This window comes from Argopecten irradians, unplaced genomic scaffold (genome assembly GCF_041381155.1).
Source record: "Argopecten irradians isolate NY unplaced genomic scaffold, Ai_NY scaffold_0139, whole genome shotgun sequence".
In the NCBI taxonomy this organism is placed as follows: Eukaryota; Metazoa; Mollusca; class Bivalvia; order Pectinida; family Pectinidae; genus Argopecten; species Argopecten irradians.
This window is the reverse complement of record NW_027187606.1, coordinates 1-72,055: the sequence shown is the minus strand read 5'-3', so window position 1 is coordinate 72,055 and position 72,055 is coordinate 1. Positions and strand designations below refer to the sequence as shown.

Here is a 72,055-nt window from a genome sequence, read left to right as displayed (position 1 = left end):
TTCACTAGGCATAGCTAGCAATTAGGGATGCTTTTGGGCATTGACGATGACACTGTTCAGGACAAAAAATTGACAACAAAGATCGGTACAAGACCAGGCGATAAATGTATCCTAAAAAATACGATCTTGACCTTCAGTCAAGATTTACAAACATCTTCAAAGTACCTGCGTTCTTTGAGATCTAACCCTCCTTTCCACCCTGCTGGCTGGTCTGTAGGGCCTGCTCCTTTGGGAGCACCGATGTTGTAGCAAATAATGGCCAATATTGTTGCGTAAACGGATATGTGTAGGCGAAAAAGGTGATGTATCTTTGCCTGCTAGTTTTTTTTAATCCAAGTCTCCACATCTTGACATGGATCCAAAAGATTTTGAAAAATTACCAGAAAACTTTAATAATTACTGCATGCAAAAAGTATTTATCTCCATTCCTGATTGTCATCCTATACCGTAAAAATTTTATTTTTTTTAGGGCCGGAGCCCGGAAATAACACTTCCCAATTACAATTTTTTTTTCAGTTTTTTTTTTAATCCAAGCAATATTACCCCAATTTAATTAAACTCGCGAATCCAGAAAGTCAAAGCTAGTTGAAGTATGCCATTATCCCGGTACATTTAACCACTCGGCCAAATGTTTAAGTGGAACCTTTTAACAGCCAGGGGACATTAGGACGTGCCAGGTTTTTGGTGGAGGAAAGCCGGAGTACCCGGAGAAAAAATGCACCGACCAGTGTCAGTACCTGGCAACTGCCCCACATGGGATTCAAAAAACCCAGGGGTGGAGGGCATGTGGTAATATGTCGGTACATCCAACCACTCGGCCATTGCGGCCCCCAAGCAAAAAGGCTTCCTAGGGCATTACAAACATGATCTAAAACAAACTCAGATCAATAATCCAAAAGACAAGTGATCCCTCAAAAGCTTGTCCCTATAATCTATTTCATAGTCTGAATGTACCTGTCACTCATAAATCTACTGACTTATCCCGAGAGACCAGGGAAATATACCTGTTCAAGTCTATAAATTGCTTAGGCTTTAATTCTTTCCTCTTGGATAAGGCAGTACCTCTACCTAAGCTTCAGTCAGCTCATAGGGCCTGTAATATCAGCAGAAAATGGTCAAAAAAAGTTAATCTCCAAATTGATCAGCGGAAGGATATTCTGTCGTTGAGGTTATGCTTTGGCTTTAATACTTGATAATGTCATCATCTAAAGAGTAAGCAAACAAGATCCCCTCAAAATAAGAAGCAAATAAAAGTAAATACTAGTAGCAAACATTTTTTTAAATTTTTTTTTCACGCGCCCCAATGTCTTCTCGTAAAGGAAAAATATCCCCAATAAAATATTTGCTTGCTAAATAAGGGTACATACTGTACTAGTAGATATATACATTTTTTTTTTTTTTTTTTTCAATCTAACCAAAAGTTATTGCACATTTAAAGGTTGCTGAAGTATATGTTTGGGAAATTTTAAAAAGCACTGAATTTAGGCTAATAGATGTTTAAGCACATCGCCAAGCTACCCCACTAGAAGTGTCCAAACTGAATTTATGCAGATTTCATCAGCCTGTGAAATATCGCTATCATGTTCTACAAACAAGACTGAATCGGAGACTAAAAAACGGTAAAACGACCATGGAGAACCCATATTGACCATCCCTCCGCACAACGTCCTGTATTTATTGCTGTTAGGCATACTTGTAAGTAAGTACATGCCGGACGACCACGTGGCCCAACCGAAAAATAAAAAAATTCCTTTTTTCTACGTTGCCATAAACATCTATGCAACACATAAATCTCCAAGAAAGAAAAATATTTGAATCTCCATACAACGAGTCAACAGCCGAACTACCAGACATTCACAAATCACAAACAGAAAATTCGTTGGTCTGCGGCCGCACCGTCTGACCTCCCAAAATGAAAAGGCAAACACTGTTGGTCTCCAGTTTTCACCGTCTGACCTCTTAAATCGAATTAATCCATGTTCGAGTCTCCAGCTAAACTGTCTGACATCTGCAACAAGACAAAGTAAGAGGCAAAAGCTAAAAGCTGTTTAATGCCAGCAGCCGATAACTGCCCGACACAATCGAAGAAAGATACAAGAAACCTGGGAACCATCTGTCCAAAAACCCACGATGCTCCCCCATCAAAATATAAATCGATTAAAAAAGTGTCTTCGTACCGGTTACCCATTACAGAATCACGCATTTCCCCAAACAATTTCCCAAACAGCTAATCAAATCACATATATATTCTACTCTCTACGATGCTTTCTAAACACAGGTCCTAACCGCCCAGGTGCCATAACACGAATAATCTCACTCGGCGAACAAATGGCCTCCTCCCCGTCGACTTACTCGCTAACAGTGGAAAAAAGTGACGATAATCTCCGTAAATCTCCCCACTCGCAGTGATTTCAGTTGAGGATTAAAAAACATGGCGAATGTGCATCGATTTTCATCAAGCTAAAACCAACACGCATAAAAACGTTTTACATGACTCTTTATCCTATATTCTGGCGCATGCAAGAACGAGAATTTAGACTCGCTTGCAGGGAGCTGACTGGATTCATCATTCCATTGAGATTGGACATTGCCTATCACACCACCCACCGCCTATCACCCTTAGGTTTCCCAATGTCACCCCGAGGGGTGACCGATGCCAAAACTTTTGTTTTCCCGCTTACTACACGGCAGGGTTGAGGGACTTTTACCAATTTAGTAACCTAATGCCTTTAGTGCTTATCTGGTTACGGCGCGCCATCTATACAGTACAGCCGAATTTAGTAGAAGGAGAGGGATTAACATGGTTACAATAAGGAGCACTGTTGGTCGGTGATATATATGGGAAAGCGCTTGTAAGACTATTCGTTGTTTTTGGTAGATTCACGATTGAGGTAATGCATCTCTGAAGAACCTAACAAAAAGTGTGTAACGAGGCCTATAAGTCCTTTAGAGGCCTTTATATTAAAATCGAAAGAAAAGAAAACTACTAAAAGAGACAACTAAATTTTGTCGAGGGCCGTATAATAGTGTCTAAACGCGCGGGAGTGATGGACGACTGATCCAAGAGTAAGATAGACTGCGGTCGAACACAACATACGCCTAGACCGACCCAATGTCAGCGGAGGTTAGAACGCTTTCTGGTCTTTCCTTTTCTGGTCCTGTACACCTGTCATATTACCCATAACCCGAAGATCCATCGTCCGAGTCCACGCCCGCATATAGCGACGAGGGCCGTGCTTTATTCAACTTTACCGTCAAAAAGTAATTTACATTTCAATGTGGAGCTGGAGCTATGAGCAAGCAGTTTCTGTCATAAACTAAAACACAAAACATATGCCTCTCCCTACGTGCTCCTTTATCATAAATTATCTGTTGGCACACTCCCACAGACAATAGCAAACAGGCTCAGCGAATTTAGTTCATATCATCTAGACGCGGCAATTCGCAAGGAACTTTGTTCGCATGCCTCGTATGGCCATTGGCGCTGGATTTTTCAGCCGGTCCTAGGACTGACACGAGCGAGCGTGTAGATCGCTTACGCGTAGTAGAACATGTAGGACGATAAGCGCATTACCGGAAGGGTATATTGCGGTTACGCGACGCGAGATGTTGGCCTTTGTTGTATTTTACAACACTAATTTTTAAACATTTGTATCTGCTGGGGGGGGGGAACAGCGCATTTAAACTTTGCGCACGGCGGGATCACTGGATCACCTAGATCGAAGAGGCGGTTGTGGAGTCAACAGGTTTCAAAGAACCGAGAACGGTACAAATACATCGCTGCATTTCAACGAGGCCTAATGTCGCCAAGTCCATCTGAAAAATAATTCACAGAGAGGGAAAACATTATTCGTCGACGGAACTCCATGCGGACCAGCTCCTGTCGCGGTTGTTAGTGTATCATGTCAGAGGCGAAAAGTGTGAGCCAGTGTAAAATGGTAGCCGATGTAATTACACATACGATGGCCCCAAAAGAAAACTGTTGAGTTACAAAACATGACAGACATCTCAATGCGTGGATAATATCTAAAACTAGTCGGCCCAGAGAATTTAAGACTGTTGTAGTACAAAACATGACAGATTCTTATAGTGGTAATGTGAGAGGAATTATCAGACAGCGATGCTAACGAAACACACCAAGAACGTATTCCAGAATTAGATTTTAGTTCTGAATCTATTCAAAATTTTCAGAAAAATGATCAAGTTTTGAACAAAATTATCAATTTAAAAACAATGATGGAAGGGAGGCCAGATTCAAAAGATTTTTCAAATGAGTCACCAGAATTTAAATTTTGGTTAGCTAGATGGGAACTTTTGGAAATAAAAAATGGTTTACTTTGTTTATAATGGCAGGATTCAAACAGTCATGCAAGATATAGAATTTGTGCTCCTGAGTCCATGCAAAATGGTATTCTGTGGCATCTTCATGACGCTCATACTGCAGGTCACCTGGGTATTAGAAAAACCTGGGAAAAAGCCAAACTGTCCATATTACTGGAAAGGTATGCAACGAAAAGTGAAGGACTATGTTACTAGTTGTGATATTTGCGGTGAACGGAAAAATCCACCAGTTAAGAAAAGACACAATATGAAATCCTATATCATGGGAGGCCGAATCGAGCGGATTGCTACAGACATCGCTGGACCATTCCCTACGACTGAGAAGAACAATAAGTACGTGTTGGTTGTTCGTGACTATTTTACCAAATTAACAGAGATATTTCCAATGGAAAATATGCTGGCTGAAACAGTTGCTGATATCATCGTGCGCTCGTGGATTAAGAGATACGGTTGTCCTCGTGAAATCCATTCCGACCAGGGGAGACAATACGAAAGTGCAGTTTTTAAGGAGGTGTGTAAACTTTTAGAAATTAAAAAGTGCAGAACATGACCATTACACCCAAGATCTGATGGAATGGTGGAAAGAATGAACAGAACTGTGAACGACATTTTGTCAAAATATATCAACATCAATCAAAGAGAGACTGGGACGATCACCTGGATTTTGTAGTTATGGCGTACAACACAACTCCACATGAAAGTACGGGAATCACTCCACATCGCATTGTATACGGAGTTGAAATGAACACCCCATTACATATCCAAACGCACATTATTGAAGAAAACTCTGATATATGTTTTGCAACGGATTATGCTATCCAGTTAGAAGAAAAGTTGAGAAACGCACATGATTTTGCACGAAAAAAATTATTGCGTGCTACAGAAGTTCAAAAACGGCATTATGATTTCGGTGTGAAACAAACAAACAAATTAAAAGTTGGAGACCTGGTTTGGCGGAATCAAAAACAGAACATTATTGGCAGAAAAACGAAAATAGCGAGACAATGGACAGGTCCTTGGGTGATAACCAATGTGTTGTGTGATGTCCTTTTCAAAATCAAATGTCGCAAGAATGGAGATGAAATTGTCATTCATGGGGATAACGTGAAGAGATATATGGGAGACAAGTTGTTAAAGTGGTACAGTCAGAGTGCTTCTCAACATGACAATCTCACAGTCACGATTCCCCGGGCAGAAGAATTGAGCTTATCAAAGAACGGTGACCGATGTGGGCTCGACATCAAGGACACTGCTCCCGACGGCCCGTCGCGTGCATTGCCACCGACAGAGGACACAGGTGTCTTGCCGGGGCGCCCAAATAACATGAGCGGGTGCCCAAATAACATGAGCAGGTGCCCAAATAACACACCCAGTAGACGGTCCCCCGACCGTAATCATGGGCACACGCCCTTGTCAATCATTCGCGATACAGCCGACTCAAGCACACGATTGGTCGACATCGATACTAAGAGGGCGGGGCCAAGTCAACAAGGTCGGGACGCTGGGGTAGTTCGCCCCACTCAAGTACGAATTTCATCGAGACAGAGAAGAAGACCGGCATATTTGTCGAAATATACCTTTTAACAACAAGAACATGGGAAAAAATAACATGACATGCAGGGACTGCGGGAAGATGTATGCAAACCGACGGAATTTGATGCGGCATGTCAACGCCGTACACCGCAGCGAGGTACGGGCACGGAGATGCCCAATTTCGGGATGTGGCCGAATGTTCTCCCGCACTGATCAATTTACAGGACATTTAGGAAATTTCCACCATTTGAAAGAAGCTGATGTAGCGTCGTTAACAAATTCGACAGAAGCAAGGTATATAAAACCAGCAGTTTTCCAATCCGGAGGGGAAGAACGACCCTGTGCACCATGTAGATCAAGATATACCGGCTGTACCTGTTCAAACTCTACCACCATTCAGCCAGATGGAAGATGGAGAGGTATCACTACCTGAGTCGTCGGAAGGGCCTACACCTAACCAGGAGATACTTGACACACCTGTGCATTCGCCTCAGCTGTTCTCCTCTGGAACTAGTGTGGCGATCGACGACATAGGGTTTTATACTACCAAGAGGACAGAAGCCGAGGGGAAAACTCAACAACCACAGGAACCGACCGAAATGGACACTGATAGTAGCGACTTGGAATCCATCGACTACATCGATAGCGACTCGGAATTCCAGGAACACGAGCAACAGCAGTCAAGTGATGGTCCGACGCCACCCTATGTGAACTGGCGTCGAGACGCATTGACAATATCTTTGATCACAACAACAAGAACATGTGCTGACGGGAGTTTCGACATAGAACGGCGACAAGTTTTCTCGTCAACAAAATAGGGAATCGCCCAGTGATGTGGATTGGTTCAGCTTCATGGCCCAGATCCGTGACGAGATTTGGGGCCACAACATCGACCTAACGACGCGGACGGCAGAGGAGGAACCTTTATAAACTAATTTGGACTTGAAAGAAAAAAAAAAATGTGTTAAAGTAGTATTTTTCGATTTCTGGACACAGTTTGGCCTAAACCCTGTATATAAAAAAGAAATGTGTTATATGTTGAAATATTTTGTGCGGTTTTTGCATTTTTCTTCAATGAATTTTTACCGTTACAGTAAAGTACTTAAATGTACAATGTATATGTATTTTCACTATTTTGTAAGTACAAGTATCCACGTGTATCCAGCGTTCACTGCAGTGGACGCGATCACGGTAATGGGTACGTACATAAATGGAAGACGAGTCTTCGAATATTGTTAATTTTCATTTTTTATAATCAATTCTTTTAAATGTTAGTGCATCAGTTTAACTACTAATTAGAGTTTAATTACTAATTAGACTATTATATGAGGAATATATGTATGCACATGAATCTATAGTGTTACACATTAGTGGACACGGTCATGATATTGGGTATACATGTACATACATATTGTTAATAATTTAATTATGAATTACTATTATAGTTATTTGATATGCTATTTCTCTTATCTGTATTATCTAAATTTAGTACAAGTATTTACATGTATCTTGTGTTACACGTTAGTGGACACGATCGTGGTAATGGGTACATACATTGGAAGTCCTGTACCTTCCAACAATGTAGATGTGTATATATGTGTGTTATTGTGGTAACGTACTGTGTTTATTGTCCTTTGGGTACACAGTCACATAGTGGATGCGCGTACACACAGTCATATTTTAGGAGCAAATATGTATACCTCTTAGTTTCGATTTAATTTTCAAATCTAATTTGTGTAATACAATGCCTATTGTAAGGCATACCATTACTTTCTATCTACAATATGAAATCTATTTTTTTTTGTAATGTCAGAAAGATGAATGAGAGGGAGAGAAAGGTAAAAGTTTTTATTATTACAAAACAGTTTTTATTTTGAACAGTGTAAGTTCAATCTTCCCTAGAAGGGGGTAGTGTAATGTATATTTGATATAGGACCAAAGGGGCATAACTCGAATAGTAGTACTTACTTGGGCATGGGTGCCCATGTGCACCCAGAGTCGTATAACTGACACCGTGAGAGTGTTTACATATCGGAGTTAGGGGTTTTATGATAAATAATTACTTAATAAGTGTTGTGTTGGTTTAGTGATTATCTTGATGACTAGTGTGCCCAATTTCGAATTATATGTCGCCCAAAATGTGTCAATAGGGTGCCCAAAATGTGTCAACAGGGTGCCCAAACTCCTGTCAATTAGGAGTTTGTTAGGGATGTTTTCTGTTCTCGTGAGAACCTTAAAATGATGAGTGGTATAAAAGAGAGTGCGTATGAGAGGATGAGCGAGTCTGACGAGAGCCCGAGTCTGGATGAGAGGCTGGATGTGATACCTCTGTATTCTGTACATGTATATATTCTCTTTGGATTTTAATACACTATTGGAACTTTACAACTGTGTTGTTTCTTCACTCAAGTGGTAACCCAGCACAAGACGACCCAATCTATTTATCTTTTATGTGACGTGGCGGACGACAGCCATCATACTGTAGGAACTCAGTGATTTGAGAGGAAACACAAGTTACACGGAGTCTGATCAACTTCTTGTAGTCTAATTTATCAATGCGGTAATTATCATCTTGTTTCCTGTCAGGTCGTTAGTTCCGGGTACCACAGTTTGTATTGGCATATACCATTGTTAAAGTATTACGATCGGCAACTATCAAACACATACATACGTACGGACTATAACACAACGAAAATCGTCGCGCAATGTTTAATATATCTAAAAGGAAATAGTCAAGAAAGTTTAACTTTTTGTCAATAATTTCAATAATTAATTTGCTGTTGACAGAGCTATCAGCAAAAACCAACAAACTAATAGAAACAATCAGGGATTAGCATTAATGGAAAATATTTTAAACCAATATAACCTCATCTGACATGTACATTCTTTCTTAGTTGTCACATAATATTGTATGGAACTGACTATTTATTATTTATGATTTTCTCATGAAACGCAAACATACATATAACCTATCAACACAAAAATGAAGACATATGTATGATATATTGTCGTAGAAAGTAACACTAAGTTTGGATCTCAGTAAAATGTGTAATTTACTACCGATGTTAATTTGACCGAATAGCAGACGAATCGTCACCTAGCTAGCTGTTACTAAGTCATGCAGTCAAAACATGTTTGCAAATGCAAACTATGTGGGCCACGTGTCAAAATTCACACTGGCCAGGTCTTAAGATATAAGGCAACTGATGTGTAAATTAATTAGGCTAGAGATTGCCTTCAAGTAATGGACATGCTTGATTACCGTTATTCGTTCGTAAGTCGGCCAGTCAAATCACCTGTCATGGTCGCCATTTTTAGAGTGAGATCGAACGCAAAGTCTTTTAAAAGAGTTGCAGACATCGGCAAAAACAGACTGAAATCGGGACACGTCCTATTAAAAAGTATGCGTCCCTTAGTCTCTACCTCGCAGTACCACTCTGCACGTGGTGGCGGAAAAACTTGACATTTCTGTTGTTGTAAGGGTTTGCAAGACGCTTGCGGGTTTGAAGACACAATGTACGAATAATTCAAACATCTGAGTGACCAGGAAATGGTGACTAGTAAAAATGAACCCTATGAAAATTTGCCCGGGTTCGTCAGATTCCCGGACAAAAAAATGAGGAGCGGTAAAAAAATTATTTTATTTTTATTTCGTTTTCGGAAAATAGGAGCGGGAAATTCGACGAACGAGACATTAAATTGGAATGGCCTTATCAGTGTATAATGTTAGCACAACACGCGCAGCGATTCTATTGTTACGTGAATAGTCGATGGTGTAGCAACGTGGAGTCATGACCCAACTTATGGCGGGAACATATGAATGACTCGATTCCAATCAGCTGTTCAATCGAATTCGTTGACGATGACAGGAGAGAAAAAATGTTGGTATTTTAATGAAAAATATCCAACTGCCGCGAGAAAAAATAATATTCATTTACTTGAAAAACTGTAAATATAAGGAAAAGTTGTTTATTTTGTTGAGGTTATGAGGGTATAATGATAATGGAGCCCGTGTGAATTTTATGTAACCCGGCTTTGCCGGGGTTACATAATTTACACGTGCTCCATTATCATTATACCCTCATAACCTCAACAAAATAAATATCTATTCCTTAATTAATGTTTGTGATATATATTTTTAGTGTAAAAGAAATAATTATAACGTTACATTAAAAACAACCTGAAAAGATGTAAAATATAATGCCAACTAGATTCAAATTACAATAACTATCATTTCCCTCAATACAATGCACATGTATTTATCACTTTGGGGAACTTACCATATATATGTCGAAGCATGTGGGTCTCCATCTCTCTAGCACCAGCTTGATGAACCCAAAACAAACAACCATCCCTGGAACACACAATATCAACCACATGAATTGAAGTGATGCGACACGCCAGCTCACACAAGGATGTGTATGTATTGCGTTGCTGACGCTGCACACATCTCATGGAAAAACTGAAAGAAAAAACAAGAGGCCCAGAGGGCCTGTATCGCTCACCTGGTTTGTAATGCCAAGTAATGTTCTGAATACAAGTTCATTGTTTCTTTCTGAAGGAATTTGAATATTTACCTCTAATTCCCCTATTGGGCCCCACTCTTTCTGCTCCAGGGGATCAAAGCCAAAATTTATACAAATTCTGTTAACCCCAAGGATGTTTCTGGCCAAATTTGGTTACAATCAATGCAGAACTCTAGGACAGGTAGCGATTTATAGGATTTACCTCTATTTCCCCTATTGGGCCCGCCCCTCCTACCCCCGGAGGGTCAGAGACAAAATTTATACAAGTTCTGTTCCCCTTCCCCCAAGGATGTTTCTGGCCAAATTTGGTTACAATCCATCCAGAACTCTAGGACAAGTAGCGATTTATAGGATTTTCCTCTATTTCCCCTATTGGGCCCCGCCCCTCCTGCCCCCGGGGGGTCAGAGTCAAAATTTATAAAAGTTCTGTTCCCCTTCCCCAAAGGATGTTTCTGGCCAAATTTGGTTGCAATCCATGCAGAACTCTAGGACAAGTAGCAATTTATAGGATTTACCTCTATTACCCCTATTGGGCCCCGCCCCTCCTGCCCCAGGGGGGTCAGGGTCACCATTTATACAAAATCTGATCCCCCTTCCCCTAAGGAAGTTTCTGGCCAAATTTTGTTGCAATCCATGCAGTACTTTATGACAAGTAGCGATTTAAATGGAATGTTGACGGACGGACGACGGACGGACGACGGACACCGCGCCATGGCAAAAGCTCACCGGCCCTTTGGGCCAGGTGAGCTAAAATCAGTCATCCTTATTTAAATAACAAATTCAACGATCTATAAATCTACCTGACAACTGACCCACAAGTGATTTAAATTCAAAGCCTAGAGGTGGAGGGGCTATAGGGAATATGTCAGAAAACCTAAACTACTTGGCCAGCCCCCAGTCCCATCCAAACTATCTTGTTAACTAAATCCAAAACCAAAGAACTGTTGTTTAATCTCTGTTTATTATAAACTCCAAAATTTATATATATATTTGTATATGATTTATGGTAACTAGAATTCATCAATTTATTTGATGAACTTGAACATTTCATGCTGATACTACCTTAAAGTCAGGGCCTGGGTTCTGTTCCACATCACCACAGCACAGTATCATGGATGGAATGGTAGGGTCAGGCTGAATGCATGGAGATGGAGCAGGCCAAGTTAACATGCTATCAACATATAAATGACAGTCAAATGGTTATTGAATTGATTATCAAAATGGTAGATTACTGTTAATATCAACATTGTAAATAAACATTAGTATCAACATGGTAATTGATGTATAAAATTATCAAACCCTTTAAAAATATGCTCTTTGCAATATGTAGGCTGTATAGAAAATATATCATAGAAGTGTTAATATTTATACCTTTGTTTGACAAGTCTGATAGTTTATCTAAGAGCTAGTTTTTAAAACTTTAAATAATTTTCTGGTACCAACATATTGGACTTGCAATAATGATGATTTGGCTCTGTTATCTATTTTAGTTATTTACAGCTGTAGAAAGTGTATACATATATATTGACTGGGCTAAATTTAACAGAATGAACAACATGATTTAATTTAAATACTAGTAAATATACCAATCATAATAACTACAAGAGATCCCAGAGGGATCTTGGCGCCCACCAAAGAATGATCTATATCTGACAAAGGAAAGATGGATCTTTTCTCTACTTTTTAAACTTTTTTCAAACATACTACATATAAAATTTGAGACAGATCGCTTCAGTACCTTTTGAGAAATAGCGGTAACAAACTTCAACTATCAAAATCCAAGATGACTCCTTGGCGGCCATCTTGTTGATCAATCGGTCCCAAATCACAATATGCACAACTAGGGCCCTAGGGGAACCTACATGTGAAATTTGAGAAAGATCCATTCAATACTTTCTGAGAAGTAGCGATAACAAACTTTGAATATAAAATCCAAGATGGCTGCCTGGCAGCAATTTTGTTGACCGATCGGTCCAAAATCACAATATGCACAATTAGGGCCCTAGGGGAACCTACATATGAATTTTGAGACAGATCCCTTCAGTACTTTCTGAGAAATAGCGATAACAAACTTTGAATAACAAAATCCAAAATGGCTGCCTGGCGGCCATCTTGTTAACCGATCGGTCCCAAAATGCAATATGCACAACTAAGTCCCTAGGGGAACCTACATATGAAATTTGAGACAGATCCGTTCAGCACTATCTGAGAAATAGCCATAACAAACTTTAACTATCGAAATCCAAGATGGCGGCCTGGCGGCCATCTTGTTCACCGATTGGTCCAAAAATGCAATATGCACAACAAGGGCCCTAGGGGAACCTACATATTAGATTTGAGAAAGATCCCTTCTGCACTTTTTGAGAAATGGGGATATCAAACCTTAACTATCAAAATCTAAGATGGGCGCCTGGCGGCCATCTTGTTTTTCCTATCAGCCTCAAAATCTGTATGGCACAAATACGGACCAAGGGTAACCTCCATGTGAAGTTTGCACAAAATTCCTTCCGTAGTTCTCAAGAAATATCGATAACAAACTTCAACTGCCAAAATCAAAGATGGCTGCCTGGCGGCCATCTTGTTTTTCCGATCAGCCTCAAAATCTGTATGGCACAACTAGGGACCAAGGGTAACCTACCATTGTGAAGTTTGAACAAAATCCCTTCAATAGTTCTCAAGAAATATCGATAACAAACTTCAACTGCCAAAATCAAAGATGGCTGCCTGGCGGCCATCTTGTTTTTCCGATCAGACTCAAAATCTGAATGGCACAAATATGGACCAAGGGGACCCTCCATGTGAAGTTTGAACAAAATCCCTGCAGTAGTTTTTAAGAAATAGTGATAACAAGCATTGTTTACGGACGGACGACGGACGACGGATGGCGGACGACGGACCACGGACGCAGGGCGATTTGAATAGCCCACCATCTGATGATGGTGGGCTAAAAATGTAACATACCATCGATCTCTGCTGCCTCTTGCCTGTCCTTCGGTAGGTACGCCACCAAGGGTTTGGTGCTAGCATCATAGCATACACAACATAAACTGTAAAGTCATGTGCGGTTTGATTGACAGCTGGCGATCTGACAATAGGGGACATAGCAGAATATATGGTTTACTCAACTGTCCTTTATGCCAGGGTTCTGTGTACCAAATTTTATCAAAATCAGTCCAGTAGTTTTGTAATTCGCCAGATAAAGTGTCTACAGACAGACAGACTGATAGACGGACAACCCAATTCCAGTATACCATTCCGCCCCCTCTCCTGTTTAAAATTGTGTAAAATAACACACACAAAATATTTTAAAAAATGATCTCTAATCAACAAGGATACATACTATGCTCCAGAACGAAACATATTTAGAATAAGGGAAATTACACACCATTCCTGATGGGTACCCTGAAAATTCATGGCTCTTATTGAATGAGTCAAAGAATCATGCTATGTCAATTGAGTGACAGGGACCATATGTACATTAATACAAACCACATTGACCGGCTCCTTTCACACATCTATTGAAAGGTATCATATCCTAGATGCATCCTATATTGGAGTGAATTACAAGTCTTTATTTAATTTGATCGCCAAATGTCTTTCCTTAATTAGTCTTCTACATTGTATCTAACATTTTTAAGCTGAATCAGACAAAATATATCTTGGTTTTAAACGATCATAAGCCTCAGTATTGAAATATAATTATATGCTTCTATGATAGAATTTGTAGAGTTCATGGAAATAAATTGAGTTTTGAATTATCTGCATTCAGGTTACATTAACCTTCAAAGTTTTAGTAAATTGCTCAAGACTTTCATTGAACTATTTATTTATTATGGCCTGGTTGAGAGGGCACTATTGCCTCATAGTATTGTTGAGGGATGGAATAGTGCCCGAGCCGAAGGCGAGGAGACTATAGATCCTATCACGAGACAATACTATGAGGCAAAAGTGCCCTCTCAACCAGGCCATAATGGGTCAGTACATCACCATTACATGAGACCCGTTTTCATGTCATTGTAACAGAAACACGTCAAGCTACACCTCGCAACACTATCTCCATTTCCACACCACGTTGTTATGTTAAAAGTACAAATTTAACATATGCATTGTCGCAGAAATCTGTGTTTCTATAAAATGGGATTCAGCTTAATGAAGATTAAAAGTAGATCAATACAGAACAAGAGTGAACTGTCTTCTTTAGAAAAGCAACATTTGCTTCCATCCACGCCCACAACAGCCTGTCCGCCATCTTGGCGTCTTGGTTGAAGCGAAATGTTATCATGACGTCATGTAATAGTGACAACACAATACATTCACGTTCAATATTGCGCCACTTCAATAGTACCCGCTTGCCCAGGCACTACTGCAAATAGTAACCATGTGTGTAGCCAATCAGAATCCAGTATTCTGTCATGTGACGTACTAATGGCCAATAGGAAAACATATTATTGAGTACTATACATATATATATACTATTCTAACCATAATTGCTTAATTTCTAAAAAATACATTGAAGCATTAAACTATCTTCCTATGGCATCAATGGTCTATATAGATGCCAGAGCTTTGCAGAAAATCTTCATAATGTGCGCTACATAGTTTAATACTTATATTTACATTATCAACTCATATTAGGGTTTCTGCTTTTGCATTGTTTAAGCTAGACCAGGACAACCGTTTATCAACGACGATTTAATCCACAAGATGGAACAGCCATTTTGACGTTGATCAGTTGACAATACCTCGTCAACATTAGTGACGTCATAATGGTCATGTTTTGGGTGTCAGTTATACTGTCATATACTTCACTTTGCCTTGGTTAGTTTATATTGTAGAAGTGACATGGAAATGTAAATAGTGTGATAACTGCATCTGCATACACACGAGTACACACTGAGACTTACATGTTTTGATATAATTTACATTGGCGCCCTGTGATCATGAATGAAGATCAAGGTCATTTTTTTAAAAACAAATATGGTAGCCCTTCATCCCAGCATGTCACAGGCCCAATATCAGGTCTCTAGGCCTCTTAGTTATTCACAAAAAAGTAATTTCAAGATTTTAGCCTATTTGACCCCTGTGACCTTGGATGAAGGTCAAGGTCATTGATTCGAACAAACTTGGTAGCCTTTTATCCCAGCATGCTGCAGGCCCAATATGAGTATCCTGTGCCTTTTGGTTCTTGAGAAGAAGTCATTTAAAGATTTTAGCCTATTTGACCTCTGACAAGGCTCTGTGACTTTGAATGAAGATCAAGGTCATTCATTTGAACAAACTTGATAGCCCTTCATTCCAGCATGTCAGGGGCCTAATATCAGGTCTCTAGGCCTCTTAGTTATTCACAAGAAGTTGTGTAAAGATTTTAGCCTATTTGACCCCTGTGACCTTAAATGAAGGTCAAGGTCATTCATTTGAACAAACTTGGTAGCCTTTCATCTCAGCATGCTACAGGCCCAATATCAGTAGCCTGGGCCTTCTGGTTCTTGAGAAGAAGTCGTTTAAAGATTTTAGCCTATTTGACCCCTGTGACCTTGAATGAAGGTCAAGGTCATTCGCTTGAACAAACTTGGTAGCCCTTCATCCCAGCATGCTACAGGCCAAATATCAGTACCCTGGGCTTTCGGTTATTGAGAAGAAGTCGTTTGAATGAAAAGTTTACGCACAGCGCACGACGACGGACGGTGCATGATGACAATAGGTCAGATGACCTAAAAATAGTACAGTATACATAGTTTTTTTATGTATTCATGTTTTTCACAGTACTGTTCAGGTTCAGCACCTGTCTTTCTATGATATATTCTATATGTGTTATCACCACTACATATAGAGTCGCTACTAAGTGTATAAGTTACGGGTCGAAGAAGTACCTTATTATCAACTGTTGTATACATGTCTGCAAGATACAAATTACCTGAAGCTGAGTTTTCTTTTGGTTTGATGTTCATACAGTATATGACCAAAACCGAGATCCCCAGCGTACCTCCGCCAAGTATGTTCAACTGATATGTCCAGTGTTTGTATAAACAAATCTACTGACACCAATTGCTACACTAGAACTGGAATAGCGACCCATGGAAGGGATGATCCATATGATATGCATTGCTATACAATGTAGTATATATACATATATACTCTGGGCTAACACTACCTATTCGCATTTTCGTTAATAACGAATCAATCTGGCTAATTGCTAAAATAAATTCATCCTAATTCGCAAAAAATGCTTAAGTTTCGCAGACACAAGCTTCAAACATAGTTTTTTCAGTCACATTACTTTCATAGCAAGTCTAAAACAGTTGATAAATTAATCAGTTACTGTACAGTTACTGTACAGTACCATATACATAGAGTAAAACCCCTCTAACTCAAACCCTGATTCCTCGAATACCCCCTATTCGTCAATCTGGTCGTACAGTCCCGACCGTCTCCGTATATAATCTATTCAACAAAACCCTGGATAGCTCGAACAGCTATTCGTCGGATACCCCTTATTCCTGGAACAGAATTATGTACCTGTTTCATCAAATACATAGTATTTACCCATGTATTCGTCGAACAGGTGTTCAGCCCTTGAGATTTTTTTACCTGTGTCACACCTGACTGCACAGACCGACATGAATAATTGCTCACGATCTTGTGTTTATACAGTTGGTGTGTCGAGCCTTTAGGTAATTAAGACATTAACGGTGTCATTATTACCTACCTACACAATCGCAAGTCATTGTTTGATGCTAACTTTATTTGAATATTTCAGAAAAGGCATTAAGTTATTGATGTTTCTCTCGTAATAATCTTAGCTGTAAATATGAAAATACGGAAGTTTTTGATCTTGGTAAATAGAAAGTACACATAATGTGAAATGACAAAAGAGGCGGAAGATATTGCTGACGTCCGCCTAATTATAAAAGTTTATTTTTTTTAAATTTCTTTGTTGGTTTCATTCGACAAGCTAACACAATGTTATTTATCGTAAGATGTAAATGATATCAAACGATATATGCAAAGTACATTTTATCAGTGCGTTCCGTATCTCGTAAATTGTATTTTGTAACTTTACTTGTAAACTCATATAACCCAACGTTACGCTTTTACTAAATAGACATCTATAAATATCATTTCTTATGTCCGTAAATATGCTGGTTAATAACTTTATTGTGAGTATATATTTTTTAAATGTTATAAATGATTTATGATAATTAAATAATATAAAATGTACTCCTTGTTGACCAATATGGATTCTGCATTGACCTAGATGACGATCGCTTACTCTGCTGTGAATGATTTAGGGCTTTCTCATTAGCTTTTTCAAACGCTAAATTTATGTTATACATTTTTTTGCAACTTGATATTGCTATCAATAAAACACTTAAATAAAGAAATCCAAAATGTTGAAAGATAGGGTAATTAAAATGTCATTGTCGTGCATTGTTTGTCATAGTTTGAGACCGGACATTTTGACTGTTGATTGTGACCAACCTCAAATGAGTCGAATACCCCGTATTCCTCAAACTATTGACCTGGTCCCCTGCTGTTCAAGTTATAGGGGTTTTACTGTATATTTTAATGTTGAAGGATGTAAAGTAACAATACGCACGACGGAGTATGATTTAATGAACGATCAAGATCTTTTGTATGTGTGTACTTTTCACTTGATGCATAAAAACATTATTTGATGCTCCTTAGTTATTTAATGTTTTTCACAATTTGCTAAATGAAATTCATATTTGCTAAAGAGAAAAAAATAACTTTCGCAACTTTTGCTAAGCAAACTGGAAAGTTAGTGTAAGCCCAGATACTATATTGGTATATCAATGTTTTTGCCTATGTGTGTTATTGTTTATTTTTGTGAATACATTGTCCATACTCTTTTTGTTTGATTTTGATAAGGGGATAGATTGCCTCGAAAATTTGACAACTACAGCACCATGACAAAAGTATTCGCGATTTTTTAAAATGGCAGCTCTGCCGCTGTGCGCTTCTGGCGATTAAAGGGGTATAACTCGTACAGAAATGTATATTTTTGGCTAATTTTTTTATATGACGTCGCAGATGACGTAACTGACGTCATTTGTCAAAGACAGACGTCAGCTTACTAAAATACCAACGTAAACAAAGCCACGTAAAGATGGGGAGGAAATCGGCGGAAGTTTCGTCTGATATGAAAAAAATTATAATAGAAATGAAGTCATACGGACATAAAACTTCAGAGTTGGTGAAGGCAACAGGAATACCAGAATCTATGATTAGATCCATATGGAAAAGGTATTTGGAAAGTGGAACTCTGGAAAACAAAGCAAGAACAGGTAGGCCGTCTAAGTTGTCAACGAGAGACAAAACATGGCTTTTTTGTTACAGAAAAAAAAACAGAGGCAAAGTATTGACGGAAATAACTAATGAATTAAATGAAAGATTGGATGTACAAAATACAATAAATAGTCGAACTGTTCAAAGATTTCTTCATAAAAAGGATTTGAAGCGCAGAGTTGTCAGAAAAAAGATGGCTGTTTCGGAAGTAAATCGTAAAAAAGTTTAAGCTGGTGTTTAGAAAAAAGACAACTTAGTGTGGAACAATATTGGAAAACTATAATATTTTCTGATGAAAGTCAGGTTGTAATAGGTGATAATCACCGTGTATATGTGTGGAGAACAGCCTGTGAATCTTTTCTACCAGAGTGCATGTGCCCTCCCCGTCACCCTATCTATATCTCCTATATCTTTATCCATAAAATATTGACCCACCCTATCTATATCTCCTATATCTCTACCCATAAAATATTGACACACTCTATCTATATCTCCTATATCTCTACCCATAAAATATTGACCCACCCTATCTATATCTCCTATATCTCTACCCATAAAATATTGACACACTCTATCTATATCTCCTATATCTCTACCCATAAAATATTGACCTACCCTATCTTTATCTCTACCCATAAAATATTGACCCACCCTATCTATTTCTCCAATATCTCTATCCATAAAATATTGACCCACCATATCTATATCCCCAATATCTTTACCCATAAAATATTGACCTACCCTATCTATATCTCTACCCATAAAATATTGACCTACCCTATCTATATCTCCTATATCTCTACCCATAAAATATTGACCCACCCTATCTATATCTCCTATATCTCTACCCATAAAATATCGACCAACTCTATCTATATCTCTAATATCTATTTCCATAAAATATTGACCCACCTTATCTATATCTCCTATATCTCTACCCATAAAATATTGACACACTCTATCTATATCTCTTATATCTCTACCCATAAAATATTGACCTACCCTTATTATATCTCCTATATCTCTACCCATAAAATATTGACCTACCCTATCTATATCTCTACCCATAAAATATTGACCCACCCTATCTATATCTCCTATATCTTTATCCATAAAATATTGACCCACCCTATCTATATCTCCTATATCTTACCTCCATAAAATATTGACCCACCTATCTATATCTCCTATATCTCTACCATAAAATATTACCACTCTATCTATATCTCCTATATCTCTACCCATAAAATATTGACCCACCCTATCTATATCTCCTATATCTCTACCCATAAAATATTACACACTCTATCTATATCTCCTATATCTCTACCCATAAAATATTGACCCACCCTATCTATATCTCCTATATCTCTACCCATAAAATATTGACACACTCTATCTATATCTCCTATATCTCTACCCATAAAATATTGACCCACCCTATCTATATCTCCTATATCTCTACCCATAAAATATCTACCAACTCTATCTATATCTCTTATATCTCTACCCATAAAATATTGACCCACCTTATCTATATCTCCTATATCTCTACCCATAAAATATTGACACACTCTATCTATATCTCTTATATCTCTACCCATAAAATATTGACCTACCCTAATTATATCTCCTATATCTCTACCCATAAAATATTGACACACTCTATCTATATCTCCTATATCTCTACCCATAAAATATTGACCTACCCTATCTATATCTCTACCCATAAAATATTGACCCACCCTATCTATATCTCCTATATCTCCTACCATAAAATATTGACCCACCTATATATCTCCTATATCTCTACCCATAAAATATTGACCCACCCTATCTATATCTCCTATATCTCTACCCATAAAATATTGACCCACCCTATCTATATCTCCTATATCTCTACCCATAAAATATTGACCCACTCTATCTATATCTCCTATATCTCTACCCATAAAATATTGACACACTCTATCTATATCTCCTATATCTCTACCCATAAAATATTGACCCACCCTTATCTATATCTCCTATATCTCTACCCATAAAATATTGACCCACCCTATCTATATCTCCAATATCTCTACCCATAAAATATTGACCCACCCTATCTATATCTCTATATCTCTACCCATAAAATATTGACCTACCCTATCTATATCTCCTATATCTCTATCCATAAAATATTGACCCACCTATATTATCTCCATATCTTACCATAAAATATCTCTACCCATATCAAATATTGACCCATAAAATATTGACCTACCTATTATATCTCCTATATCTCTACCCATAAAATATTGACCACCCTACCTATCTATATCTCCTATATCTCTACCCATAAAATATTGACCCACCCTATCTATATATCCTATATCTCTACCCATAAAATATTGACCCACTCTATCTATATCTCCTATATCTCTACCCATAAAATATTGACCCACCTCTATCTATATCTCTAATATCTCTACCCATAAAATATTGACCCACCTATCTATATCTCCTATATCTCTACCCATAAAATATTGACCACTCTATCTATATCTCCTATATCTCTACCCATAAAATATTGACCTACCCTATCTATATTCCTATATCTCTACCCATAAAATATTGACCACCCTATCTATATCTCCTATATCTCTACCCATAAAATATTGACCTACCCTATCTATCTATCTATATCTCTACCCATAAAATATTGACCCACCCTATCTATATCTCCTATATCTCTACCCATAAAATATTGACCAACTCTTTATCTATATCACCTATATCTCTATCCATAAAATATTGACACACTCTATCTATATCTCCTATATCTCTACCCATAAAATATTGACCTACCCTATCTATATCTCCTATATCTCTACCCATAAAATATTGACCTACCCTATCTATATATCCTATATCTCTACCCATAAAATATTGACCCACCCTATCTATATCTCCTATATCTCTACCCATAAAATATTGACCTACCCTATCTATATCTCCTATATCTCTATCCATAAAATATTGACCCACCCTATCTATATCTCCTATATCTCTACCCATAAAATATTGACACACTCTATCTATATCTCCTATATCTCTACCCATAAAATATTGACCCACCCTATCTATATCTCCTATAATCTCTACCCATAAAATATTGACCACTCTATCTATATCTCCTATATCTCTACCCATAAAATATTGACCCACCCTATCTATATCTCCTATATCTCTACCCATAAAATATTGACACACTCTATCTATATCTCTTATATCTCTACCCATAAAATATTGACCTACCCTATCTATATCTCCTATATCTCTACCCATAAAATATTGACACACTCTATCTATATCTCCTATATCTCTACCCATAAAATATTGACCCACCCTATCTATATCTCCTATATCTCTACCCATAAAATATTGACACACCTATCTTTATCTCCTATTGTCCCTACCCATAAAATATTGACCCACCTATCTATATCTCTACCCATAAAATATTGACCCACCCTATCTATATCTCCTATATCTTTATCCATAAAATATTGACCCACCCTACCTATATCTCCTATATCTCTACCCATAAAATATTGACACACTCTATCTATATCTCCTATATCTCTACCCATAAAATATTTACCCACCCTATCTATATCTCCTATATCTTTATCCATAAAATAATGACCCACCCTACCTATATCTCCTATATCTCTACCCATAAAATATTGACCCACCCTATCTATATCTCCTATATCTCTACCCATAAAATATTGACCCACCCTATCTATATCTCCTATATCTCTACCCATAAAATATTGACCAACTCTATCTATATCTATATCTACCATAAATATTGACCCACCTATCTATATCTCCTATATCTCTACCCATAAAATATTGACCCACCCTATCTATATCTCCTATATCTCTACCCATAAAATATTGACCACCTATTATATATCCTATATCTCTACCCATAAAATATTGACACACCTATCTATATCTCTATATCTCTACCCATAAAATATTGACCACCTATCTATATCTCCTATATCTCTACCCATAAAATATTGACCCACCCTATCTATCTATATCTCTTATATCTCTACATTATCCATAAAATATTATACTCACCACACACTCTATCTATATCTCCTATATCTCTACCCATAAAATATTGACACACTCTATCTATATCTCCTATATCTCTACCCATAAAATATTGACCCACCCTATCTATATCTCCTATATCTCTACCCATAAAATATTGACCCACCCTATCTATATCTCCTATATCTCTACCCATAAAATATTGACCCACCCTATCTATATCTCTACCCATAAAATATTGACACACCCTATCTTATCTCCTTTGTCCCTACCCATAAAATATTGACCCACCTATCTATATCTCTACCCATAAAATATTGACCCACCCTATCTATATCTCCTATATCTTTATCCATAAAATATTGACCCACCCTATCTATATCTCCTATATCTCTACCCATAAAATATTGACCCACCCTATCTATATCTCCTATATCTCTACCCATAAAATATTGACCCACCCTATCTATATCTCCTATATCTCTACCCATAAAATATTGACACACTCCTATCTATATCTCCTATATCTCTACCCATAAAATATTGACCCACCCTATCTATATCTCCTATATCTCTACCCATAAAATATTGACACACTCTATCTATATCTCCAATATCTATTTCCATAAAATATTGACCCACCTTATCTATATCTCCTATATCTCTACCCATAAAATATTGACACACTCTATCTATATCTCTTATATCTCTACCCATAAAATATTGACCTACCCTATCTATATCTCTACCCCATAAAAAATATTGACACACCCTATCTATATCTCCTATATCTTTACCATAAAATATTGACCCACCCTACCTATATCTCCTATATCTCTACCCATAAAATATTGACACACTCTATCTATATCTCCTATATCTTTACCCATAAAATATTTACCCACCCTATCTATATCTCCTATATCTCTACCCATAAAATATTGACACACCCTATCTATATCTCCTATATCTTACCCATAAAATATTGACCCACCCTATCTATCTATATCTCCTATATCTCTACCCATAAAATATTGACCCACCCTATCTATATCTCCTATTATCTTACCCATAAAATATTGACCTACCCTATCTATATCTCTACCATAAAATATTGACCACCCTATCTATATCTCCATATCTCTACCCATAAAATATTGACCTACCTACTAATCTATATCTCCTATATCTCTACCCATAAAATATTGACACACTCTATCTATATCTCCTATATCTCTACCCATAAAATATTGACCCACCCTATCTATATCTCCTATATCTCTACCCATAAAATATTGACACACTCTATCTATATCTCCTATATCTCTACCCATAAAATATTGACCCACCCTATCTATATCTCCTATATCTCTACCCATAAAATATTGACACACCTATCTATATCTCCTTATATCTCTACCCATAAAATATTGACCTACCCTATTATATCTCCTATATCTCTACCCATAAAATATTGACCCACCCTATCTATATCTCCTATATCTCTACCCCATAAAATATTGACACCACCCTATCTATATCTCCTATATCTCTACCCATAAAATATTGACCCACCCTATCTATATCTCCTATATCTCTACCCATAAAATATTGACACACTCTATCTATATCTCCTATATCTCTACCCATAAAATATTGACCCACCCTATCTATATCTCCTATATCTCTACCCATAAAATATTGACACACTCTATCTATATCTCCTATATCTCTACCCATAAAATATTGACCCACCCTATCTATATCTCCTATATCTCTACCCATAAAATATTGACCACCCTATCTATATCTCCTATATCTCTACCATAAAATATTGGACCCACCCTATCTATATCTCCTATATCTCTACCCATAAAATATTGACCCACCCTATCTATTTCTCCAATATCTCTACCCATAAAATATTGACCCACCCTATCTATATCTCCTATATCTCTACCAATAAAATATTGACACACTCTATTTATATCTCCTATATCTCTACCCATAAAATATTGACCCACCCTATCTATATCTCCTATATCTCTACCCATAAAATATTGACCACACTCTATCTATATCTCCAATATCTCTACCCATAAAATATTGACCCACCTATCTATATCTCTATATCCACCCATAAAATATTGACACACCCTATCTATATCTCCTATATCTCTACCCATAAAATATTGACCCACCCTATCTATATCTCCTATATCTCTACCCATAAAATATTGACACACCCTATCTATATCTCCTATATCTCTACCCATAAAATATTGACCCACCCTATCTATATCTCCTATTTCTCTACCCATAAAATATTGACCCACCCTATCTATATCTCCTATATCTCTACCCATAAAATATTGACCCACCCTATCTATATCTCCTATATCTCTACCCATAAAATATTGAGCAACACTATCTATATCTCCTATTATCTCTACCCATAAAATATTGACCACACTATCTATATCTCCTATATCTATTTCCATAAATATTGACCCACCTATCTATATCTCCTATATCTCTACCCATAAAATATTGACACACTCTATCTATATCTCCTATATCTCTACCCATAAAATATTGACCTACCCTAATTATATATCCTATATCTCTACCCATAAAATATTGACACACTCTATCTATATCTCCTATATCTCTACCCATAAAATATTGACCTACCCTATCTATATCTCTACCCATAAAATATTGACACACCCTATCTATATCTCCTTTATCTCTACCCATAAAATATTTGATTCCAACCTTTAATATCACCTATATCTCTATCCATAAAAATATTGACACACTCTATCTATATCTCCTATATCTCTACCCATAAAATATTGACACACTCTATCTATATCTCTTATATCTCTACCCATAAAATATTGACCTACCCTAATTATATCTCCTATATCTCTACCCATAAAATATTGACACACTCTATCTATATCTCCTATATCTCTACCCATAAAATATTGACCTACCCTATCTATATCTCTACCCATAAAATATTGACACACCTATCTTTATCTCCTTTGTCCCTACCCATAAAATATTGACCCACCTATCTATATCTCTACCCATAAAATATTGACCCACCCTATCTATATCTCCTATATCTTTATCCATAAAATAATGACCCACCCTACCTATATCTCCTATATCTCTACCCATAAAATATTGACACACTCTATCTATATCTCCTATATCTTTACCCATAAAATATTTACCCACCCTATCTATATCTCCTATATCTCTACCCATAAAATATTGACACACTCTATCTATATCTCCTATATCTCTACCCATAAAATATTGACCTACCATATCTATATCTCTACCCATAAAATATTGACCCACCTATCTACATCATCTATATCTCTACCCATAAAATATTTACCCACCCTATCTATTTCTCCAATATCTCTATCCATAAAATATTGACCCACTATATCTATATCTCCAATATCTTTACCCATAAAATATTGACCTACCCTATCTATATCTCTACCCATAAAAATATTGACCTACCCTATCTACATCTCCAATATCTCTACCCATGAAATATTGACCTACCCTATGTATATCTCTACCCATAAAATACTTATCTAACATATTTATATCTCCTAAATATTATGTATATCGATCGACTTATAAAATACTCATCTAGCTACTTGTTCTATTTGCTGTTTTTGTGTATTGTTTTCATGTTTAATGTCATTCTTTATGTTTATATAATCTTCCAATTTTGGAAGAAATAAAGATAATATTACGTATATGTACTTATCTACCCCATATAAATACATGTATAGTAGTACATGTATACACATGTATAGTAGTACATGTATACATGATGCATGTTTAAAATTAACATGTTGTCATAATTTAATTATAATGTTTTTATATGAATTAACATTTATTTTTGTCTGTTTTCATTTAACAAATTAACACCTTTATTTAATCTTTGTTTTTTTCCTTTACTGTACGTCCCAGTTATACAGAAAATATATATGCTTTGTATATTATATCTACTGTATATATATAAAATAACTTCATTTTAAGGATGTATTCTTCTGAGGTTTCAGTCCCGTTGAAGTCTCGTTTTGACAAAGATCAAAGAAGTTATGAGATTTTCAAATACAATTTATCAATATCTGTAGCAAGTTGCCAGTTGCAAATTTTGTCAAAAAATCACAGTTCTAACTTTAGCAGATTTTTTATATGGGGATTTTAAGAAATGACCCATTTGGCGGCCATTTTGAAATTGTGTCTTTTTTTCGCTTCAAGTAGAGCCACAGTTTTACCGTTTTTTACTGAAATTGTTTTTACTTAAATCATCACTGCACCAGCATTTTTAGCTGTATTGAGCTAATTTTTGCTGTAAATCTTTACTTGGTTCGTGATAATTAAAATATTGAGCATTAATGTATGAAATGATTTCACTTTTTTCACTTTATTTTTACATTTAATGGTAATTTGAGCACTTTTAATTTTTACTCTAAAATACTGAAAAATAAATATTCAAGTGGGGCAAAAAAGTAAGCACACGAACCCCCCATTTTTCTGCCTGATTCTGAAAGAACAACCCTTTTCTTATTGATATGCAAAATATTAACAAAAGTTTAATACCAGAACTTTTTCTATAAAGGGTTAGATTTGGCAAAAATGGCTGAAAATGGTGCATTTTGTAGCTCAAAATTAAGGGGTAGGGGTAGCATATCTTGTTATTCTGAGAAAAAATATTAGTCTTTTTGATCAAAACTGGTATATTTTAAAAGAAGACTACTGGAAAAATAAATTCTACAAACATAAATACATATCAAACACCTCAATAGGAAATTATGGCTTTAATATCTTGTGTAATTGGTCAAAACGGCAAAATTCCCATAAAATCCAATATTTTGTCAACTAGGTATCTTTGAGTGACAGTAGCTCAAAAACGAGCACACGGACATATGTTTTTTCTTTCATTTTCTTCCATGGTATGAACTCCTCTTTCCAAAAATCTATATGAGAAAAAAAGTTTAATACAAGAAACTTTTGACTTCTCAGAGGAGTTCATCCTTAAAAACAACATAATAATTCAATAAAAAATGTATTAATAGTCCTATGATTATACTTATAATCAATCCACACATTTAACTTGTCACCCTTTAATGATACATGGGGTAGGCCTATAGGGCACTCAGGCCTATATATAGGTATACACTTGTAGCCCCAGGGGGTCATCCCCACACTTACAGGTAAGTTTGACACCTTGTGTATTACCTGAGCAAACCCATAGGTACTGATGATATTACTTCTCAGGACTACAATGTATATATTTAGGGTGCAGTATATCAATAATTATACTGCATAAAGGGGGGGATCAATATTTAATAGGGGGGGGTCAATATTTTATGCATAAAATATTGACCCGGGGTCGATATTTAATGGGGGGTCAAAATTTTATATGACACCGGTTATCTGTTATGGTGTGGGGATGCATCACATATTATGGTGTAGGAACTCTTTGTAAAGTTGATGGAAATATAAATGCCCAGAAATACATAAATATACTAGATGACAATCTTTGGCCTGTTATCGCTCAGCATTTCGCCGACAAAATATATAGATTCCAAGACGACAATGCCCCCGTACATCGGGGCACATGTTACAAACGAATTTAAGCTGCAAAATAATATACCAACCATTATATGGCCTGCACAATCACCAGACATTAATATTATTGAAAATTTGTGGCTTAGAATCAAAAGGACTTTGCAAAACAATGCCCGGAAAATTGGATCTGCAGACCAGCTGTTTCTAGCGATTTCCGATATATGGGTTTCATTCACTCTGCAATACGTCAGATCTTTATATAATTCAATAACTCGCCGTTTGTTGGCAGTTATCAAGTCCAAAGGTCACCTCACAAAATACTAGGTAAGTGCAATTATTTTAATGTTGTTTATATAACGTTTTCCATCAGCGATGCTTAATGAAATGACGTCCGCCATCTTGGAAAATCGCAAATACTTTTGTCATGGCGCTGTATATTATTATATCAGTTACTGTTGCAACGCGACTACAGTAGCCATACAGGAAAGGAACATGATCTTGCGCAGTAGTCCGCTAAACCTGCCTATATTATTAGGCTTTTTAAATTTAAAAAAAAAAAAAAAATTAATTAAAAAAGCCTAATAAAATAAGTTTTGCGACTACTTGCGCGGCACATGATCTTGTGCACTGGTAATTTAATTCAGCTAATTTTAATAAAGTAACAAACTTATTTAGACATAAAAAGTATAGAATGGCAATGTAAATTCTGATACAATCTCAGTTTTTAGTCTAAGGTGCAGACGTACCGTGTTACAATGGGGCGATAGTGGAAGAATGGCGGAAAGTGACTCCTGATTTAAAAAGTCTCCATCAGTTTTTTTTATTTGACATTTTTAAAAATTGCAGTCTGATTTATAATTCAATTATTTTGTTTTTCATTGAAATTAGAATGGTCAGCTAAATAAATTGAATATCATAGTATGATTAAAATTGGATTATAGTGTACTGCGCAAGATCACGTGCCGTGTTTACAGTTCAAACATGGGATAACAGCTGTTAAGGTCAATGTTTTTCGTTTATTTTTGGTAAACTGAAAAGATATCATTTATTGATGGAAGGTACTGAAAAACAAATGTTTGTTCCTTGCTGACACCATAATTTAACAATAAATAAATATTTAATGAATTATCTATCGGCTATGAAACTCTTAGGTGCGCAAGATCATGTGCCGGCATTGTAATAGGCCTAACTATGAGTGTGTTAGATCTGTGTGTGTGCGGGGGAGGCGGGGGTTACCAATGCAACATATTCATTATTAAAACGATATCTTGCTTCCTGCTTATAGGAAGCCTCCAAAATACCAATTTGTTTTTGATATCCTAAACACATGTTCCTACAAGACATCGAGGTGAAAATCGAACAGTACGGGTGGTATCTAGGCCAGCCTACCTAAATCGCAATAGGTTTGGTCATAGGGCAAGTGTTTCATTTAAATTTCCGCGGAAAACACACTCTTTAAAGAGCATCTAGTTTTCTACACTGGTTTGCATGTTCTTAATATGTATATATTTAGACTAAAACAAAAGTATGGACAACGGAAATATAATAAGAGTGTTAAATAAATACCATTCGCCGGTCATCGCTTCAGACTCTGCAGCCATCTTGTTGCTGAAAATAGCCTCTTTTAGGGCAAGGTCAAACGCGCCGTTTGATTGGTCGCGCACGCCGTCCCATATCATATATAGATGGTAAGTTTCCCCTACAACGTTGTGAGGGCTATCCAATGCTTAGTTTCAGAGAAGAAGCCGTTTAAAGGAAATAGCCAATTTGACCCCTAATGGCCCCACCCCACAGGCCCCTGGGGGTCAGCCACATCATTTGTACAGTTTTGAATCCCTACCCTATAAGGATGCTACCACTGAATTTGCATTATGAGTGCTGTCCGGCAATGCTTAGTTTCAGAGAAGAAGTCGTTTTTATGAAATAGCCAATTTGACCCCTTTTGGGCCCGCCAAACAGGGCACGAGGGTCAGCCCCATCATATCATTTGTACAATTTTGAATTCCTACTGCCCTATAAGAATGCTACCATTGAATTTGCATTATGAGTGCTGTCCAATGCTTAGTTTCAGAGAAGTCGTTTATTAGAAAATTGCCAATTTGACCCCCTTTGACCCAACCCTCAGGCCCCCGGGGGGTTCAGCACCATCATTTGTACAATTTTGAATTCCCATCCTATAATGATGCTACCATTGCATTGTGGGTGCTATGCAATGCATAGTTTTAGAGAAGAAGTCGTTTATATAGGGATTGGATTTCGTTTTTATGTTAACCATGCTTGTATGGAGCAATTCCATAGAATATATTCTTAGAGGAATTGCTCCATACAAGCATGGTTAACATAAAAACGAAATCCAAATCCCCCTATATGAAAAACAACAATATACACGTAATGTTGTGTTCAAAATGTAAACAAAGCCATGTGTTTCTTTTATTAAAAAAAAGTAGTCCATTTTACGTTGCACAGAAACATTCTCCTTACGGCCAAGTTCAAAGTTGTCAATTGTAACCAATGCAGTTATGGTAAAACAACATCGGCAGCTTAGCTCTTGTATTTTTAGCGTATTATGAGACCAAGCTACTAGAAAGTGTATATATATGAAAATATAGACAATTTAACCCAACATTTTTGGTCCTTGGCCCTTTGGCCAACCAAGGTGTTGTCGGACCTCATTTGTACACAGTTTTATGAGAATGCACTACCCTTTATTGGATGCATACCTTCTGCATTGTGAGTGCTATCAAATGGCCTAGTTTCAGAGTATGTCATTTTTATTAAGAAAATTGCTAATTTGACCCCTTTTGGCCCACACTCACAGGCCCCTGGGGGGTAGCACCATCATTTGTACAACTTTGAATCCCCCATCCTATAATGATGCTACCATTGCTTTTATGACTGCTAGTTATCACCTGCTTAGTTTTGGAGAAGATTTGAAGTTGTCATGTAACCCAGATTGGCACACGTTTTTCTTATTTTTAAGCATCTATTTGTCAGATTGCAATATTATTCCAATTTTTGTACCAATCTCATAAATAGAGCCTATCATCTGTCTGTTGGTCTATGTATGGAATTCATCCTGCACGTGTTTCCATAAATAGCATCCTTGGATACAGGTCTGGAGCCGCATGTTATCAACCAGGTGCGGGTACCCAGATTGGCACACCCAGGTAAAAACAGTGAAGCATAGAAAAATATTCGGGATATTTCAAATATAATTCGACTTTTATTGAAAACTACAATACAAATATCAACAATTATTGCTATTGAACCTTTTCTCCATATGAAGATGTTACGGTCAAAATCAATGTTGTCAAATAGCAGGTAATCTATATCTTTATGGTTATACAACTTGCCTTTCTTACATTTTTTTACGGGACAATATTCATGCATATTTTGCCTTTTGAAGCTTTGTGTGTGCTTGTCAAAATACGTCAATGTTGTCCGAGGCATAGTGTTTGTGCTCTGACCGGACGTTGGGCGACGACCGACTGAACTTTGATATCCGCCGGCGCAGCCTTTGATGTAGCCTTGACGCTGCGTGCGAGGGTTACCGTCTTACTTTCTGAAGCGGTGTCTGTCATTTCATTTTTTTTTTTGAGCCTTGTAAATTTTTTTTACGAAAATTTAGACAGTATCACTATATTTTCCGTCTTTAAAGGCAAGTTAATAAACGTCGTGATATTTAATAAACTCTACATATTTTGCCTTTTGAAGCTTTGTGTGTGTGGTACTGTTAAATAAACATATAAATGGTATAAGGGAGGTAACTCTTGGATTTATAAGTGCTATTCTAGCGCACCTTGGTTTCATTTCGCATGCGCACATTATCGCAGATGAAAATTTCCATACTAGAAAATCGACATCTATGGAGGATAAAAACAGCTCTGAACTATGAAGCTACCAAATAACTGACAATCTAAATTGATTAAATTTGTATTCTAGACATAGTTTATACCATTTCCCCACTTTTTAGAGCAGACTTTTGAGCGAAAAGAGGAAAAACTAGAGTCGTCGTACGGGGCAATATATTTACAGTAACACTTGATTTCAGGTATTTTCTCAAGTTTATATCTATACAAAATTCCTCCTAGCAATGGTCATGTGGAAATATCACCATTAAAATATTTCATGATGATCAAGGAATAATTATAGCAACAGCTAAAAGAAAATTTCCAAAGTGAATTAAAAACGAAAGCATTATTATCAAAAAGTGTGCCATTTTGGGTAGCGTGCCAATTTGGGTAACATGACGTATTTTTATATATCAAAATTGCCAATTTGACCCCTTTTGGCCCACTCCAACAGGCCCCCTGGGGGTCAGCCTCATCATTTGTATAATTTTGAATCCCTACCCTATCAGGATGCTACCATTGCATTATGAGTGCTATCCAATACTAAAGTTTCAGAGAAGAAGTCGTTTATATCTATTTCCCCTATTGCTTCCATTGCATTATGAGTGCTATCACCTGCTTAGTTTTCGGAGAAGAAGTTGTTTATATGAAATCGCCAATTTGACCCCTTTTGGCCCCACCCCACAGGCCCCTGGGGGGTCAGCCTCATCATTTGTAAAATTTTGAATCCCCACCTATAATGATGCTTCCATTGCATTATGAGTGCTATCACCTGCTTAGTTTCAGAGTCAAAGTTGTTTATATGAAAATTGCCAATTTGATTGGCCCCGCCCCTCCTGCCCCCCGGGAGGGTCAGAGCCAAAATTTATACAAGTTCTGTTCCCCTTCCCCCAAGGATGTTTCTGGCCAAATTTGGTTACAATCCATGCAGAACTCTAGGACAAGTAGCAATTTATAGGATTTACCTCTATTTCCCCTATTGGGCCCCGCCCCTCCTGCCCCCAGGGGGTCAGAGCCAAAATTTATACAAGTTCTGTTCCCCTTCCCCCAAGGATGTTTGTGGCCAAATTTGGTTACAATCCATGCAGAACTCTAGGACAAGTAGCGATTTATAGGATTTACCTCTATTTCCCCTATTGGGCCCCGCCCCTCCTGCCCCCTGGGGATCAGAGCCAAAATTTATACAAGTTCTGTTCCCCTTCCCCAAGGATGTTTGTGGCCAAATTTGGTTACAATCCATGCAGAACTCTAGGACAAGTAGCGATTTATAGGATTTACCTTTATTTCCCCTATTGGGCCCCGCCCCTCCTGCCCCCGGGGGGTCAGAGCCAAAATTTATACAAGTTCTGTTTCCCTTCCCCCAAGGATGTTTGTGGCCAAATTTGGTTACAATCCATGCAGAACTCTAGGACAAGTAGCGTTTTATAAGATTTACCTCTATTTTCCCTTTGGGCCCCGCCCCTCCTGCCCCCAGGGGGGTCAGAGCCAAAATTTATACAAGTTCTGTTTCCCTTCCCCAAGGATGTTTGTGGCCAAATTTGGTTACAATCCATGCAGAACTCTAGGACAAGTAGCGTTTTATAGGATTTACCTTTATTTCCCCTATTGGGCCCCGCCCCTCCTGCCCCCCCAGGGGGTCAGAGCCAAAATTTATACAAGTTCTGTTCCCCTTCCCCCAAGGATGTTTGTGGCCAAATTTGGTTACAATCCATGCAGAACTCTAGGACAAGTAGCGATTTATAAGATTTACCTCTATTTCCCCTATTGGGCCCCGCCCCCCTGCCCCCGGGGGTCAGAGCCAAAATTTATACAAGTTCTGTTCCCCTTCCCCCAAGGATGTTTGTGGCCAAATTTGGTTACAATCCATGCAGAACTCTAGGACAAGTAGCGATTTATAGGATTTACCTCTATTTCCCCTATTGGGCCCCGCCCCTCCTGCCCCCAGGGGGTCAGAGCCAAAATTTATACAAGTTCTGTTTCCCTTCCCCCAAGGATGTTTGTGGCCAAATTTGGTTACAATCCATGCAGAACTCTAGGACAAGTAGCGTTTTATAGGATTTACCTTTATTTTCCCTATTGGGCCCCGCCCCTCCTGCCCCCGGGGGGTCAGAGCCAAAATTTATACAAGTTCTGTTCCCCTTCCCCCAAGGATGTTTGTGGCCAAATTTGGTTACAATCCATGCAGAACTCTAGGACAAGTAGCGATTTATAGGATTTACCTCTATTTCCCCTATTGGGCCCCGCCCCTCCTGCCCCCCAGGGGGTCAGAGCCAAAATTTATACAAGTTCTGTTCCCCTTCCCCCAAGGATGTTTGTGGCCAAATTTGGTTACAATCCATGCAGAACTCTAGGACAAGTAGCGATTTATAGGATTTACCTCTATTTCCCCTATTGGGCCCCGCCCCTCCTGCCCCCAGGGGGTCAGAGCCAAAATTTATACAAGTTCTGTTTCCCTTCCCCCAAGGATGTTTGTGGTCAAATTTGGTTACAATCCATGCAGAACTCTAGGACAAGTAGCAATTTATAAGATTACCTCTATTTCCCCTATTGGGCCCCGCCCCTCCTGCCCCCGGGGGTCAGAGCCAAAATTTATACAAGTTCTGTTCCCCTTCCCCCAAGGATGTTTGTGGCCAAATTTGGTTACAATCCATGCAGAACTCTAGGACAAGTAGCGATTTATAGGATTTACCTCTATTTTCCCTATTGGGCCCCGCCCCTCCTGCCCCCAGGGGGTCAGAGCCAAAATTTATACAAGTTCTGTTTCCCTTCCCCCAAGGATGTTTGTGGCCAAATTTGGTTACAATCCATGCAGAACTCTAGGACAAGTAGCGATTTATAGGATTTACCTCTATTTCCCCTATTGGGCCCCGCCCCTCCTGCCCCCGGGGGGTCAGAGCCAAAATTTATACAAGTTCTGTTTCCCTTCCCCCAAGGATGTTTGTGGCCAAATTTGGTTACAATCCATGCAGAACTCTAGGACAAGTAGCGATTTATAGGATTTACCTCTATTTCCCCTATTGGGCCCCGCCCCTCCTGCCCCCAGGGGGTCAGAGCCAAAATTTATACAAGTTCTGTTCCCCTTCCCCCAAGGATGTTTGTGGCCAAATTTGGTTACAATCCATGCAGAACTCTAGGACAAGTAGCGATTTATAGGATTTACCTCTATTTCCCCTATTGGGCCCCCGCCCCTCCTGCCCCCAGGGGGTCAGAGCCAAAATTTATACAAGTTCTGTTTCCCCTTCCCCAAGGATTTTGTGGCCAAATTTGGTTACAATCCATGCAGAACTCTAGGACAAGTAGCGTTTTATAGGATTTACCTTTATTTTCCCTATTGGGCCCCGCCCTCCTGCCCCCGGGGGGTCAGAGCCAAAATTTATACAGGTTCTGTTCCCCTTCCCCCAAGGATGTTTGTGGCCAAATTTGGTTACAATCCATGCAGAACTCTAGGACAAGTAGCGATTTATAGGATTTACCTCTATTTCCCCTATTGTGCCCCGCCCCTCCTGTCCCCGGGAGGTCAGAGCCAAAATTTATACAAGTTCTGTTCTCCTTCCCCCAAGGATGTTTGTGGCCAAATTTGGTTACAATCCATGCAGAACTCTAGGACAAGTAGCGATTTATAGGATTTACCTCTATTTCCCCTATTGGGCCCCGCCCCTCCTGCTCCCAGGGTGTCAGAGCCAAAATTTATACAAGTTCTGTTCCCCTTCCCCCAAGGATGTTTGTGGCCAAATTTGGTTACAATCCATGCAGAACTCTAGGACAAGTAGCAATTTATAGGATTTACCTCTATTTCCCTTATTGGGCCCTGCCCTTCCTGCCCCCGTGGGGTCAGAGCCAAAACTTATACAAGTTCTGTTCCCCTTCTCCCAAGGATGTTTGTGGCCAAATTTGGTTACAATCCATGCAGAACTCTAGGATAAGTAGCGTTTTATAGGATTTACCTCTATTTTCCCTATTGGGCCCCGCCCCTCCTGCCCACGGGGGGTCAGAGCCAAACTTTATACAAGTTCTGTTCCCCTTCTCCCAAGGATGTTTGTGGCCAAATTTGGTTACAATCCATGCAGAACTCTAGGACAAGTAGCGTTTTATAGGATTTACCTTTATTTTCCCTATTGGGCCCCGCCCCTCCTGCCCCCGGGGGGTCAGAGCCAAAATTTATACAAGTCCTGTTCCCCTTCCCCCAAGGATGTTTGTGGCCAAATTTGGTTACAATTCATGCAGAACTCTATGACAAGTAGCGATTTACAGGAAATGTTGACGGACGGACGGACGACAGACTGACGGACGACGGACGGACGGACGAACGACGGACGCCGCGCCATGACATAAGCTCACTGGCCCTTCGGGCCAGTTGAGCTAAAAATACTAAATCGTCTGCTCCTGTTTTTAATAGTGAAAAAATACCATTTGTCAGCGGTGGAGCGTCTTTGAATTTTACAGACTCTTATAAATATGTAGAAGTCAAAGAGACCTAATATTATACCTGTATGCAGGGATTGAAGACTTTAAAAGTTTATTCATCTGAATGACCTTGACCTTCATTTATTGTCGCAGGGATCAAATAGGCTGAAATGTTTTAATGTGTCAATATTACACCTCGTTTAAATGAATTCATGACCTTGACCTTATTGAAATAGGCTCAATCATGAACGCCTTCTTGTTAACTAAAGAGCTTATGTCATGGCGCGGTGTCTGTTGTCAGTCTGTCTGTCGTCCGTCCGTCAACATTTCCTTTAAAACACTACTAGTCACAGAGTTCTGCATGGATTCTAACAAAATCTGGTCAGAAACATCCTTGGGGGAAGGGGAACAGAGTTTACATAGATTTTGGCTCTGACCCCCAGGGGGCAGGAGGGGCAGGGCCCAATAGGGGGAATAGAGGTAAATCCTTGAAATTACTACTTTTCATAGAGTTCTGCATGGATTCTAACCAAATTTGACTAGAAACATCCTAGGGGAAAGGGGAATAGAGTTTGTGCAAACTTTGGCTCTGACCCACCAGGGGCAGGAGGGGTGGGGCCCAATATGGGAAATAGAGGTAAATTCTTTAAATCGCAACTAGTCATAGAGTTCGGCATGGATTGTACCCTAATTTGGCCAGTAGCATCATTGGGTGAAAGGGAACAGATTTTGTATAAATTTTGGCTCTGACAACCCACCCCCCCCCCTGGGGGGGGGGGTAGAAGGGGTGGGGTCCCATAGGGGAAATAGAGGTAAATCCTTTAAATTGCTACTTGTCATAGATATTTGAATGAATTCTAATCAAATTTGGCCAGAAACATCCTTGGGGAAAGGGGAACAGAGTTTAATTGTTATAATTTTGGCTCTGACCCCCTGGGGACAGGAGGGGCAGGTCCAATAGGGGAAATAGAGGCAAATCATTTAAATCATTTCTTTTCATAGGGATCCACATGGATTGTAACCAAATTTGGTCAGAAACATCCTTGGGGGAAGGGGACCAGAGTTTGTATATATTTTGGCTCTGAACCCCCCGAGGGCAGGAGGGGCCGGGCCTGATAGGGGAAATAGAGGTAAATATTTAAATTCCTATAGAAAAGAAACAATGAACCTGTATTCAGAACATAACTTGGCATTACAAACCAGGTGAGTGATACAGGCCCTGTGGGCCTCTTGTTTTAGGGCTAGTACATATTGGTTTCCTGGTTGGAATTTGGCTGGTACCTAATACCCTATCTGCATTAGTTGTAGACCAGACATTAAGACTTACCATTGACATCTAGGTAGAAGTATTCCCCTCGGAAGTTGACAAGATAGATCCAAGATCTGTAACATTGTCCTTTGTGCAGTAATACATTGTCATAACTTAAGTATGCATATTTTCCACAATTTTCCATTCATTTGTATACCCGGGTATATAAATATTGACAAAATTAAACCCCAATCCAAAACTTGCTGGACGTTTAAAGGATATCAGATTATGTGGTTAGATTTGATTTTAATGCATTAAGTAGCTAGGCCTAAGGTCACTAAAGATGGCTTCAATTAAAAACACACATGGTTACAATTATTATGGTAGTACTTAGCAAATGGAAAGTTTTATCTTTGTTATCATGTACTTTCAGTCAGCATACATACTTAAGACTTAAAACTATAACTGCAATGGATACTTTATATTATAATACTATACTTGCTCAAGATAAATTAAGTTCCAAATTTCTAAAGTTTTTTAGATCGCCTGGCCCAAAGGGCTGGTTAGCTTATCATGTCTACTGCGGCGGGAATAGACTTTGTATATATTTTGGGTCTAAACCCCAAGGGCAGCCCTTTGGACCAGGTGAGCTTATGTATGGTGCAGCATCCGTCCATCAACATTTCCTTTAAATAGCTGCTTGTCATGGAGTTCTGCATGGATTCTAACCAAATTTGGCCAGAACAGCTATCCTTGGGGGAAGGGGGATAGAGTTTGTACAAATTTGGGCTCTGACACCCAGGGGGGCAGGAGGGGCGGGCCTAATAGGGGAAATAGAGGTAAATCTTTTAAATCGCTACTAGTCAGAGTTCTGAATGGAATGCAGATTGTTACCTAATTTTAACCTTAAGAAAGATCCTTGGGAGAAAGGGAACAGAATATGTATAAATTTTGGCTCTAGACCCAAGGAGGGTACTAGCTAGAGTTCTGCATGGATTCTTACCAAATTTGGCCAGAAACATCCTTGGGGGAAGGGGAACACCTAGAAAAGAAAAAATGAACTTGTATTCATAACATAACTTGTTATTACAAACCAAGTGTATCATAATAATTTGAGTCTAAGCTGTATATTTCAGGAGAATTATTCTGATTTCTTGCATGGATTTGGCGTTTATTTGTTATTTGCTTATGTCAATTAGCTACATTTCTGCTTGTATCAGACTCACTCCTCATGAATTCTAGTATCATTTTCAACCATTTTGATGTTTAGAGCTTAAAACATAACATTAAAACTGATGTGCCTAAAAAGGAACACGAACTTCAAAAACCAGTGACGATTCAAACCCACAATATTTCAAAATAACTTTATTCCTTCTTCTGAAAAAAATGTACGTTAACAATTATTCCAGGTAAAGGTCAACTAAGCAGTATTAGAATTACCTAAATAAATGGTCTTTATGACAAAATAACCTAATTTCATTGAGATTTACACCGCAGTTTCTTGTGATTAAATTGAATTGTTATTGTTTATTTATACATGTTTTTCCATGTGTCATGCTTGCACTATGTATACATTTGTATAGATCTGTGAAGTGATATCCATTTTCTGTCCTATTTTCCCCTTTTCTATCTCTTATGTTAATTGTTAATTTATTAGTTTATATACATGTTCCATCCCTCTTCATACCCTTATCCCACTTAACCTCCTTCCCCCCTCCCCATCTGTTTTTTTCTTACCCCCCTGCCCCCTTTTCATAAATAATAAAAAAAACCAATGTAATTTCTAGTGTATGAGAGGAAAATGCCAGAATGGAAGGAAATTGTAGTAATGTGCATGTATATGTGGCAAATGTAGTCTTTGTTAAAACATTGTTTGGAAAATCAAAAATTAAAGAAAAAAAAAAAAAAGAATTGTTATTGTTAACCACTTTTAGTTGCTTTATTATAAAATTGTCAGCAAAATATCCACAATTTCAGGAAACAGCGTATAACATTGCATACATCTGTTATTTTATATTTTGGAATAATCACTGTTTCACATACTTGCTTACCATACCATTTTTAGGTCACCTGAGACGAAGGCTCAAGTGACCTATTCCAATCGCCTTTTGTCCGTCGTCGTGCATCGTATGTCCGTAAACAATTTACATTTTCAACTTCTTCTCCAAAACTGCTGAAGCAATTTCAATGAAATTTTGCACAAACCTTCTAAGGCATAAGGCCAATCCAAATTGTGAATTATATGGTCCCCACCCCCCGGGGGCTGTGGGAGGGGCCAAAAGGGGTAAAATTGAGTAAAATTTCAAAAATCTTCTTCTCTACTCACAGATGTGGTAGAATCAAATACTCTTCATAGATAGAAAGGTCTTAAGGTCCTTTACAAAAATTGTGAATTATATAACCCTGGGGTCTCTAGTTTCACCCTGGGGAGGGGGGTTAAGTTTACTATAGTTTATATTGGGAAAACACATTTTTGCTCATTATTTGGTCATTTGTAATAGGAAATGAGTCAAATGTAGTCAGAATTATTAGTATGAGATGGCCATTTAATCCTATTAACAAATTTTCTATGACTGACCCCCAGGGGCCTTAGGGGCGGGGTCAAAAGGGGTCAAATAGGCTAAAACTTCAAAAATCTTCTTCTGAAATTCTGGAAATGGTAGAATCAAATACTTTTCATAAATAGAAAGGTCTTAAGGTCCTTTACAAAAATTGTGAATTATATAACCCTGGGCTCTCACGTTTCCCCCTGGGGAGGGGGTCAAGTTTACTATAGTTTATATAGGGAAAACACATTTATGAGCATTTTTTGCTCAATTTTTATTGGAAACGGGTCTAACTAGGTTAGAATTATTAGCCTGAGATAGCATTTTAATATCATATCCACATTGGTCTTGGCCGACCCCCTGGGGGCAAAGGAGTGGGGCTAAAAAAGGGTCAAATAGACTAAAACTTCAAAAATCTTCTTCTGAAATTCTGGAAATGGTAGAATCAAATACTTTTCATAAATAGAAAGGTCTTAAGGTCTTTAACAAAAATTGTGAATTATATGATCCTGGACTCTCACGTTTCCCCCTGGGGAGGGGGTCAAGTTTACTATAGTTTATATAGGGAAAACACATTTATGAGCATTTTTTGCTCAATTTTTATTGGAAACGGGTCTAACTAGGTTAGAATTATTAGCCTGAGATAGCATTTTAATATCATATCCATATTGGTCCAGGCCGACCCCCTGGGGGCAGAGGGGCGGGGCCAAAAAAGGTCAAATAGGCTAAAACTTCAAAAATATTCTTTTAACATTCTGGAAATGGTATAATCAAATACACTTTATAGATGAAAAGATCTTAAAGTTGGTTTATAAAAATTGTAAATTTTATAACCCTGGGGTCTCACGTTTCCCCTTGGGGAGGGGGTCAAGTTTACTATAGTTTATATAGGAAAAACACTTTAATGAGCATTTTTTGCTCAATTTTCATAGGAAAGGAGTCAAACTTGGTTAGAATTATTAGCCTGAGATAGCATTTTAATATCATATCCACATTGGTCCTGACCGACCCCCTGGGGGCAGAGGGGCGGGGCCAAAAAAGGTCAAATAGGCTAAAACTTCAAAAATATTCTTTTAACATTCTGGAAATGGTATAATCAAATACACTTTATAGATGAAAAGGTCTTAAAGTTTGTTTATAAAAATTGTAAATTATATGACCCTGGGGTCTCACGTTTCCCCTTGGGGAGGGGGTCAAGTTTACTTTAGTTTATATAGGAAAAACACATTAATGAGCATTGTTTGCTCAATTTTCATAGGAAAGGAGTCAAACTTGGTTAGAATTATTAGCCTGAGATAGCATTTTAATATCATATCCACATTGGTCTTGGCCGACCCCCTGGGGGCAGAGGGGCGGGGCTAAAAAAGGGTCAAATAGGCTAAAACTTCAAAAATCTTCTAAAATTCTGGATATAGTAGAATCAAATAATTATAGATAGAAAGGTCTTAAGGTGTTTTATAAAAAATTGTGAATTATATGACCTTGAGGTCTCGCGTTACCCCTGAGGAGGGGTCAAGTTTACTTTAGTTTATATAGGAAAAACATATTTGTGAACATTATTTGCCCAATTTTCGTAGGAAATTAATCAACCTTGATTAGAATTATTAGCCTAAGATATAGCATTTTCACATCCATATCCGTCCTCGATGACCCCCTGGGACCAGAGGGGCAGGACCAAACAGGGTCAAAATGATTAAAATTTCAAAAAATACCTCTAAGTTCACAGGTTTGATGGAAGCAAATACTAAATCACTGAACAACTTCAAGGCCCAGCTTATAGTGTTTATATGTCTGTAATTTGTTTCATTATTTGTTTCATTATATATTCTAACTCAGGTGACCGTTAAGGCCCATGGGCCTTGTCTTCTTCTTGCTTCAATACTCTCATGTGGTTTAATACAGTTCAGGATTTGTCCATTTCTGTTCACAAACTGGTATAAATCAGCTTTCCAAAGTAACTAGTCGATACACACCAGACCGGTGATCTTTCAAACTTTACATTAAAATATTTCAGGTACATATGGTCACAGCATCTATATTATTAATTTCATGATCCATCATGGGTTACGTCCCCTTGCATCAACATTACGTTAGGGGTCACGTTCTGGTGACCTTTCAAATATGCCAATCAAATTGTTTCTTCCTGATCGTTTCATGAACATTCCTTAAATTCAAGGATTTCCTTTCCTTAACTTTTAAATTCTGCATAGGAAAGCATTACAGATTTTTTTTTAACTTAAGATTTCCTATGGAGAAGTCTAAGTTAAGGAAAGTTTGAGATACTGGTACCTGAGAATCTTGGAAGTGAATCTCAACGGACTAGATTGTCTAGTTGGGAAAAGATGTCGGAATTATTTTTTTTGTGTACGAAGTCAATTCGCCCAAAGAGCACAACAAAGTCAAAGCCAATTGCCTAATCTTTGAATAAGTGTATAATTAGCATTGAATTGTTGGTAAAGACTATGATGCGAATTTGGCATAATTCTAAATTTAAAACGGACATGGTTAATTTTCTGATCATTCATGTTAGGCCATACAAAAAATATTTGTGTTTCCGGTAACCCGACCAACTCTATAAAATTAGAGCCTACTCAAAAACTTTTTATCAGTTTTGTCCTCAAGCAAACAAATAACAACCTCAATTTTGTTTGGTTTTGCACAAAATTAGGAATGTGGGTACAAATGCGGTAAATTTAAGACACTAATAATAACCGGGAAATCAAATCCATGGTTTATATAAGGTTGAATAAAGTCTATTTCAGTTTTTTTACTGCAAGAAACTGGGATGAAGAGGAAAAATAATGTATATAAAAAAATTCAAGGGTGTTACCAGAAACAAGAATATTTTTTTATTTGGCCTTAACCTGACCCTGATCAGAACCTGCAGCTCGTTTGCTGCTTTAACTCACTGCAATTAAAGACAACATAATCAAATTGATGTTGAAATGGTCATTTATTTGATGACGTAGTTATCATCAAAAATTGGTTGTCATACAAGTATTGTAATCGCATTACGTTATAAATGAGAAACAGCAAAGATGGGGTTCAAATCTTGCCATCTTGCTGATACAAGATATATCGTGTACATGTATTCATGACCAGGGCTAAAAACCAGAGATAAAACTGTAACACAGAAAAAACTCTGGAAAACTTTCTGAAAATAGTGAAACATAAAAAGTTATCTTGCTGATACAAGATATATCGTGTACATGTTTTCATGACCAGGGCTAAAAACCAGAGATAAAACTGTAACACAGAAAAAACTCTGGAAAACTTTCTGAAAATAGTGAAACATAAAAAGTTGTCATACACAAAGAAAAATATGTAGTACATGCATATAGAAATATAAATGAGAAGCAGCAAAGATGGGGTATAACATACATTTTGCCATCTTGCTGATACAAGGATATATTACTCTTGTATTCATATCCAGGATTAAAAACCAGAGAAAAAACTGTAATACAGAGAGAAAAAAACTCTGGAAAACTTTTCTGACAATAGTGTAACCACAAAAGTTGTCGCACACAAAGACAAAACTAATTCAGTAAACACATATAGTAAGCACTTCCTAAATATATATAAACTAGCATTAAATTAGGACGCGGGTCATAAGTGTGGGTTAATAAGTAATGAAATTAAAATACAAATTTCTTAATCACCGTACAATGGCTTTTTCTTGAAAAGTTATCTGCAGACTGGGAAGTGACAATGCCCCCCACATGCGGTATATGTAGACACATTGATACAATATAATCTTTTGTATTGATGTCCGAAATAAAAAACCAGAGATAAAACTGTGATACAGAAAAAAAACCTCTGGAAAACCTTCTGACATTAGTGTAACGACAAAAGTTGTCATACACAAAGACAAAAATATGAAGTACATACATATAGATATATAAATGAAAAGCAGCAAAGATGGAGTACAAATCTTTCTGATACAATGATATATCACTTTTGTATTCATGTCCAGGGTTAAAAACCAGAGATAAAACTGTAATACAGAAAAAAAACTCTGGAAAACCCGACAATAGTTTACCATATAATAGAGAAGCAGCAAATATGGGGTACAAATCTTGCTGATTCAATGATACAATACACTTGTATTCATGTCTGAGGTTTTAAAACCAGAGATAAAAAACTGCAATACAGAAAAAAAACTCTGGAAATCATGACAATAGTTTACCATATAAAAGAGAGGCAGCAAATATGGGGTACAAATCTTGCTGATACAATTATACTCTTGTATTCATGTCTGAGGGTTAAAAACTAGAGATAAAACTGTAATTAATACAGAAAAAAACTCTAGAAAACCTTCTGACAATAGTGTTACCTAAAAACTTGCAATTATGCAGTACATACATGTACATATAGAAAACCCTTAGATATAAATGGGATGGGAGTCATTAGGGGAAGGGGGTGGGGGGGGTGGGTATTAAATAATTAATAAGTTATGTTGGTAAATTTCATAATCACTGTACACTGGTTATCTCGTTTTCAGATTTCATTGGTCAAATAATCTGCCGCTGATAATATAATATTGTATCTAGTATTCATTCATGTCCAAGGTTAAAAACCAGAGATAAAAAACTGTAACACAGGAAAATAAACCACCTCTAGAAAAACTTGACAATAGTGTAACCTATAAACTTGTCATACATAAAGACAAAAAATGCACATATATATGGGTGGGTTATTAAACAACAAGTGTTGGAATTAATATATATTTCCTAATTTAGCCGTACAATGGATACTCTTGAAAAGTTATCTGCAGGCTGAGACAAGCGGGGCCCTTTGATTGATGGATTGGGCTTAACGTTCTTGTTCGGCCCTTAAAAATGAGCAGTACCTGACATGTAGTCAGATTTCATTGGTCAAATAATCTGCCACTGAAACTTTAACTGACCAGTGATTAAGTGCAGGATTCAAGGTTTATTTATTCTCTCTGACTCATAAAAGTATGTAAGAAGTCAAATTTTTGTAATAAATATGTGATATATGGCATAAAGCAATCAAAATATTAGTGCTCTTAGCATATATACATGTACATATATAATTGAAAAGTAATCAAGAGCACTTAACAGGTAATGAATTAGGTCAGAAAGGCCACTTGATAAAGATTGATTTTGAATTAGTTTACATAAATTTTCTAAGAATCTGCCATTTGTATCTAGGTTTTACCATTAAATATATTGAACTTTCCTTGCATTAGTTCTTGACTTGAATAAGTATTAGTGCATTTATTTTAGAATAAGATTTATTTCTTAAAACATTACTGATTCCTGTGCTCATTTTAAAAAGATAAAATATATTGCCAATGTTGATTTACATAAATTACAATTTCTCTCATTTTGCAGAATACGAAACTATCTTCGATTCATGATTCTTCGTGTAGATTAATATAAGCGGTTCTAAATGTATACATAATTTTGCTATCATTTCATTAAGTTCTAATAAAATACTTTACTATGTCAAACTGTGTCAATATCATCATACAGTTTCTGAATAAATTGATGAATTGATCTTAAATTCATCTTTTGTAAACTAGCTATTTGATTATATATACAGTGTATTCAAACATTACTTTAAGTCAGCTCTGGATAAATATAACATCTTTAACATGTGACATTTTAAAAGAATTTACAAAAGTTAATTTAAAAGAATTTACAAAAGGATCTAATATCTTTAACATGTGACATTAATTTAAAAGAGTTTACAAAAGTTAATTGATCTAATATCTTTAACATGTGACATTAATTAAAAGAATTTACAAAAGTTACTTGATCATTTACTTAATGTTATAAGGTTGTGCAAAACATAATTCTGTATTTTATTTCAATAGCAAGCTCGCCAAAGAGCATGAAATTGTTTGTACACTTTCTTAATTTAAGGATGCCTTTACAAAATTGCAAATGTCTTTTTCTATAACATTTGTATTTTCAAATCTTCACACTTTGTATGGATACATTTTCAAAAGAACTGGCATTACAAGTGAATTGAATATCAACAGGAATAGATAAGTTTCTTTTAGATAGCAAATAGATTTACTTGCTTTTTCGGCAGTTTCCTTGCTTTAAAAAAGCTAACATCAAAATAAAAAATGTATATATACCTCGATATGTATACCCTTCTAATAAATCTAATTCTGTATTAAATAATATACCTAGATATGTATACCCTTCTAATAAATCTAATTCTGTATTAAATAATATACCTAGATATGTATACCCTTCTAATAAATCTAATTCTGTATTAGATAATGTACCTAGATATGTATACCCTTCTAATAAATCTAATTCTGTATTAGATAATGTACCTAGATATGTATACCCTTCTAATAAATCTAATTCTGTATTAAATAATATACCTTATGTATACCCTTCTAATAAATCTAATTCTGTATTAAATAATATACCTAGATATGTATACCCTTCTAATAAATCTAATTCTGTATTAAATAATATACCTAGATATGTATACCCTTCTAATAAATCTAATTTTGTATTAGATAATATACCTAGATATGTATACCCTTCTAATAAATCTAATTCTGTATTAAATAATTGAAGTTGTTGGACTGATTTACAATTTGAGAATATTATGATTGTTCCCCTCGATTAAAGATGCTTCACCGCCGACAGAGCATAAATGATGTTCATCATTTGAACAATAATTTGTAATTAATCCTGTCTATTCATGCCTAATTAACACAAAAAATAATATAAAATAATTTATTTCGCCTTAAGTGCTTGCGCAATCAGTACTTCATTCCATATAGGATAAAGTGCCACAGAATTTTTTCGGGATACAATTAATTATTTTTCATATTTTTAACTTGAAGTAAAATTAAAAGCTCAAACTTTTCAAAGGTGGTAATGGTGTGAAGTAAGTAACTTTTGTAACTGAAGAAAAATACTAAATCGTCTGCTTCTGTTTTTGATAGTGAAAAAATACCATTTGTCAGCGGTGGAGCATCTTTAAATAGGATTTGACGTTTGAATCTATTTGATGTTGATAAAATGATAATTCATTAATGATCTTATTAAAATGATAATTTATCAATTGGTTAAATGATAATTTATTGATGACATAATTATAAAAAATTGGTTGTCATACAAGTGTTGTAATTGCTTTACATTTCTATTCAGCATTATAAATGAGAAGCAGCAAAGATGGGGTTCAAATCTTACTCATAAAATGTACAATGATAAAATACTCATGTATTCATGTCCAAGGTTAAAAACCAGAGATAAGACCAACATAGTAAAAACTCTGGAAAACCTTCTGACAATATTGTAACAGAAAACATTGTCACACCAGAAACATATGTTTTTGTTGACGTAAGATGGACCTCTGGTTTAGACATTAAAGGCATTTTCCCTCGGCTAACTTTAATTCATAGTTTTGCATCAATACAAAGATTAAACATATCATGGTCATGATTTTTGAAAGCATGAAAATAAGAAAATTATACTTTAATTTTAGACAGTCAGACATTCAAAACTGGAAGTGCATTTTGTGTTACATTATAGTATGTAAGTTAAAATGTTATTTTTTTTATTTCTAAAGTCTACTAAAACTATCTGAAAATTATTGAACTTTTATAACATATCAAAGTTATTCTCCTATATTTACTATTTAAGAGCATATCTAAAGAGCATATATATCGTTAGCCTATACAGAAGTGCATCTGCCAATCTAAAAATGGCCCATATATATGTTTCTGGTCACACAAAGACAAAAAATGCAATACATACATAGAAAACTCGTGATTTTTGTAGACACTTGATGATTCTTAACAGATGCATAAGTGCTTTAATTCTTTTGAAACCATACATAAAAATGATATTGGTCAAGGAAGTAATATCAACAGTTATTTTCCATATAACACTGGATCCTTATAGACAAAGGGACAGATCGCCTTGAAAATTCAACAATCTTTTGTCCACACTGTTAGAATTACTTATTTGCCCCATATAAAAATGATATACAATGTACACGTATTTGTTTCAAAATAAAATTCATAAATTCCATAATTTTGATTTTTTGTTCACTTACGTACTGATGACATCTACAGTACCTGTAGGTCACTTATGTACTGGTGACATCTACAGTACCTGTAGGTGATATTTAGAAATAAAGTGAGATAACTCCTTAATTGAATTTGTTATCAACGACAAATTAAGACAGTATAGTTTCAAATTGATCTATCTTACTAAATCTTATTCCATATCATATTGATTTTTCAATGATTATTTTATTACCACACTTTTTTCAATGCTATTTTCTGGTCTACAAGGCAGATGGTCATAACAGCTCAAGCCAGTATGTGTTGAAGGACAATATTTTCAAAAATGAAAAAATATAATTTTTGAAGTTTATCTTAAAATCATTGACTAAAGAATATAGAAATTAAGTCCTTTGGAGTGAGAATGTGAATTAGTAGTTTTAGTGATAGGGTCAGATCGTACGCGCCTCCCACGTCAGTCCCGTCTAGTCGTTTGTGTCCTGTCAGTTGGGAGGTTTTTCGTCAATGTCTTGCAGAGTGAGTAAAAGGATTAAAGAACTTTACTTTTCTATATTCATTAATTGAATAATATAAAATGAAATTTGGAAAAAAAAGAAATTACCCAAAAACAGGACACACAATGACAATTTTTCCAAAGATTATGACCAAGAATTATTTTTCAAAACATACTTGTTATTGCAAGAGCAAAAAATGACCCTTCTGGCCTTCATAGACTAAAACATAACATTACTAAATGTGTCATTTTTAGAATATGAAATTCTGAATTATTTGGAAAATATAAGTCAATGTAATTTGAAATCAGAGACAAGAATTTGAATTTTTTATCTTCGGTTGTGCAATGTTAGATTTTTTAGAATAAATAGATGTAATTATAATGTATATTCTTAACCTTAAGACTTTATTTTCAAATGATGGGAGGTTTCTGTTTTGATGAAAAAAAGGCATTCGTCTTTTATAAGAATAAACGCGCTAAAAATCTTTTGTCTCCCTTGACACTAGTTCACTAGGTAAGTCTCTTTATCAAAAATAGTTCTCCTTCTACCATCATACTGATATGATCTAGTTGCTAAAAACATAAAGATGATCCACCGCTGACATACAGTATTTTTTCTCTATCAAAAACAGGAGCAGATGAATTAGTATTTTTCTTCAGTTACAAAAGTTACTTACACAATTACCACCATTGAAAAGTTTGAGCTTCTTTTTTATTTCAATAGAAAAATATTAAAAATACTCAATTTTGTCCCGAAAGAAATCCATGGCGCTTAAATAATGCCCTATATCGAATGAAGTATTGATTTCGCATGTACCAAAAGCAAAATAAATGATTTAATATGTATTTTTGTATTAGAGACATACATTATTAACATCATTAACTATCATTTACCGTTCAAATAATAATGGGTATCGTTTATGCTCTGTCGGCGGTGGAACATCCCAGAGTAACAAAATTCAATGAAATATTTCGTAAATGATTTTGGCACTAGTGTGAAAACTTTTTTTATTAAATCGATCCTGGTATTAAGGATCTGCTCTGGTTAAAAGTAAAATTTGTCTGACTATACAAACGATAATCTAAAGCAATATTTTGCAAATTAGTTGTCTGATAAGTTTAATATTCATGAAATTGACAAAACCAAAGTTTGTTTTAAAGCAAAAATAATAACACACTGTCAACCCATATTTTTGCTCAGAACAGCTGTGTATGTCCCCCCTACCCCCTAAATTTTGAAGATGAAAATACCTCGTTTTTGCCAGATTGAACGCTTCCCAGAAAAAGTTCTGATGACTGACTTTTTGCAGCTCAAAGTTGTTTCTAAAACCATCATAAAAACAGGGGGTCAGTGTGTTTGATGTTTTGTCCAATTACAAAATGTGTTATTTTTCAGCTTTTCTTGTAAAAAATTAAAAGAAGTTGATCTTTCACTAAAATGTAAAAAATAAAGACCAATATGTTATAATCCCCCCCTTAAATGCTTATCATTGACATCTCAGTGATCATAACAAAACGATTTACAGCAAAAATTAACTCAATGTATCTAAAACTGTTGTTGCACTGACAAGTTAAGTAAAACTATTGAAGCTAACAAGGTGAAATTTCACCTCTCTACAAATTTAAAATGTAAAAAATGCACGTTTTCAAAATGGCCGCCAAATCAAACTCATATATGAAAAATTTACAACAAAAAGAAGTCCACTTCGTAACATATTTTTATATAGCAACTTGCTACAAATTAAATGGTGAAAATTAGTTTTTAAAAATCTTTAATTAAAGATGAATCGAGACTTCAACGAGACGGAAACCTCACCAGAGCAGATCCATTAGTGGTATTCAGTTCGTATTGATAGTGTGTATAACTCAAGTATTGACCTTAAAGTTTAATAATTCATTAACATCTTTATCTCTCTTTAATGAGTGAAAAAAAGAAATTGACTTTGATTTAATTTACTAAATTTCATAACAGTACCTGAATGGAAAGGTACCGGTATCTGCCAATCACTATTTATCAGGGATCATCTGCCATCGGGTGTCACTATCCTGATAATTGACACTATCTTGATGGTATCACTATCGAACATTTTGGATTGTCAACAGGAGTCACCAGACTTCCTTCTTTTGAGATGAGATAAGAGCCAGGCACCAAATGAGGTGCGCAGATACTGGAGTTGCCATTCGGGTTGTCACTATCCTGGTGGTTGTTACGATCCAATGGTGTCACTATCTTCATGGTTGTCAAATTCCTGATGGTTATGGCTATGGGTTCGAATCCCATGTGGGGCAGTTGCCAGGTACTGACCACTGGCCGGTGATTTTTCCCCGGGTACTCCGGCTTTCCTCCACCAACAAACCTGGCACGTCCTTACATGACCCTGGCTGTTACTATTCTGATGGTTAATTGCCACTAACCTCATGGTGGTCACTATCCTGACGGATGTCACTAACTTGATGGTATCACTTTTCTCCGATGCCTACTGTTTTGGGTTTGCCAACAAGAGTCGCCAAACTAAAACTTCCTTGTCTTGGATTGAACAGCCAATGAGTCCAGTGCCTTGCAGAACCCCAAAAGTGGTCAAGATACTGCAGCTGTCATTGGAGAGAAATAGTGAAATCATTCAGTAAAGTGGAAATCATGATATGACATGTTTATAGTTTCTTTTAAAGATTGCGGTTACAAAATTCCACTAATAAAAGATAGCTGCATGTTAGCTACTTGGCAGACATATTTTCCCAAAATTACTACTCAACAAGGGTACTAGGGAAACATATATACAGATAGTATGTTGATTCGAAATAACATGAGCAATAAAACTGCAATTTAACTTTACAATTAGATGTAAGCTTTACACATGAGGTTTTATAGTAAATGTACCTGTTTGGAGCTCTGCTAATCACTAATGGTCACCATCACGGAACGTCTGCCATCGGGCATCACTATCCTGATGGTTGTCATTTTTTTGATGGTGTCACTATAATCCTGATGGTTGTCATTTTTTTGATGGTGTCACTATAATCCTGATGGTTGTCATTTTTTTGATGGTGTCACTATAATCCTGATGGTTGTCGATATACTGGTTGTCACTATCATGGTGATCATCACAATCCTAAGATGCCAATTATTTTGAATTGCCAACAACAGTTACAATAATAAAACTTCCTTTTCTTGGGGGTGAACAGCCACTTAGAAGAGTTATGAACCTTGTAGATCACCAAAAGATACTGCAGCTGCCATTTGGGGAGAAAAAGTGAAATCAGTTAGTTTGGTGAAAAACATATGATCTGATTGAACCCAGTGGTTACAAACTTAACTATTCAAATTCAAATTAGCTGTCTGTTAGCTATTTTAGACATATGAGCCCCAATATGCAATGTGCTCAACAAGGGTACTAGGGAAACCTTTATTCTTGCATGAAAATTGAGAGAGATCCCTTTGTAGTTTTGATAAATTATCAATGGACACAAGAATTCCACGGAAGTGGATGTGTCGCCTGCACAGCATCACAAAAATAGTTATTTACAGTTGAAAATATTGTTAATTATTAGGTGAAGTTATCAAGTCCCGTAACTCTTGCAAATATGGATGGATTTGGACCAGTATCAAACCACTTCCAGATCTTATTAACCAATATACCAAAGGAGAAGGTACGTTAAGACTCGAATATGGCCTCAAAATTAATTCTCCTGTAAAGAACAACATATTTTGCCATATAACAGCTGAATACATTTGCTAACACATTACATCTCGAAAATATCCCGCATGTGCCAATTATGTTCACTATGACGTCATCAACATGCAGTTTCCCGCCATTTTTCACAAAAATCCTTGAAAAATCATACTTTTTGAGTGGTTTTCTCTAAAAATGAATGTGGCCGCCTTCGTGGAGCAGAAAGAGATTTTCACACGTTGTGTATCGTGTATTTACGCATATCCATGCAAAATTTAAAGTTGCTCCAAGGTGGCGGCCAAATTCATTTCAAGCCTTTTCTAACCTAAAGATGATGAATTTCTAGCAAAATTTGGCGAGAAGAGGAAAATCATCAATTTGATGACGTCATAGGTGGGACACATCGTGTACATGGTTATAAAAAATATGTTTTAATGAATGGCAAGTATGAGAGTATTTATTGATATGAAATAGATGGGGATCAGAGTTATTTTTTTCGGCCTGAAAAATTAAGGCCAAATACTGGTCCTATCATATCTACTCCTTTGGTTGAAATTGGACAATACCAAAGTTATCAAGTGAAAACCATGGATTTATCTGTTTTGACAATTTTAAAGTCCCATTACTCTTGACAATATTGATGGATTTTGACAATTATTGAACTCATCCGAGATCACATTGATAAAAAGCAATATACCAAATGGTTGAAATTAGACAATAAATACTAAAGCTATTGAGTGGAAACCATGGATTTATCTATTTTGACAATTTTAAGGTCCCGTAACTCTTGTAAATATTGACAGATTTTGACAATTATCGAACTCGTCTGAGATCTTATCGATATAAAGCAATGAACCTTTGATTGAAATCGGACATTAAATATTTAAGTTATCGCACAGAAACCATTTCCCAGACGACGACAGTGCAGACATAGTGATACCTAAGTATTTCCGAACGGACACTGGTCCAAGGATAAAAGATAATTTGAATGACCCACCACTTGATGGTGATGGGCACAAAATACACACATGCAGTTGCAATAACACTGTAGTTTAATTTTACAATTCAATTATAGCTTTTTTTAATATAAGTTTTTAATAGTAAATGTACCTGAATGGAGCTCTGCTAATCACTACTAGTCACCATTACGTCTGCCATCGGGTGTCATTATTCTGATGGTTCTCAATATTGATGGTTGTCACTATCCTGGTGGTTGTCTCTATCCTGATGGTTGTCACTGTCCTGATTGAATCACTATCCTGGTCCAGATGCTCTGCTAAGCATTATGGGTCGCTATCAAAGAACGTTTTCTATCTAGTGTCACTGTCCTGATGGTTGTCGCATATCTTCATGGTATCACTATCCTGGTGGTTGTCTCTATCCTGATGGTTGTCACTGTCCTGATTGAATCACTATCCTGGTCCAGATGCTCTGCTAAGCATTATGGGTCGCTATCAAAGAACGTTTGCTATCTGGTGTCACTGTCCTGATGGTTGTCGCATATCTTCATGGTATCACTATCCTGAAAAATATGAAAATATTTGAAATTATTATGACATCAGGATCATGTCATGTATTGCCATTGTGAATTTTTTTATTTACAATATTTACATTTTTATTTACAATATTAACTTTTTTTTTTTTTTTTTTTTTTTTTTTTTTTTTTTTTTTTTTTTTTTTTTTTTTTTTTTTTTTTTTTTTTTTTTTTTTTTTTTTTTTTTTTTTTTTTTTTTTTTTTTTTTTTTTTTTTTTTTTTTTTTTCATTTTTCATAAAAACACAATTTTAATACCCCAGAACATTTATACATTTGAAAGCTGCCAAGGTTGGGGCCTTGGGGTCAGCCTTTTAAATATAAACAGATGTCCCCTCACAGGGGGGCTTTCATTCGTCACACGTTAACACTAACGATCTTTCTAACTAACTTTCTTTCTAACTTTCTTACAAACTTTCTTAGAAACATTTTTTCAAACTTTCATAAGCTTTCTTACAAACTTTCATCAACTTTCTTACAAACTTCCTTACAAACTTTCTTTCTAACTTTCTTACAAACTTTCTTACAAACTTTCTTACAAACTTTCTTTCTAACTTTCTTACAAACTTTCTTTCTAACTTTCTTACAAACTTTCTTACAAACTTTCTTTCTAACTTTCTTACAAACTTTCTTACAAACTTTCTTTCTAACTTTCTTACAAACTTTCTTACAAACTTTCTTACGAACTTTCTTTCCAACTTTCTTACAAACTTTCTTACAAACTTTCTTACAAACTTTCTTTCTAACTTTCTTTCTAACTTTCTTACAAACTTTCTTTCTAACTTTCTTACAAACTTTCTTACAAACTTTCTTTCTAACTTTCTTACAAACTTTCTTTCTAACTTTCTTACAAACTTTCTTACAAACTTTCTTTCTAACTTTCTTTCTAACTTTCTTACAAACTTTCTTACAAACTTTCTTTCTAACTTTCTTACAAACTTTCTTACAAACTTTCTTACAAACTTTCTTTCTAGCTTTCATTCCTTTTATTACATACAATTTAATTCTACAACTTCTCTACCTGTTGTCCTGGATTTAGATGGCATTGTGCAGGAACGGGGAGGGAGGGGGATGCAAGGGCAAATGGTTACTTTAGATACCTTAGATACTTAAATGTGATACTTTATAAGGTCGACCTGAAAGGTCAGGATAACCTAACAATTTCGCAGAAACTTGCCTAAATTTCCAATATGGTCCCAACCAAGTGTTTTTTTCCGGGCCTATGCAAAATCCAAGATGGCCACTACAGTGTCCATTATTTAAAACTACTTCTACTAGTATGATTTAGTAATACTTGTCTGAAATTATCCGGACATGATTTCAAACATATGCTATTTTTTGGATTGATCCGAAATCAAAGATGCCTACCCTGACCACCATCTTCTATCTATCAACGCAACATGTCTAAAACGATCCTGACATTGTCCTTACCAAGTGTACTTTAAAATAAATTTTGAACGATGGGCACAAAAATTGCCATCTTGTAAAAAAAATTCTTTTCCTTTTTCAATGGAGCCAAGGTTGTTAAATGACTTTATGGTCTCCTGTATTTTAATTAGGGACCTTTCACCTTTTGATGACCAGTTCAAATCCCACGTGGGGCAGTTACCTGGCACTCATTGCTGGTCAACGGCATTTCTTCACCGATGACCCTGGCTGTTAATTTGGTCAACTGCAAGTGTACATATAGAAAGTAGCGGTTAGAATGTTATTTACTAAATGCGTGCTTAATTGTGCTAGGGTATATGGGTAGGGTAATGTGAGTATTGTTAGGGACAGGGACGAAATATTCCTATTAACTACTTTCTGTACACTTCAGTTGAGTCAAAATTAAAGCATTGCAGTCGTATCACTGCAAGTGTTCAGTGTCCTCAAAATCTTAAGTTATACCTCAAATAACAATAATTGGGTCACTGCAAATGGTCAGTATCCTCAAAATCCTGTGATTTACCAAGTATTGCAGTCGTATCACTGCAAGTGGTCAGTGTCCTAAAATCCTGTATTTACCAATTTGGTCATGCAAGTGGTCAGTATCCTCAAATCCGTGATTTACAAGTATTGCAGTCGTATCACTGCAAGTGGTCAGTGTCCTAAAATCTTAAGTTATACCTCAAATAACAATAATTGGGTCACTGCAAGTGGTCAGTATCCTCAAAATCCTGTGATTTACCAAGTATTGCAGTCGTATCACTGCAAGTGGTCAGTGTCCTCAAAATCTTAAGTAAGTTATACCTCAAATAACAATAATTGGGTCACTGCAAGTGGTCAGTATCCTCAAGATCTTAAGTTATACCTCAAATAACAATAATTGGGTGGTATCACTGCAAGTGGTCAGTATCCTCAAGAAGATCTTAAGTTATACCTCAAATAACAATAATTGGGTCACTGCAAGTGGTCAGTATCCTCAAAATCCTGTGATTTACCAAGTATTGCAGTCGTATCACTGCAAGTGGTCAGTGTCCTCAAGATCTTAAGTTATACCTCAAATAACAATAATTGGGTCACTGCAAGTGGTCAGTGTCCTCAAAATCCTGTGCTTTACCAAGTATTGCAGTCGTATCACTGCAAGTGGTCAGTGTCCTCAAGATCTTAAGTTATACCTCAAATAACAATAATTGGGTCACTGCAAGTGGTCAGTATCCTCAAAATCCTGTGATTTACCAAGTATTGCAGTCGTATCACTGCAAGTGGTCAGTGTCCTCAAGATCTTAAGTTATACCTCAAATAACAATAATTGGGTCACTGCAAGTGGTCAGTATCCTCAAAATCCTGTGATTTACCAAGTATTGCAGTCGTATCACTGCAAGTGGTCAGTGTCCTCAAGATCTTAAGTTATACCTCAAATAACAATAATTGGGTCACTGCTAAGTGGTCAGTGTCCTCAAAATCCTGTGATTTACCAAGTATTGCAGTCGTATCACTGCTAAGTGGTCAGTGTCCTCAAGATCTTAAGTTATACCTCAAATAACAATAATTGGGTCACTGCTAAGTGGTCAGTGTCCTCAAGATCTTAAGTTATACCTCAAATAACAATAATTGGGTCACTGCTAAGTGGTCAGTGTCCTCAAAATCTTAAGTTATACCTCAAATAACAATAATTGGGTCACTGCTAAGTGGTCAGCGTCCTCAATATTTTGTGATGTATTTCAATTAACACCTTATTGGGATCACTGCATGAGTTCAGTGTCCCACAAAAACTTTAAACCTTAAAACTATATATATTGTACAGTATACCAATTTACAATACCAATAGATCAAAATTTCAGAAATTTCTCAAGAATTTAAAAAGTGGACACTGGCAGCCATCTTTGAATGCAATCCTGGAAAAAACCCTTTATGCACACTCCAAAGAGTATGTCTGTCAAAACCTTATAGCATTACATGATATACCTCAAATAACCGGAAGTTGTATCACTACATGTGTTCCTCACAACCTACCACATAACCATATCACTGAATGCATTTCGTATCCCAAAAAAATCTTACAAAAATGTACCTCAAACAACCTTAAGTTGTAATAATAGTAATTCGAAACGGAGCAAAAACAATGTCCCTTCTTCGTTTAGGGTACAAAAGTATGGAACGGAATTTGGGAGGAAATTACCAAATCACCTAAATGGGGACTGATCTTAGATGTTGGAATGAACAACCAATTAATGGTGTATACTACTGTATACATTTTTGGGTGAGGGACAGGAATTGGGACGATTTTTGAGGGGTTACCACATCCTCAAGCAACATCATTCCATGGACAAACAGATAAAGGATATTACATTACAATACATTATATATGACATCACATAACATAATCCTTATGCCAAGCTGGTCTGCGGGTGGCACGACCAGATCTGCGGATAGGAACAGGTGATGCTGGGACTGGTACTGCGGGGACAACAGAGCTGGAGCTAGGCTGGTCAGCAGCAGGGACAGGGAAAACCTCTCCTCGGCAGCAGCAGGTAGCGTACACAACCTGCAAGATCACAAGTACACATTTCAGTAAACAAGTATAGGCGCATATTACAAAATATTCAGCAGATATACAAGAGAGAATATTGCTGAAATATTGGCCAGATATGTTCATGGTTTATGAAAAAAATGATATCATTTATGAATATGAAAGACTCGTGAGTATGTGAATATGAAGGATATGGATATACTAGTAATCAACTTGAGGGCAAAGAACAATATTTATTTGTACGTCACAATTTATTTTTAAAAACTGTACGTACATTTTTTCATCCCGAGTGCAGATTATCCTTATTCTTCCTACACATACATTAATATGTATATGAAAGGAACCATGGCACAAATAACTTCTCCAAATATTGTATTAGATTTGTGTTCTCAGCCATGTTCCTTTTTGCTCAATTTTGACCTATTGTATTCCATGACGGCCATCGTGGTTTAGGTTACTGGTCTATAAAAGTTGCACAAAAAAAGACCTCAAAATAATTTTAGCCGCTAGTAACAATACGATCTATAACTTAAAAACAATAAAAATGAACTTGCTAACGGATCCCTGCTGAGCAGTGAATAAAGAGAGATAACTCTTACTGGTTTTAGAAAATTTGAAACCGTGACAAAATTTGTTATTTTACTCACAATTATGGTATTTTTCACTTTAAAAATTTAGAATTTGATTTAAACATCTTTGATGCTGGTCAAAAAAAATTAAAACGGTCGACACATCTGCAGGTCTCCAGAAATGACCTTACGAAATTTCATGGCAATCCGACTTAAAGTTTGAGAAAATGGTCAAAGTCCCGGCAGAAAAAGAAGACCCAGAAGAAGAAGAATAACTTATTAAGTTAGAAATGTATCAAGAAAATATGTAAGAATCTGAATATAACCTTAACTTGTTAAATAAACTAGATAGACCATTCACACCTAGTCATATTCATATTTTATTTAAAAGTATTAAGGGATGTAAACTTAACGTATTTTTGTCTAATTGAAAAAAATAAATGCTTGGTAATTAACAGAGAGGAAATGGAAGCAACAAGCACGTCTTTAGAAACATGCATACACAGGAAAAGAACAAATATTAAAAATACCTTTTCAAAGTTACCAAAGATACATCAATACAATGGTTCCAGTATAGACTACAACACCGTATACTCCCTTTGAATAATTACTTAAAAATTAAAAATATTTCTGAAATAAATTATGTAATATCTGTAATACAGAAGTTGAAACCAAAGAACACATATTTTGGTATTGTCAAAAATCTTTCCAAATATGGCAAGATATGAAAAGAAAAATATATGTAAAAACTAATAATGTTAAAAAACTAATTATGTTATGGAATTTAAATTAGAAACAGTACATGTTTTGGTATTGTCAAAAATCTTTCCAAATATGGCAAGATATGAAAAGAAAAATATATGTAAAAACTAATAATGTTGTGGAATTTAAATTAGATACAGTACTCTTTGGTGAGACTGAAAATTTGTCAATACCACTCAATTTTGATATTCTATAATAAATTATGAAGTTTTGTATTTTTTCCTGTATCATGAAAAAAACAAAACATAAATATGGAAGGTTTGATGGAGTTTTTGTTTACAAAATATGATGTTGGAAAAAAAAAGCTGTCAATACCAAATAGGTGTATTGAGAAATTTGATCAAATATGGATCAATTGGAAATACATTTTTGAATAGTTCTTGAAATATGCCAATCAATGTTTGTATGATGTTTTATGTTGTAGTACTTTAATATGTATGATTTGAATTCTTTTTGGTTTGTTTGCGTATTGTCTATAATTCTTTCTATGTGTGTGTGGTTTTTTTTTCTATTTTTTGTTTGTTGATACAAACATTACATTTTCTCTAGTTCTACTACAAACATTAATCAAAAACAATAAATTCCAAATCATTGTTATCAGAATACTCAATACACATGTAATTTTCTTGATTTGTTTTCTGCAAAAAGTTACATATGCATGTCCCTTCAACTAAAATGGCTTTCAAAATTTATCTATAAAAATTATATTTATATTGGTGCATGCTTTGAAGGACAATATTGTTTGAGGAGTTGACCTCAGGGCACCCAGCTCTGGCAGCTCTTACCAAAACACTAATGTGTATGTATATACACATCATATACAGCTGGGGGAATAAAATATACATGATATTTGTACTGTAAAAAAAAAAACACACACACACACACACACACACACACATAAGTTCCCTAGGGACTCCATTGGGGGGGGGGGGGGGGGCTTACAAATTGTGAACTATATGACCCTGGGATCAGTAATCCATAATTTTGGTTGACTTTGGCTATGAGAGGCTTCTGCAAATTTCTAATGAATTTGGTTAAGTGGTTTTAGGAGAAGTCGTCGAAGATATAAATTGTTTATCGCTATACAAACAGAAGGCGATTAGGTTAAGTCTCACGTGACCTGAACACTTTTTCACGGTAGGGAATAATGAATTTTACATCTAAAATCTTACCACAGCCTCCGCAAGAGAAAGTCCACGGCTAACCACCACTGCGAGCGACGTCGCAACCCGGTCAACCAAACTGCGGAAGGAAGTGTAAAACACAACCTGCAAAGAACAAGAACGACAGAAGTTCAGATAAGATAAAAAAAATCACGACACACATCAACAATTGCTTTAGATTTATACCGGGCGTGTGTAATATTATGAAAAAACACATGGATAATATCAAGATTTTCTTTGGATTTCTTTGAAATGGGGGAGAATCCATTGCTGTTAATTTATCGAAACCCTATACATATATGCTTGCATACATACCAAGCTGGATACACATTCCCTAGGTGAAGGACACATGGCAAATGATGAGTGACCTTATAAACCTATTTCATTTGTCTAGGAAGCTGTTCCTGTTATTTACATCACAGGGATCTGAGAATTAGTTACAGATTATATATAATCATGGACCCACCAGAGTACCCCAAGACCATTACGTTTGATTGGATCCCGTGTCATCTGGAAAATCCTGTTGATATTACTTCTTTGGCCCCTATATATGTATTATAGTATTAAGGGTATGAACTCTACGGTAGAGAAAAACAGACATATTTTTTGTATCCGAGTTGTTTTTATAAACGGGCTCTACATATCAGTGACGCATATCGAACATTAAAGTTATATGTGCCGTAACTGGACAAAAAAAATTGATGTTATTTTTTCTTTATTAATCTATTGAAAACCACAAGGTTTGACGAATTAAGCTGTGAAAGTCATTCAAATGACTTCAGATGCCTTATAAATATTAGCCTCAACACATATACTGTAAAGTTGTTGTATTTTATGCGTTATGTATGTTTAGATGGAAACATACCTGCAATTATAATTTTACAATTACTAATAACACTGTAAAAATGTGAAATGAAATTGTAGACCACAATTTGGCTTCATGGTCTGACCGTATGTACTCATTTCAATTCACTATAAATATAAATATAATGCCAAAAATCATTTTCAGCTCTTATATGTGCTTGTAAAATAAAAACCTATGGATAGAAAGTAGTGTAATTCTCAAAAATTGGTTACTTTTGGTAATGAATAACATATTAAAAACTCATCTTGATTCACGAGTATGAAAAATACGGCACCTATAACTTTAAAAAGAAATAATTGATACCATAAAACATGTATATACTATTGACTAAAAATTTGTGTTAGGTCCCTGTGTTTAGACTTGTACATCTAAAATGTTTGTTTTTCCCGTGCGAAGTTGATCGGGTCACGACAATTACGGAAGTGTTTCGTACATGTATGTTCACTGGAGTTTGACGTTCTGTCAATAACAGATAGTTGAAATATATATAAAAAATACCTCTATATATACTATTTTATATAATGACTTATGTATAGTATAAATATAAGAAATACCTCTATATACTATTTTATATAATGACTTATGTATAGTATAAATATAAGAAATACCTCTATATACTATTTTATATAATGACTTATGTATAGTATAAAATATAAAAAACACCTTTATCCTATTTTATATAGTATATAGGGGTATTTTTTATATTTTTTTTTATATTATTGACAGAACGTCAGACTCCTGTGGTATGTGCCTTTAGCCTATACATTGTAGCTACTAGTACATCGATCGGGCCAAGAAAATGTTTTCCGGAGTTTCCGTGAATTTATTGTGGGCCACATTAATTATTTCATATTTTTTTTATGACTTCACATTTGGTGTCAGTAACGTATTACCCAGTTTTATTCAACATCTTATGCAGGGATCTAGAGAACGTGGCAATTTTCTTGTAAATGTTTGCGATTACAAAAAAAAAAAAAAAAAAAAAAGGCCAAAGAGGCCTTCACCTGAGTGCTGCTACAGAAAGAGCATTGCAAAGTTGGTTCAAATCTGTTAAAAGTATTTATGAATCAGAATAAACTTTAAAGTTGAACCTTCGTATTAGAATTTTTATTTTGATAGTGTATTATGTTACCAAACCTTATGCTTAAAATTCCAATTTGCTTTGCCAACGTTAAACAACAAAACCAAACTAGAAGTCAGTCAGTGTCAGTGATTTTATAAATTTCACTATTTAATCTATGAAGAGTATTTGGTTCCATCAAACCTGTGAATTCAGAAGCAGACATTTTGGCCCCGCCCCTCTGGTCCCTGGGGTCAGCCAAGACCAATATGGATATGGTGTTAAAATGCTATTTCATGGCTAATAATTCTAACCCAGTTTGACTCATTTCCTATTAAAACTAAGCAAATAATGTTCATAAATGTATTTTTCCTATATAAACTATAGTAAATTTGACCCTTCCCCAGGGGAAAGTCTGAGATCCGAGGGCCATGCAATTCACAATTTTTGTAAAGGGCCTTATGACCTTCCAATCTATGAAGAGTATCTGGTTCCATCAAATCTGTGAATTCAGAAGAAGATTTTTGAAGTTTTAGCCTATTTGACCCCTTTTGGCCCCGCCCCTAAGGCCCCTTGGGGTCGGTCAGGACCGATATGGATATGACGATAAAATGCTGTCACAGGCAAAAAATCTAACCCAGTGTGGCTAATTTCCTATGAAAAATAAGCAAATAACATTCATAAATGTGTTTTTCCTATATAAACTATAGTAATAATTTGACCCCCCCTCCCCAGGGGGAAACATGAAACCCCAGGGTCATATAATTCACAATTTTCGTAAAGGACCTTAAGACCTCTCCATCTATGAAGCGTATTTGATTCTACCAGTTCCAGAAGAAGATTTTTGAAGTTTAAGCCTATTTGACCCCTTTTGGCCCCACCGCTAAAGGCTCCTAGGAGTCGGTCATGGAAAATTTGTTAATAGGATTCAATGGCCATTTCATAGGGATAATTCTGACAACATTTAACTAATTTTCTATTATAAATGACCAAATAATGCTCCAAAATGTGTTTTCACTACATAAACTATAGTAAACTTAACCCCCTCCCCAGGGGGAAACCTGAGACCCCAGAGTCATGTAATTCACAATTTTTGTAGAGGGCCTTGAGACCTTTGAGTATTTGATTCTGCCATTTCTGGAATTTCAGAAGAAGATTTTTGAAGTTTTAGTCTATTTGACCCTTTTGGCCCCACCCCTCAGGCCCCTAGGGGGCTGGGACCATATAATTCACAATTTTGGTGGACCTTTGGCTATAAAATCTGCAAAATTTCAACAAATTTGGTTCAGTAGTTTTGGAGAAGAAGTCGAAAAAGTAAATTGTTTATCGCCATACGACGCACGACCGACGACGACGGACAAAAGGCGATTAGAATAGGTCACTTGAGCCTTCGTCTCAGGTGACCTTAAAACTGAAAAGTTACCTATATTGTACCTTTAACAGAGCTCTATCTAAAGTTTACATGTATACTATGATATATTGTCAATCTCCTTATTTATTACATATAACTAACAATATTCAGCATCAAAATTACATCAGCCACCTATTTCAATCATTCGCTAAGTGGAATTAAAGTTATAGTAATAGCACAGGCGTTTGGCTCTATAGACATTTTCTCTATATATATGTATGATACTGTACAATATTACATAAAGAGAGCAAAATGTCTATAGAGCCAAATGCCTGTGGTAATAGTAAGTATACCTAACAGGCTTTACAACCTTTAGAAGTTGGAAAGTATTTATACATGTACAGTATCTCTTTACTATACGAGTTTGAATGTATAATTAAGAAAAAAAGCACAGACCATTTCCACGCAGCCTCGCTTTCAATGCTTTCAACTTTTCTTTACTTTAATGGTCAGAACTGGGAAACTAAACTTGACCGTCGTATTAATATGTGAGAATTTTTGGAAGGCCAATGAACGCATTTAGACTGGTTTTCTTTGCCCGACTATTCATTTTAAGTGTAATTATTACTTTATTAATATTAAAATATTTTTAAAATCAGAATCATCTATTATATATATATTGCCGTGAATATGAGAAGGCTTCATAAGTTGAAATAACTTGTTCCCGATCCCATTGTTCTTTCACAGATAAAAAATGTTTTAAATAAGAAAATAACTTAAAACTTTAGTCTGGACTAGGAATAAAAACGAACGTTACATACCTTACCACAGTACACAAACTTGCCTAGACACTGAAGGATCACCTCCAATGCCAGGAAGAGCGCAACGAAGAGTTCCATGATGAATCTTGGATAGGTAGCAAAGAGCGTGCAGTATCGTCAGAGAAAATCTGAGAAGTGGGCAGAGATCTGGCGCCAAATTCAGAACCAACAATAGTCCTCGTGCCACGTGACCAGCATATTAATCCAGCCAGTAGGATACTACGACCGGTTAGTGAAAAGTGGTCAACTCACCACATCACGGGGATCACACAGGGATACGAGAATTACTGATTTCTGATTTAGACCTTTAAAACGTCTAAATATGTCTTAGGGCACTCTGGTCTAAACTGTGACTAATTCTCAGATCCCTGTGGAGGATCTGGAAATTAGTTTAGAACGTTTCTAATTTTTTTTTTTAATTTAGACCCTTAAAATGCCCCATATTCCCAATGAACGTCTTAGAATAGTCTAAGACCTGGCATGAATTTCAAACTAACAGCATAAATATATCCAGACGTCTTGTGTCTCTCACCTGTTTTTTTAGAGTATTTATCTTACAATTAGAAAATTAGATAATTAGCGAATTGACCCACGATTTGTTTGTTTTTAAATCCAAACCATATAATGATGATATATATACCATAGGAATATCCTATCCAATACATATTTTCAGAGAGGAAGTAATTTATATGAAAAAGTAGCCTAATTCACCCTTTTGGCCCCGCCTCCAAGCCCCCGGGGGTCAGCCCTATCATTTGTGCAATTTTGAATCCCACCGTATATGGATGCTGCTATTGAATTAAGAGTGCTATCCCGTGCATATTTTCTGAGAAGTCGTTTATAGGAAATAGCCAAGTGACCCCTTTTGACCCTGCCACTCACGATCAGTCCCCATGGGGTCAGCCTCGTCATTTGTACAATTTTGAATCCCCACTCTACAAGGATGCTACCATTGCATGATGAGTGCTCTTCCATGCTTAGTTTCAGAGAAGAAGTCGTTTATATGACGGGAAGTCAACCCCATCTTTTTACTATTTTAATCCCCATCCTATAAGGATGCTACCATTGCATTATGAGTGCTATCCCATGATAAGTTACAGAGAAGAAGTAGTTTATACGGTAAAAGCCAAATTGATCCATTTTGACCCCGCCCCTCTGGCTCCCGGGGGTCAGCCCATCATTTGTACAATTTTAAATCCTCACACTATAAGGATGCTACCATTGCATTAAGAGTGATATCCCATGCTTATATGGTAAGAGTGATATCCCATGCTTATATGGTAACAGCCAAATTGATCCCTTTTGAACCAGCCCCTTAAGTCTCTCGGGGGGAGGGGGTCAGCCCATCATTTGAACAATTTACAGTCAGTAATCCATAAGGATTCAATTCTTTAATTCCTTGAACCTTATGGTTCATCAGAAAAAGTGCATGAATATATACAGTGCAACAAAACTTACAATATACAATAACATAGATATTTAACACACAGACACACATACATAGTGTAGATACACCCAACACGTGCACGACCGCTACGCTAGTGTAGAGAGTGTTTCTACATTTGTTTCAAACAGTATTTATTCTTTTGTTCATGGCCAAAACTATAAATTTTCCTAAATTAGATAATTCTTTATTATTCCTTGTTTCCAGAAGTTGAATAAATTTGGCCATGCGAGGATTATTATGATAATATTTTTTGATAAAATGGTTTCTAATATCTAAGTAATTATTGCATTTAATTATGAAATGGTACTCGTCTTCAATGTCATCATTATCACAACATATACATTTTTGAATGTGTCTGTCTATATTTCTATATCTACCGGTTTCTACATTTAATTGATGAGAAGGATGCTATCATTCAAATTTTGTGAATTCCAGTGTGTGATTATGGGAAGAAGTCGATTGTTGATGGACGGACGCCGGACGCCACAGTATCGCTTAAAGGGACAATTCAGTCTATGAGAACCTTAAAATTTATGCAGTACACCGCTACGCTAGTGTACGAGGCTACGCTAGTGTTGTTCTACATTTGTTTCAAACAGTGTTTATTCTTTTGTTCATGGCCAAAACTATAAATTTTCCTAAATTGGATAATTCTTTATCATTCCTTGTTTCCAGAAGTTGAATAAATTTGGCCATGCGAGGATTATTATGATGATATATTTTTTGATAAAACGGTTTCTAATATCTAAGTAATTATTGCATTTAATTATGAAATGGTACTCGTCTTCAATGTCATCATTATCACAACATTTTTGAATGTGTCTGTCTATATTTCTATATCTACCGGTTTCTACATTTAATTGATGAGAAGGATGCTATCATTCAAATTTTGTGAATTCCGGTGAGTGATTATGGGAAGAAGTCGATTGTTGATGGACGGACGCCGGACGCCACAGTATCGCTTAAGAAAAAAAAAAAAGCTTCTCCCAAGCGCTTTCTCGGCTCTTGTCGTTCTTCAGAAGATTTCATGGTATTAATAATAAATCACACAGAATAACTTACGTTTGAAGAGAACGTGTCCGCCACTTTAATCTGTCTAAGTGTGGTAAATACATGTAGATAGCAATGAATAACGATGTCCACCCGTCTCTGTCCAGTGCGTGAATGCGAACATAAAGAACGTACAGGTGCACGAACAGGTACACAAATCACGTGACACATTTGCATGACACTACTAAAGCATGAGGACTGCTGGCACAACATATCAAACAAACCGATCGGTTATACCACAGGGATCTGAGAATCTGAGAAGATTTGCGTGTTATTTTTAAACGGCGACAGCACTTAAGCTTTGTATAGGTCACCGTCTATCATCGGTACACCGGACTCGAAGCGACAGCTCAAAAATACAGCATGACAGGGAATGATTCAGTCATTGTTTTTAATTATACAGCACAAGTATGCAGACTCTATCCTGGTCTCGTCGTTTCAGAAAACATTCGAATTAGATTAAATGTAAAACTTGTGGAATTTTAATGCGTCTTTATTGAATAATCTGTTAAGATATATGGTGTGTACCTGCTAAAAATTTAGGTTACTCACATATTTTTAAAAGGATATACATATATATTTATTAATACAAAATGTCGGTAACCTGGGTTTCTTCAATGATGTTTAGATATTCGTTTTATAAGGCGAAATCAGTGTACGGCTTATAGCTGTGGGGTGTACGGATACTAGCTAAAATTGTTATTATGGTGTAGATTTAATCTATATTTACGTCATTCAATTGATTAATTCGGTTTGTTTGCTTCATATTGACGATCCTGTTTACACATGTGTTAATATGGCACCCTAGCCCGAGATACTCTGGCCCTAACACCAGACTTAGACATAATGACAGATAGATGTCTGGTTTAGGGCCAGAGCGCAGTAGTACTCGAAAACCTGGAATAAGCCGACACCGTTTGGTATCGGGCCAGGTCATCTCCGATTCAGACTACTTACAAAATATTACCACCGAGAATCGCCTTGGTCTTTTCAACAAATGAATAATTTATCTACTCATAGCCATCCATTTCATCACGCATGCACGTTCTATTGTGTCAACACAGTAGTTTCTTTTCCGCTACTTGCCTCGTCGTCGTCGCCATTTTCTCGTAGTATGCAAATCATCTTTAATCTCGACGAATTGCTATATTTGGGTAGATATGATATTCATTTGTTGAATAGACTAAGGTTAGTGGTGCTTCTCGGTGGTCAGTCTGAATCGGAGATGACCTGGCCCGATATCAAACGGTGTCGGCTTATTTCAGGTTTTCGAGTACTACTGCGCTCTGGCCCTAAACCATACATCTATCTATCATAAAGTCCAAGTCTGGTGTCAGGGCCAGAGTATCTCGGGCTAATGGCACCCGTAATAGAAAATGAATTTAAAACAGTTTGAGTTCTATGTTATCATTTAAATATAAAACATTTTTTAAAATTAAATCCCAATAGTTTCTGAACTATAGTATGCAGAAGTGAAACGATTGAATTTGGTATAACGTAATTACTTAGGCAATCTTGTAATTCCCCAGTACATGTATGTGTTACAGTGGATATATTTTCTGGGAATGATAGTGCAGTGTTATTGTAAGTTTCTTATTAAAAGAGGTGTGAAGGAACCAGTCATGTGATGCTGTACATGTTGTTCTGACGATAGTATTGCGTTCCCCTGTTTTACTGGTAACGTTATCATGAACATTTGTCGTTTCAACACAGACAAACGAGCAAATCTCCTTCATTCTCTTTGCTGACGGCAGAGGGACCATCGAGTTATAGTCTTAGTTTCCCTTGGCTAACTATTTTTTAGTGTATTTGTACATAAATATAAAGTTTAAACATTATACCATGGTCTGATATGTATAGTTTTTCCAAATTAATATGTTTTAATATGATTTTTGAATGCATGAAAACAAGTTTTTTTTATCTGGTTTGTCCAGAACCTGACATTCAAAACCGACAGTGCATTTTCTATTATTGGTGTATAAGTTAACGTATTTTTTTATCCTACTGCATCTAACTATTTAGGAGTGAATTTAAAAACCCCATGAGGCATACAGAGTAACGTCTGCCGATCGTAACAAGAGGCCCAGAGGGCCTGTATCGCCCACCTGGTTTGTAATGCCAAGTAATGTTCTGAATACAGGTTCATTGTTTCTTTTCTGAAGGAATTTTAATATTAACCTCTAAGTCCCCTATTGGGCCCCACCCCCCACCCCTCCTGCCCCCAGGGGGTCAGAGCCAAAGTTCTGTTCTCCTTCCCCCAAGGATGTTTATGGCCAAATTTGGTCACAATCCAAGAAAAAAAAAAAACTCTAGGACAAGTAGCGATTTATAGGATTTACCTCTATTTTCCCTATTGGGCCCTACCCGTCCTGCCCCCGGGGGGCCAGAGCCAAAATTTATACAAGTTCTGTTCCCCTTCCCCCAAGGATGTTTGTGGCCAAATTTGGTTACATTCCATGCAGAACTCTATGACTAGTAGCGATTTAAAGGATTTACCTCTATTTCCTCTATTGGGCCCCACCTCTCCTGCCCCCCAGGGTGTCAGAGCAAAAATTTATACAAGTTCTGTTCCCCTTCCACCCAGGGTGTTTGTGGCCAAATTTGGTTACAATACGTGCAGAACTCTATGACTAGTAGCGATTTATAGAATTTACCTCTATTTCCCCTATTGGGCCCCGCCCCTCCTGCCCCCGGGGGTCAGAGCCAAAATTTATACAAGTTCTGTTTCCCTTCCCCCAAGGATGTTTGTGGCCAAATTTGGTTTAAATACGTTCAGAACTCTAGGACAAGTAGCGATTTATAGAATTTACCTCTATTTCCCCTATTGGGCCCCGCCCCTCCTGCCCCGGGGGATCAGAGCCAAAATTTATACAAGTTCTGTTTCCCTTCCTACAAGGACGTTTGTGGCCAAATTTGGTTTAAATACGTTCAGAACTCTAGGACAAGTAGCGATTTACAGAATTTACCTCTATTTCCCCTATTGGGCCCGCCCCTCCTGCCCCCGGGGGATCAGAGCCAAAATTTATACAAGTTCTGTTCCCCTTCCCCCCCCCCCCCCCCAGGATGTTTGTGGCCAAATTTGGTTACAATCCATGAAGAACTCTAGGACAAGTAGCGATTAATAGAATTTACCTCTATTTCCCCTATTGGGCCCCCCCCCTCCTGTCCCCGGAGGGTCAGAGCCAAAATTTATACAAGTTCTGTTCTCCTAACCCCCAAGGATGTTTATGGCCAAATTTGGTTACATTCCATGCAGATCTCTAGGACAAGTACATTATTTATAGGATTTATCTATAATACCCCTATTGGGCCCCGCCCCTCCTGCCCCCCGGGACCAGTGCCAAAATATATATACAAACTCAGTTCTTATTCTCTCAAGCATATTTCTGGCCAAATTTTGTTACGTTCCATGCAGAACTCTATGACTAGTAGCGATTTAAAGGATTTACCTCTATTTCCCTATTGGGCCCCACCCCTCCAGCTCCCGGGGGCCAGAGCCAAAATTTTTACAAGTTCTGTTCCCCTTCCCCCAAGAATGTTTGTGGCCAAATTTGGTTACAATCCATGTAGAACTCTATGACTAGTAGCGATTTAAAGGATTTACCTCTATTTCCCCTATTGGGCCCCGCCCCTCCTGCCCCCGGGGTTCAGAGCCAAAATTTATACAAGTTCTGTTTCGCTTCCAAAAAGGATGTTTGTGGCCAATTTTGGTTACATTCCATTCAGAACTCTAGGACAAGTAGCGATTTAAAGGATTTACCTCTATTTCCCCTATTGGGCCCCGCCCCTCCTGCCCCCGGGGGGTCAGAGCAAAATTTATACAAATTCTGTTTCCCCTTCCCCCAGGATGTTTGTGGCTAAATTTGGTTAAAATCCATGCAGAACTCTAGGACAAGTAGCGATTTAAAGGATTTACCTCTATTTTCCCTATTGGGCCCCGCCCTTCCTGCCCCGGGGGGTCAGAGCCAAAATTTATACAAGTTCTGTTCCCCCTACCCCAAGGATGCTTGTGGCCAAATTTGGTTACAATCCATGCAGAACTCTATGACTAGTAGTGATTTAAAGGAAATGTTGACGGACGGACGGACGACGGACGCCGCGCCATGACATAAGCTCACCGAATGGCGAAGTTGCTAAGCTTTCTAATATCATATATATATATGTTTGTGGTATGGGGCGATGCATACAAAGGATGGACTTATCCCCGTGTGCCTAGGGGTGCCATGACAGGAGCGATTTGGTTTTATTGCTATACATGACTATGAAAGTTATACATGGATATTGCTTTTATTGCATGTTTGCTTGTTTGTTAGATTATTTTAACGTCCGTTAAACAGCAATGGTCATGTAAGGACGGTCTCCCGTGTATGCAGTGCGTATCGTGGGTGAAGTGCGAGGTGCATGTTTTGGGTGACTGCGGTATGTTCGTGTATTTATATTTTGTATGTATTCTTATACGGAAGGGAACTTAAAATTCCCCATGGTGTTAATGGAATACATGACACTGTTTGTGCCTTATTATAAGTCAAGATAAATGTTGAATAAACCGTACGAGCAAAACAGGTAATCTTGGAGAGCGAATTTAAAAAAATGTACCAGACAAATGGACGGATAAATTAATATTTGCATGCGATATCCCCTGTTTCGCGGTAAAAAGGGGGATAATTAAAAGTCTGTAAATGTCTTATATTGTTTTCGAAAGACTGTCCAAAGTGTTTGTATAACATCACTATTACCATTATCATGTCATTAATGGTTTCCATTTTAGCTCTAGAAGAGAGGGGATTTATGGAAT

General features: G+C 36.6%; 1 protein-coding gene and 2 long non-coding RNA genes across 6 annotated transcripts; all 3 read right to left on the bottom strand.

Annotated features, from left to right (window-relative positions):
- Nucleotides 1–10,157: 10,157 nt before the first annotated feature.
- On the bottom strand, nt 10,158–14,164 carry LOC138311867 (uncharacterized). The gene is made up of 3 exons (XR_011206772.1): nt 13,362–14,164; nt 11,463–11,571; nt 10,158–10,336 (listed from the first exon to the last, which is right to left on the bottom strand). It is a non-coding gene; the product is annotated as an uncharacterized lncRNA (long non-coding RNA).
- A 32,040-nt stretch (nt 14,165–46,204) lies between these two features.
- On the bottom strand, nt 46,205–54,814 carry LOC138311863 (uncharacterized). The gene is made up of 3 exons (XR_011206770.1): nt 53,796–54,814; nt 51,893–52,245; nt 46,205–51,606 (listed from the first exon to the last, which is right to left on the bottom strand). It is a non-coding gene; the product is annotated as an uncharacterized lncRNA (long non-coding RNA).
- A 1,497-nt stretch (nt 54,815–56,311) lies between these two features.
- LOC138311864 (uncharacterized) lies at nt 56,312–67,402 on the bottom strand. Of its 4 annotated transcripts, none has more exons than XR_011206771.1 (3): nt 60,676–61,232; nt 56,580–58,187; nt 56,312–56,510 (listed from the first exon to the last, which is right to left on the bottom strand). XR_011206771.1 is itself a non-coding variant. In XM_069253021.1 (3 exons), exons 1-3 carry the CDS (start codon nt 67,323–67,325, stop codon nt 57,992–57,994), a joined length of 345 nt encoding a protein of 114 aa, XP_069109122.1. In that variant the 5' UTR covers nt 67,326–67,402; the 3' UTR covers nt 57,487–57,991. The 4 variants fall into 4 exon arrangements, 3 of the variants coding, with proteins under 3 accessions (XP_069109122.1, XP_069109121.1, XP_069109123.1); XM_069253021.1 differs by lacking the exon at nt 56,312–56,510 and adding an exon at nt 67,273–67,402 and having other exon boundaries at nt 57,487–58,187; nt 60,676–60,771; XM_069253020.1 differs by lacking the exon at nt 56,312–56,510 and adding an exon at nt 64,764–65,436 and having other exon boundaries at nt 57,487–58,187; nt 60,676–60,771.
- Nucleotides 67,403–72,055: the final 4,653 nt, after the last annotated feature.

What these genes read in the sequence shown, in the direction of transcription:
- LOC138311864 (XM_069253020.1), bottom strand. Translation starts at nt 64,841, where the DNA reads ATGGAACTCTTCGTTGCGCTCTTCCTGGCATTGGAGGTGATCCTTCAG. An exon ending in AGTTTGTGTACTGTGGTAAG is followed by an intron (nt 60,772 to 64,763) that starts GTATGTAACGTT and finishes TGTTCTTTGCAG; the next exon opens with GTTGTGTTTTACACTTCCTT. An exon ending in TTTCTCTTGCGGAGGCTGTG is followed by an intron (nt 58,188 to 60,675) that starts GTAAGATTTTAG and finishes GTGATCTTGCAG; the next exon opens with GTTGTGTACGCTACCTGCTG.